The 72,089-nt window shown below is 44.6% G+C and overlaps 1 protein-coding gene across 1 annotated transcript; it reads left to right on the top strand.

Moving 5' to 3' along the window:
- Positions 1–14,596: 14,596 nt before the first annotated feature.
- On the top strand, positions 14,597–70,573 carry slc45a3 (solute carrier family 45 member 3). The gene is made up of 7 exons (XM_084315584.1): positions 14,597–14,796; positions 38,863–39,104; positions 41,189–41,301; positions 46,378–46,877; positions 53,511–53,776; positions 65,486–65,764; positions 67,049–70,573. The coding sequence occupies exons 1-7, from the start codon at positions 14,655–14,657 to the stop codon at positions 67,190–67,192; spliced, it is 1,686 nt and encodes a 561-aa protein (XP_084171710.1). The 5' UTR covers positions 14,597–14,654; the 3' UTR covers positions 67,193–70,573.
- The last annotated feature ends 1,516 nt before the right edge of the window (positions 70,574–72,089 follow it).

Genomic DNA, 72,089 nt, shown 5'->3' with positions numbered 1-72,089 from the left:
ACGATATGATGTACTGAAATGTCCATCTGCCTATCTCCAAGTTGTTTTAAGAACATCAGCCAGACCGTCTTTCAGTACTGCTTAGTTGACCCATATTAAACTAGTTCACCTCATATACACATTTTCCCCAACATTCCCCCATTTGGGGCTATCCCTAGTCCCACCCAAATCATATAACCAAGAAAATGTGAACGTCTAACTAAACGAGAAACCATATTTACATAATAAAAGTTTAAATGCCTAATCTAAACAAGAAACCTAATACATTTTAAATGTCTAAATAAACAAGAACGCTTACTTCATTCACTGGACCCCTAACGGACCAACAAAGGCTGACTACCGTTCTCACAATAAACACAAAACCGCTCAAAACAAGAGTAATAACAAAACATCAAAAAAAAATACCCCAATTTATAATCCTAACCTGACAGACAAATCCCCCCAACCTCCACCGCTTACCAAATGAGCCACAGTTCCGGCCGGAAACCGCGACTCTCATCAGGGAAAGGAGAAGTTGACCGTCAGAACTAAACATAGAACATCCCTCCCCCAAAAAAAATGACATTGTCTCTTCCATAACATTGAATCCTAGTGTCCATCGCTCAGCCCCCCTTCCATGCCCACGCCATAGTCTCCTCACCGTATTGCCAAAAGTCACATTTTGCCAATACAGCAACCACCACGCCACACCTCCAGTCCCCGTAGAAGCATGTCCCCATGCCTGGACGGGAGGCGCTGGTCCCGACCTCACCACGTGTCCCCCCATCTTCGACGGGAGGTGCCCATCTTGCCCACTGCGTTAGCCCCCCCCTTTGTCCCTTCAGTCCCCAGAACCGATCCCCAGAACACTTCTTCTCAATGCTTCCTCAGGCTCAGAACCGACACTCCGTACCATTCCATACCGATGCCTAAACCATCACTCAGACCATCCCCCGTCACTCTAAAAGGAATAAAACAAACAAAACTGAACCAAACAGAAAGAAAATGTCCCTTCCTCACCATACGCCTAGTTAAAGGAATAAAACAAACAAAACTGAACCAAACAGAAAGAAAATGTCCCTACCTCACCATACCCCTAATCCTCTATCCCCTCGTCTCCCTCTAAGGCAGCATAAAGCTGAGGGCATGGCCCGATTTGTGGCTCAATCTCTTTCTGTCCCACCATCAGCATTCGGCTCGTTACGTGTGAAGTTACCAGCCTACCCAAGAGAGGCATACCACAACAGAAAAGGAGAACCAATATCAACCCTGCCACCCCAATGGATATCCCCGTCTGCATCACTATGCTTCCCCACTGTCCCAATCTTTCCAACACCCCACTCCCCCACCATTCTTCATTCCGGCCAGAATTCCCCCTCAACTCCTCCCTCAAATCCTTCAGCTTAGCCATGGCCTCGGAGAACTTTCCCCCTGGCCCCACATTCGTCGGAATGAATGTGCAGCAGTACTGTCCAAACATGGAACAGACTTCACCCTTCTCCGCCATTAACCAGTTCAGAGCCTGTCTATTCTGCCACGCCACCGTACTGGTCGCGTGCATCTGGTCCCCCATTGCATCCAACGCCTCCTCGGTGTAGTTGAGATACCGCTGCTGATTGTAAAACAAATAGTTGATCCACCCGGTGTTCTTATTGACCGATATCCATGGCAGAATAGACTCAAACCCTGCCGCAATCTCATTCTTAGCCATGAACTCGGCTGGAATGCCCCTTGGCTGTCCTATGCTGTCCAGATACACCCTTGGGTCTGCCTTGTAGCTACGCTTCGTTCGAGAGATAGGAGACTCAGAAGGTCCTTCCGTCACTGATAATGGTAGGACCACCATTGGCATGATCGCCTGAACCCGGGCACATCTACCTGACCAATCTAAAGGAAGTGTATTCCTCAACCTCCTACCGCCGCAGAGCCAGTATTGGTCCGCCAGTGCTATATCCTGGACATGAAAAGGGCAAGCTACAGGCCGTGGGTTGGTATCCACTCCCTTTAACACGACCCCGTGTCCACACTTTCCTTCTTTCGTGCAGTTAGTCGTGATGCTCCAAATAGTAGTGCACCGCCCCTCTGCCACCTCCCCTACGTCCCGGGTCCCCTCCTTTTGCAAGCACTCGAAATCCTTGGTCAGCCATAGTTTGACACCTCTGGGTATTGGCAACCCCGTCGCTACCCCCTGCACACGTACATCTAATTTCCTACAACGTTCCCGCATAGTGACATCCTTGAAATCCGTGACGTTTCCTGCCGCCTTAAAACGACTAGAGCCGAGAAACCCCAAACACTCTGCCTCGCACCAAGGGCGACTATTATGGGGCCCCTCCCATGCCTCTGCGTCCCTGTCACACTGAGCCCAACTGAACTTCGTGCCCTTCACCAGCAGCCTATCCGGACGTGCCTTGGAGCAGACATAACAATCCTCTATCTGATTCTGCGCGCTCGTGTACTGGACCCACTTAAACCACTCATTCCCTAAAGCCGCCCTATACATCGGGTCAGCCTCCGGGTCTTCCTCGTCATAGTCATAGTCGCCCCCATCTTGTTCCCCGGAAGGAAGCAAACCCCTCAACCTGGCCCAGAGTGAGCCCACTGAGTCCCTCAACGTTCCGGCTGTCCTCTGGAACATATCCTGTCCCCCCACCTCTTCCGACTCAGCGTCCTTGACCTCCCTTTTTCCCCTCACCCCTGTCCCCTGTGCTTGGTTCGGGACAGGCTCAACCCTCCTATCTACCCCCACAACCCGATCCTCGTTAGTATAATGGTAAGTATCCCCGCCTGTAACGGGGGAATGGTCAAAATCAAAAACATGCCCTTGCGGTCCTCCGGGAAACACCCCTTTTGGTTGTAGTCTTATCTTCTCCCCCCCTTCCTCGATGGAGGGCAGAGGGGGCGCCTGATTCTGAGCCTGGTCATGAAAGCCTGCCGGTACTTGAGCCTGAGCGGGACCCCGTGGGACTCCTACCCACTCAAACCCGTCATCCTCAAGGACGGGTTGACCGTGACGGTTCTCAATGACGTCGTTGCGCCCGGCCGACCGTCCGCACACTGCTGCCAACATCTGCGGGAGCATCAGCAGGCACTGCACCTTCCAGTTGCCGTCTCGGGCCCTCCATGTCGGGTTCTGCATAACTGCGATCGATTGTATCCCCCAAGAGATCGCCGCTGGCCTTTATGCAGTGATTGAAGTGGAACCAGGTCGTTGATCCTTTGACTTGGACTGCCGTTCCAGTCGATCGGATCACCTCGTACGGGCCCTCTCTCCGGGGTGATGACCACTTTCTCTTGTGGACCTTTACGAAGACCAGGTCCCCAGGGATCAGCCTTGGTTTGGTGGCTTCCTTCTCCGCCTCCTTCACCCCCTTTTTCTCCTTTCTCTGCTCCTGTCGAAACGTCGGGGTCACCAAATGTTGTGGCTGATGGTTGTTTAACACAGCAGGAGACGATATTTCCAATTTCAACAGGCAATTTGTTTAATGAAAGAAAGTTTTAACAGCAGAAGCTATGGATCATCAGACGGTCACCACAGTTGAAGAAAAACACTCTAACTTCTCAATCCCTCTGCTTGTCCCATAAATCCCCTCTCAGTCCTGCCCCCACATGACAGATATGATGACGTGTCATATCATATCAGATATGACATGACGTACATTAAGATGACACGTAGATTTAACATCGAAGAGAGATAAAAACATTAAGAACATCGAAGAGAGATAAAGACATTAAGAAGAACATAGATTTAACATCGAAGAGAGATAAAAACATTAAGAACATCGAAGAGAGATAAAGACATTAAGAAGAACATAGATTTAACATCGAAGAGAGATGCAAGATTAGTGAGATGTGTGTGTGTATATGTGTATGTATGAAAGAGAGAAAAGATTAAAGAGAGAAAAGATTAGATGTGTGTGTGTATATGTATGTGTGTAAAAGAGAGAAAAGATTAAAGAGAGAAAAGATTAAATGTGTGTGTGTATATGTATGTGTGTAAAAGAGAGAAAAGATTAAAGAGAGAAAAGATTAAATGTGTGTGTGTATATGTGTATGTATGAAAGAGAGAAAAGAACAAGATATGATGTACACAAGATTAGAGCACACGATATGATGTACTGAAATGTCCATCTGCCTATCTCCAAGTTGTTTTAAGAACATCAGCCAGACCGTCTTTCAGTACTGCTTAGTTGACCCATATTAAACTAGTTCACCTCATATACACATTTTCCCCAACAATGCCGTTGTATAAAGTTGATCACATGATCCCAGTATCTTCGCACTAGTTTAAAAAATGGGCCCACTAGAGCCCTTTAAAGACGGTAATAAAACAGCTGGAAATCTGTAACATAAATGGCCGATTCCAATAGTTTGTAAAATGTTTAATCGGTGGACCTCTAGAAAATACTATATACAAATAATTTATCTAAATGTTGGTAATATGCTGCAATCACTTATTTGGTCAATTATAAGTCTTAAAACCTTAAAATATATAGGATTTATAGCAAAAATGGCAAGGTTTTTCAAAATTAACTAATTTAGACAGTTGACAAGGCAGGCCAGGGCTCAACATTCCAGATGTTCAGACTGTGAGGATTCTGGAATGTTAAGGCAGTACTGTACATGAATGTCAAAGCTGAAAGTCTGCATGTTAACCTCATGGCCATTGTTCCTTTTGGACTACAGAGATAAAACAGCATCAAAAAATGTATCGCTGTGTTCAGACGTACATACTGCGCATAGTTTTACGTCTATCAGCTTACATGTGTCATAACTAGCACCTGATAAAATGCTTCCATGACTTGCAGTTCTTAAACAACTATGTGTGTGTGCATGTGTGTGTGTGATACAGGCTGACTCAGAACAGAATAAAATCATTAAAGTATCAACAAGGCTTCGACGATCCCACTTTTTATTTTGATGTGTTTGTTTGTTTGTGTATTTATTTATCTTGGGTGAAAAATATGTATTTACAGAAATATGACATGCATTTGTAACTCAAGCCCATGCACACACCACACCCTACTCTATGAGAACTTACAACGTGTCATCTCTGTGTGTTGCAACAGCAATTAAAAAATCAGCAAAGTGCTTGACATTTACATTTAACTGACGCCTTATCCAACAAGTTCTGTAAGTTGCAACAAGTCAGCAGGAAGGATACAACTCTGGCAGCTAAAATAGGTAAGTAAGATTTGTCGTCAAACAGTGTCGAACTTGAGTGAATTGTAGTATAGCCATATTAGCATAGTATGTAGTAATATAGGCAATGTCGATTCCTTAGTAGCAGTCTACCAGAGTGCATAATAGTAGAAGTCAGTACGAAGATTAGTAGCTACTGCTTTTTGTAGACTTAAGCCAGGAGCTTTTTTTTATGATGAATTGAAAATGGGGGACCCTGATGTAAACAAGACGAAAGTCTTTCTCTGGTCTGCATCCCCTTAACAATTGTGTGTTGAGCCGTACTGTATTGTACCCATTCTGCAATCTGTTAATACAATTTTCAATCAATCAATCAATCAATCAATCAATCAATCAATCAATCAATCAATCAATCAATCAATCAATCAATCAATCAAAGCCTATAGTATAGGAAGTAGTCTCAGCTCAAAACCATGTCACATGTGTGTGTATGTGTGTGGGTTACACGTTGTGCCTCTGAGCTTGCTTCCTCCTCACGCCTGTGTATGTTTTTTAGAGGCTATTCAGCACTTTTCTTTAACCACAAACTGACATTTTAAGCCAGTATATAACAGCCACGCTCCGTGAATCCACGTCACAAGTAACATCACAACCTGCGTTGACACGGTGAGTAAATCATCACCGCCCTGGCCCTGACCAGACTGTTTGTTACTTCAATTATTCATTGTTTCCTTTCCTCCCTCCCTCCCTTCCTTATGTTTCTATGTATCGCGTTCACTGACTTGTTAAAAAAAATAAAAGCTTCAGGTTTACCTATACCTGGTCAATTTGATTTTAAACTTTCGACGCTGGTTGCCATGGCCACGGGTGTAGCTCCAGATTCTGGGCCCCATGAAAGAATGTATTTGTAGGCCCCCAGTGAATGCGAGCGCGCGTAAGCGGAAATTTGTTTGGCCATTTTTTTATTGATGAAAACGCATAATATGGTTTTTACCTATACATTCGGATCAGCAGTTCAGCACCTGCACTGTTGGTGGGTGAGCCTAGTAAAGGATGTCGCATTGCGTTCATCTTCAATGAATGGACCAATGCAATAGTCTACCAAAGCCCCCCCTCTCTCTCTATATATCTCACACACACACACACACACACACACACACACACACACACACACACACACACACACACACACACACACACACACACACACACACACACACACACACACACACACACACACTTCAGAAACAAACATAGTATCAATGGGTCTCATTCTCGAACGAAGTTACGACAAAATATTTCGTCTTAGCCAGATTTCGGCCTATTTAAGACATATTAGGGATGGGAGTGGGAGTCCTCAAATTTTCCTGAGATCTTATTTGAGAGCAGATCTAAGAGTGCTGAGGAGCACACTTAAATAGGCTCTCAGCCCACGATCAAATCTCATGATTGATTGACTAATTTAAAATTGTATTATAACTTGACAGACTGTGTTCTCATAGTGATTCCTTCATGTTAACGCTACAGGCCTCCTTGGAATTAATTACTTGATCATAATTAAAATAAATATGACAATATTTGTACGATAAGAAATTACGCATTTGATGTCGGAAAAATAAATAATATGGATTCATCTGATCACAGGGCAGCTGGATTAACCATATCTGAACCAGCTATTTTGGACAAATTTATAATTACTTTAATTACTCAGATATTCAAACACAATTATGCAATTATTGTGAAATGATTGAAAATAATAATAATTTAATGCCTTCTGTGGAATTTGCATTTCTTATTTGTTACATCTTATCTGTTTTAATGATTAATTATATACATTTGAAAGAATGCAGGTCAACATGCAATGTATCCCATTGATTGGTATACAATGGGACAGACCTTTGTTTGATTGATTGAAAACTTTATTAACAGATTGCAGAATGGGTACAGTACAGTACAGCTCAATTACATAAGGGGATGCAGACCAGAGAAAGAATTTCATCTTGTTTACATCAGGGTCCCCCATTTTCAATTCATCATAACATATATGACACACGACACAGATAGACAGTACTGCTACATCTATACATTTATGACATACCAGATTTGCAAATACAGTACTGTTTGTGATACAAAAAGAGTCCAGAAAAGAGAGTACATTTGACGTAGAAACTGTTGGAGGAGGTTGGGTAGGAGGGGTGGTAGACTTACACTGTACAAGCAAAACTGTACATTGGAATATTGACAAAACCATACTTGGGCATTTACTGTACATTGGAGGGGGTTGATATAGCTATAACCCTGCATTCCTTCGAATATATCATTATCAATTAAACTTATATTGAAATACACTATATAGCCTATACACCAACACTGAAATGACAGTGGATAAATAAATAAGAACTAAAGCTAATCGGTGGAAATAGACTGCATTAATATTCCATAACAAGTCTTGTGTGCGCCTACGAATGAACAGTAGCCTATAGGCTTAATTATGGAATAATAAGCCATACTGCGTTCATTCATTACGCCCGCCGGCCCGTAGGCTATATATATTATATGTCATTCATTCATTCATATACAGTACTGCGCGCATGTGTGTGTGTGCGCGCGCGCTGCGGCAGGTGTGTACCGCGAGCTGTATATGATGCCAATACATTAATCTAATCTAGTTTTGATGGGCGCAAGCGTGATTATGAAACCTAGCCGCATTTCTCGGAGACGCTCTCTGATTGGCACTGACTGACGCTAGGTTTCATAATCACGCGGCTCTCAAAGCACTTCCGCCATTCCATTTCACACAGCTGCGTCACCAGTTGCTTTATAAGGACTGTCGGGGGCGTGGTATGCAAATGAGCTGAACGGGAACGCGCTTTGGAGTTTACGACAGAATGCCATTCTCCAAGCAGATATCAGATCATATAATTTCTGCGACCGTTTCAGCCACTTAAGACATATCTCCAGCACGTTCAGGACTCAGAGTGTACTTGTCATAGATTATGTCTCAGTGGTTCCAAGATAAGTCTTCCAGAATATATCTTTGAAAAATCTTCGGGAATGAGACCCAATGAGAGCATCAATAATACACCTGAGTGATGTCTAGTAAAAATTTTTTTTTTTTTTTTTTTTTTTGGCCCCCCCCCCCCCAGTGCTGGGCCCTTGGAATCATCCTAAGCTACCCCCCCCCAGCTACGCCCCTATGGCTACCGTTCCCTCAGCGTGCGCAGTAGTAGGCGTATAACCACTTACGTCAAGGCTCTCTAATCAACGATTCATCATGAGCTCCATCCTCCCCCCCCCCCCTCCCCTGCGCTCTCCCATGAGCTCAAAATACCGGAAGTGTTGCGGCGGTGGTCTCTAGTGGATATGGTAATCAGGTTGAGGGTTATCAGGCCTCAACAGACAACACAGAGAGATGGGTGTTGAACTTGTTAGCTACTTCATTTTCTTCTTCACCCTCTGATATCTCCGCCAGAATAATTTAACCACCATATCTTGTGAAACAATTGACAGTTTTTCTTTTCACAACTAGCCGTAAGTACAATGAGTAAAAATGCAGACAATGAGGTACAACACTTGTAAGGTTTAATTTAAATTACTGTGCTGAAGTCTGGGGAAACAATTATAAGTCTACACTACAACCACTTTTTATACTCCAAAAAAGGGCCATAAGGATATTTCACATTGCAGGTTATCGTGATCACACTAACATATTGTTTTTGGAATCAAAGACATTGAAGTTAAATGATCTTGTGGAATTTAAAACGGCACAATTAATGTATAAAGCAAAAAGTCATGCACTTCCAAGAAACATTCAAGAATTGTTCTTTGATAGGGAGGGGGGTTATAATCTGAGGGGAGAACACAATTTAAAGGTGCTAAACGTACGCATTACCATGAGAAAACACTGCATCTCGATATGTGGAGTGAAACTGTGGAACAGTCTAAATGTGGTGCTAAAGCAATGTCCAAACATGAGACAATTCAAACTGATGTATAAGGAAATTATGTTCACAAGGTACAGGGATGAGGAAGGGACTTGATATTCACGGGTGTTACATTTCTATTTTGTTTTCTATTTTATTTTATTTTATACATATATAGTTTTTGTTTTTTGTTTTGCATATATATATATATATTTTTTTTTTCTTCTTTTCTTTTTTATGTTTAAAATAGTACACTCATTTGAGTAGTGGAAAAGGGGTAGGATTAAATAAGTGTATACTTCTTCCTACTCCTTTTCGAACATGCAGATTGAGTTGTTTTGCTTTTTTTGTTATTGTTTGTTGTATTCATTGCATGTTCGAAATAAAGACTTCAAATCAAAAAAAATAAATAAAAAATCAAAAAAAGGTATGAGGTATGAATGTAGTGCAAATCTCTTTAATAAATATAATGTAGTGTTAAAGTGTCTAAGGTGAGTGTTTGTTTAAAGTGAGTGTGCATGTGGATGTGTGTGCAATGAGTGTAGATGATGGGGTTGTTACATGGTCATCCTGATGGCCTGGGGATAGAAGCTCCTTCTCAGTCTCTCTGTACTGGCCATGAGACTCCGGTAGCGCTTGCCTGACTGCAGCAGTTCAAAGAGGCAGTTGTTTGGGTGACTAGAGTCTTTGGTTATTCTCTTAGCAGTGGCCCTTACAACGCTTGGTCTAAATGATGATGAGGCAGCAAATCCGCCCGCAAGTTCCCCAGGGAGGAGAGATGAGAATGCTGATCTTCCAGTTGCCAGACTCACCCCCACCCCCCCCCCCCCCCCCCCCCCAGCAGGTATCTGCTGCTGCTCTGCTTTATAAAAAAAGGTGTGTCCCTCACCTGCCCTGTTGTTTCCTGGCCAATGGAACCCTAGGATGGACGTCACTTACACTCACACTCTCACACACACATGCTGCTCAGCTGCTCTGCGTTTACTTCTCTGTCTCAGGTGGAACTCGTGGTTTGACTTGGTAAGCTGCTGTTGACATTTCTCCTGTTCCATGAAATGCTGAGAATTGTAGGTACAGATAATGATAGATTAAGATTGTTTTGTTTTGTTAAGTTTGTTTTTATGTTGTTGTAATCTACTTGGTAGCCTGTATGTATTAATTTGTCTTATAACCAGGGTACAGCCGATAATTAGACCTTGGTCTCAATGGGCTACCTTGGGTAAATAAATGTTAGATCATGAATAAATAAACAATGATGTCAATGGTCATCAGAAATCCAATAAAAGAGTGTAAGTAGGACACAACTCTCTCGCTGAAGAGGAGCATGTTGTTAGAAATGCTCTCCCCCATGGCTGCCGATCTCATCAGGGAAACTGAACCTGATAACGCTGCACATACAAGGAAGTAACTGGTTTGACAGAAGTGAGCATCTCCATTCTATTATTAGCCATATTATTATTACGTATCAATTTCAGTGCTTTTGTCATGACAATGAAACAAGTTTTTCAGTGTGTGTGTGTGTGTGTGTGTGTGCTTACAGGTGCGTCTTATCTATGTAGCATGAGAGGGCACACCTCAAATCCCTGCTTCTTTCTCTGAGGCTTAAAGGGTCCAATTCTCTCACTGGGAGTCAATACAACGCTGACGCCTTTTAAGAGGCGTGGAGTCAAGTGAGGAGTTAAATCCCCAATCTGTGATTTTTCCGGACCTTATCAATATGGAAGGTATTCGCTAGGGATGTCCGATATTATCGGCCGATATTGGCATTAAAATGTAATATCGGAAATTATCGGTATCGTTTACATTTTTTACATTTATTTAACCTTTTATTTACCCAGGCAAGCAAGTAAGAACACATTTTTATTTATTGTGAAAAGTATGCATAATGTTGTGTTTTTTGGGGGGGGGAACCCTGCATATATCGGTATCGGTTGATATCGGTATCAGAAATTAAGAGTTGGACAATATCGGTATATTGGATATCGGTAAAAAACCCAATATCGAACATTGTTGACAGAGTCTGGCTATGGGGCGACAATAATGTGGTCAAGAGGCATGGTTTCTACCTTCAGCTATTAATCAGCATGGTTTATTATTTGCATGATAAAGCAGCAGCACTTGAGTTCTCCTCTCCGTGAGAGGCAGGTGGGAAAGAGGTAGAGGGGGGGGAGACATCTCTTTAAATACTCTCCACCTGGTGGTAGCATTAGTGGCTCCGCCTATAGCGCCCTCTAGTGGAAACAGTTATGTACAGTCAGTGGAAACAGTTAAATACAGTTAGACAGTTACTTGCAATCCTACATAGAACCTCTAACTTTAACAAACATCCCTAGTCTTCGCCCTATACTGCATTCTTGAATAGTTTGGATTTGTAGATGGAAAATGTGCTATTTGGAACTTCCTTAAGTCAAATTCAAGTTCAAGTTTCAAGTTCAAGTTTGTTTTTATTTGTCACATTTACTTTACAGTGAAATGCTTGGTTCTGTATGAGCCCCTGAGAATGTGCTTCATACAGTAAAAAAGTAAGTAAAAGAGGAATAACACTGTAGGAGCAGGGAGGTGTATGTCACTTTGTCACCAGTACACTATACAATATATACTACAAACTAAAGTACAACCTAAGTACAATCTAAGTACGATGAAGTACAAATGCAGACAATGAGGTACAAATGCAGACAATGAGGTACAAACCCTTTTTAAGGCAAATGCAAATGAGGTATGAATGTAGTGCAAATCTCTTTAATAAATAGATGAATATAGTGTTAGTGAATAGTGTTAAAGTGTCTAAAGTGAGTGTTTGGTATCTATCTTCTTGTCTCTCTCTCTGGAGTAGACTGTAAGCTAATTTCCCAAAATGTTGGCGTGGTCCTTTAACCCATTTAAAATCAGAATAGACACCTTTGTTGAGCGGCACGGTGGTGTAGTGGTTAAGATAAGATAAGATATTCCTTTATTGATCCCCTTGGGGAAATTCAGGCATCATAGCAGCATGGGGGGGAGGGGGGGGGGGGTACAGTAGTAAAACAACACAGTATACAGGTAGTAGAAAAACAACACAGGCAGTGTAAACAGTTTGATCAATATGGTCAATATAATTTACTATCTGACTAGCTGAGGAATATTCACATTATTCACAGTGTCACAACAGTTAACACTGTTGCCTCACAGCAAGAAGGTCCAGGGTTCGATTCCCGCTTGGGGACCAGGTTTCCATGATGCCAGTTACCCAGGTGGGGTATCTCCCGGGTATCTACCTTTCTGTATGGAGTTTGCATGTTCTCCCCATGCTCGCAAGGGTCACCCCCCCCCCCCCCCGATAAGAGAAACCCAATGGAAAAACATGCAAAACAACAGATCGCTAACGCTGTCGCGTGCGTGTAGCCTTTTTCCAATGCGTCCGCATTTCCGGGTTCCCGTTTTGCGCTCTGATTGGCCGCTGACCTACGCTAGTACGCCCCCCTCGCTATGAGCGTAGCAGGAGGACGGACGCTGAAATCGAACAGCTGTTAGCGCGATAGCCGCCGTTTTCGAAACCTAACAATGCCCGATCTAAACTGGTTCTCTCCTCTTTGTATACCTTTGTCCTCACAAGTATTCTGCCAGGGAACTTATGGACACGACAATAGTAATAAGTAATAACATTCTGCAATGTTAAATAACGTTTATCCATTCAACTAGCGGTACTAGGTCGCTAGCCTAGCCACAATGCTATGGTCGATCCCATTCACGTTAGCATGTAAGCTAACAACAGCGTTAGTGCAGCTAAAGGGGCTATCGTATCAACATCAGCGTCCGTCCTGCTCAAACACCTTATAACTACTACTATTGTCGTGTCCATAAGTTCCCTGGCAGAATACTTGTGAGGACAAAGGTATACAAAGAGGAGAGAACCATTTTAGATCGGGCATTGTTAGGTTTAGAGAACGGCGGCTATCACGCTAAGCTAAGCTACGTTAGCTACTCACGTTGTATACACAATATGTACAACGACACAATGATTTACATTATTACAAATATGGTAACGTGGTTGTGGATTTTGCCAGGGAACTTATGGACACAACAATAGTAATAAGTAATAACATTCTGCAATGTTAAATAACGTTTATCTATTCAATTAGCGGTACTAGGTAGCTAGCCTAGCCGCAATGCTATGGTCGATCCCATTCACGTTAGCATGTAAGCTAACAACAGCGTTAGTGCAGCTAAAGGGTCTATCGTATCGCCATCCGCGTCTGTCCTGCTCAAACACCTTATAACTACTACTATTGTCGTGTCCATAAGTTCCCTGGCAGAATACTTTGGACACGACAATAGTAGTAGTTATAAGGCTCATAGCGAGGGGGGCGTACTAGCGTAGGTCAGCGGCCCATCAGAGCGCAAAACCGGAACCCGGAAACGCGGACGCGTTGGAAAAAGGCTACACACCCCCGGGGCGTGGCTCACGCCACAGCCCTCGTCTCCTTCCCGTCTCCTCCCGGCTGCGCAGAAGGGTATCGCATCGGCGATCCTACAGACAATGCATGCGTGTGTGTTCCGGTGTGTGTGTGCCGCTAACATTGAGTGTTGTTGCATGCCAATTAAAGACCTCTGCGACAGGTCCTGCATTATTATTATTGTTTAAAAATACTTCCAATATACACCAAACCATTTCACAGCCACAAAATACAGGAAATACAATTTGCTTATACGTTTGGATCGAGGATCAGGGCCTTTGAGAATGCCGTCAGTTGACCTGAGCAGTGGGGGTGAAATCTAGAACGCGGTCATGTTAGTTCGCCCGGGTGGCAAACCCTCCGGTTCAGCCTCCGCTTAAGAAGCCTTTCATTTACCTCTCTCCGGTGTGTCGTCCGACAGGAAGGAGTCATCGTTGAGCAACTGTCTTGAGTCATGCTACTTGGTGAGGCAGATGGAAACGATAACGTTTGAGTATCTACGTAGCTCCGGTTTGCTGTAGATGACCGTGATAACGACAAACGACGCTGACTGCTTCTATCTCTCTCCCCCTCAGGCCCCCCCCCCCCCCTCAATCTCTCTCCACGGCGGGACTCCTCCTTGACGCCATGCTCCCCCCCCCCGTGCTCTGAGCTACACCTGAGGAGATCCCGGTGGCGACGCGCGGACATGCAACGATGACCGCGAGATCGGGAGAAATCGTCCATCGGTTCGAACCCGAGATCGCCTCGACGCACTCTGCCGACGTCGTTCCAGAAGAGGAAAGTGAAAAGACAAGACTTCCTTCTGATCTGAGATCTCATCTGTCTTTATTTCCTTCCACGCAAGACGTCATGGGATGCAAATCATCGGCGGTGGACAGTCCGCAGGCCGCGGGGCTTTTATTTCAAGGGTTCGGCTCACACTGGCCGAGGCCTTCCCTGTCTGACCTTCAATGTGAATAGAGGAGGCCTTCCATTCCAAAACCGCCAACACAATACCCACTGTGACCAACGAGAGCAAAGCCGACTCACACTTAGTTGGAGAGAGAGAGAGAGAGAGAGAGAGAGAGAGAGAGAGAGAGAGAGAGAGAGAGAGAGAGAGAGAGAGAGAGAGAGAGAGAGAGAGGGGTATAATAGAGAGAGGGAGAGATACAGGCAGGAGGAGGATCTGTGGGCCATGAAAGGCAGTGTGGGGCAGCTGTTTCTGGTTAACGCTCTAACATGTGGGCTGGAGATGTGCCTGGCTGCCACCACCATCTACGTTCCCCCTCTGCTGCTGGAGGCCGGGATGGAGGAGCGCTACATGACCATGGTGTTGGGTGAGTGAGGGGACTGTCAACCCTGCCCAGGGAGGGTCATAGGGGGGGGCAGGAGCGTCGTTTCAGCTAGTGATATAGTAGACATTTTGTAGAGGCCCAAAACCTCTAATAATTGACTGCAACGTAATAACTGCCAATAATGTAATACAATAGAATGTACTGTAATAAGCCTGTGTCGTGATACAAAAAATATCCAAAAACGTAATACAATCTTGAACCTACAATGTAATAGTATTTTTGCGCATAGTGAAATAACGTATTACTTTATTGAGCATTCATTACAGGCATGGTGACCATTCCTTAGCTAGATAATGTAATACAATTGAACAGTAATGTAATAACTCACTGAAATGTTTTAATGCTATAATATTTGGGGGGGTTTTGTGGTACTTTTAGTTACATTTTGTGGTACTTTTAGTTACATTTTGTGGCACTATGGTACATCTTTTTTCAGTTTGATATGATTCATGCCATGCTATGATGTGCTCTGTGGTACTTTGTAGTACATTGTAGTATGCTTTGTGGTACTTGGTGGACCTTTTATGACACTGGTGTGGATCTTATTATACTTGGCTGTATTCTGAGGTAATTTGGGGTACTCAGCGATTTTTAATGTGCTTTGTGGTACAGTGTTGTACTTTATGATACATTGTTTAAGGTACTTTGGAGTACTTTTGGGTACTTGGTTGTTTTCGGCATTTACAAAGCCAAGTTGGGACAAACATGATACAAACTGTCCTGATTTTGCACTTTTATGTGGGGTTTACAATAATATTGACCAATTTCCCCAATTCTGCAATATAATATTTTATACAAGAATTCCAATTTATATACAGGAGACATTAGTGTGGATAAACATTCTTGTGTTTTGTTCTACATGGTATAGGGGTATCTCAATTTAAAGGAACACACCAACATTATGGGAAATGCGCACCAAACACACCAAACATTATGGGATCTTCTCCAGTGATACCAGTAGAAAGCTCTCTGACTGCAAGCTAGCCTAGCTCAGCACAAATGAATGGAAGCGGATACGGATCAACTAACCTAGCTTAAAACTCTGGTAGAGGTGTTTTTGTCCAACAGCTAGGCTAGCCGATCCGTATCCACTTCCATTAATTTGTGCTAAGCTAGGCTAGCTTGCAGACGTTTAGCTTTCTACTGAACCCACAGAGAGGGAGGAGACTGGAGAAGAGCACATTTTTAATAATGTTGGCTTGTTCCTTTAAGGTAGCATCCTGCTAACTTACAGGGAAATAATGACAGGTGCATTCACCTTAACATTCCAGAGAGAAGTATTAACAGCACTTACTTAACCATAGAAATCGTTTTTACTTGATGTGCTATAGTGGCTATAAAATGTACTCATCCTCTTTAAATTTTAACTAGGGATGTCCGATATTATCGGCCGACCGATATTATCGGCCGATATCGGCAGTAAAATGTGATATCGGAAAATATCGGTATCGGTTTAAAAAAGAAAAAAAACAATAACAATATTTGTTATATATATATCCAGTGAAATTATTAGTTACCTGAAATTATTAAGTTTTTTTGGGGGGGGGGGGGGGGGAAACCCTGCATATATCGGTATCGGTTGATATCGGTTGATATCGGTATCGGAAATTAAGAGTTGGACAATATCGGAATATCGGTATCGGTAAAAAAGCCAATATCGAGCATCCCTAATTTTAACCCATCTTGGCACACTAATTAATTGAGTGTCTATAGGTAAAGTGTTCCAGTGTTTAGCAAAGGCTGCATCCCTGATTTTCTTTAGGCTGTTACTGGGACATTTCACATTTCAATACATTTGTAGTAGATGATCGTAGTGTTCTTGGGGGCATATAGTTGACAAGAGATTTGGTAATGTAGCTTGGTCCTGTTTCATTTATAATAATAATAACTGGACTTTGGAGAATTCTGTCTTTATTCGGCATGCAGGCAGACACACACATGCGATGGGCGGCACACACACAGGAACACACACACATGCAATTAGTTGGGTCACCTATGCGATTGAGTCTCTGCACCCATCCCATCGTCCTTCCCCCCAAGGGCAGCCGGGAGCAGATAGGGGTGTCAGCGTGGGGCCACGCCCCTGGCTTTATATAAGGAGGAGGACCTTAAAATCTATTCTAAATGTTACCAGAAGCCAGTGCAGAGTAGCTAACACATGGACTAATAAGGTCTCTCCAAAGCATCAGCATTTCTCTTTTTTTTTTCTTTTTTTTTTTTTTATCTTTTTCCCCCTCTTTTTTCCTACGATTTTCTCCCATCCCAATGTTAGTCGTTATGCCAATTCCCAATCCCCTTCCTGGTCGCTGCACACTTACCCCCCACAGTCGGTCTGGGAGAGTGGAGGCTATCACGTGCTTCCTCCGACACACGTCTAGCCAATCAACCGCTTATTTTCATCTGGCAGCACGGACTCTCACTGAGAGCGTGTAACGTGTGGAAGGATCACACTACCGCCCTTAGATCCTATCCGCGCTTAGCAGGCGCCCTGACCGAACTATAGGAGTCGCTGTTTACAACGACCCGGACCCACCCCGCCAGCTTCTCCCACCCTCTAATACTGCCAATTGTATTAGTGTGAACGGCCAGCCAAGCTGGTGACAACCCCGGAGCTGTGAGCTGGATTCGAACAGGCGAATCCAGTGTCTCCGGGGTTGGTGACGAACGCAATCTCCGCTACGCCACCTGACCGCCAGCATTTCTCTTTTTGTTATAGGGCAGACTAGTAGGATTTCAGTTTTGTCCTTGTTTAATTTCTAATAAATTATTGCTCATCCATTTATTGGTTGCTAAGAGACAAGTAGGAATGGAGTTGATAGCTGCAGAATCATTTGGTTAAGCAGAGATGTACAGTTGCGTATCATCCGTGTAGCTATGGAAAAATACATGTTCTCTAATGATGTCCCCAAGCAGCAGCATGTATAGGGAGAATAATAGTGGACCAAGGCAGCACCCTTGTGTAACTCCAAAGTAGGTGTCATGTTTCTCAGACACATGATCTCCAAGCCTGACGTAACACTTTCTTTTAATTTTTTTTTATACTTTATTTCTCAGTTTACTAGACAAGAACAGACAAACAAAAAGGAGGAGACAGAACAAAAATAAACAGACATAACAAAACTAAAAAACTAAAAAGACTGCCAGACAGTAAAATAAAATAACAGTGTGACTTAACTCAAAGCATTAAAGTGTGTTGTATAGCCAGGTGTTACAAGGTGCAGGTCAAACATGAGAAATACAGGGGTGAGTCTCTGCAGAATGCAGTTATTTGTCCTTCAGATAGTCAATGAATGGGCTCCATATGTCCGAAAACCTGTTGTGCTCTTTGGATCTGTAATAGCGGATCCTCTCCATCTGTATGATTGTGATAATTTCATTGAGCCATTTCTGGAAACACAGGGGTGTAGGTGATTTCCAATCGGTTAGAATAATTTTTTTTTTGCGGCTACCATGCCGAGCATTAGTGTCTGTTGTTCCTCCCTTGTGTACCTTAAGGCAGTCTCTGAACACCCAAAGAGTGCCAACTCTGGACCAGGGGGAATGTCCTTTCCATAGACCCTGGAAAACCACTGGAATATTTCACCCCAGAATTTTTGTAAATGAGGACGGAGCCAAAAGAGATGTGTTAAAGAGCCCTCTGCAACTTTACACCTGTCACATAATGGAGAAAGAGATGGATAAATTCTGTGTAGTTTGGTCTTTGAATAGTGGAGTCTATGGATGACTTTAAATTGAATCAATTTGTACCATTGATCGAGCAAGTTTGGATTCTAGTCAAACCTTCATTCCATATGCTCTCAGACACCTCTAGATTCAACTCAGTGGACCAGGCATCTCTCAGATGGTCAGTGGACACAGAGGTGGAAAACAGGGACATAAAGCGAGATATCAGGTGTCTGGAGTCTGGAGGAAGCTTCAGGAGATCATAGAATGGGCAATTCTCTGGCATGGTTTCAAAATGTGGAATTTTTTCTTTGACATAGTGTCTGATTTGGAGATATCGAAAAAAAAGTGGGAGTTAGGGATGTTAAATTCTGTTTTCAGTTGGTCGAATGATGCAAACTGTTTGTCTATGTACAAGTCTCCAAGGGTCGTGAGTCCCTTGTCCCTCCAAACAGCAAACGCCCCATCTGTCCGAGATGGCAAAAAGGAGTGGTTATGACATATAGGGGTATACATACAGACATTTGGCGGCTTGTGAACACCTCTTATCTGATTCAAAATCCTAAGTGAGTTCCTTAAGATAAAATTGTCACCAATTAGCTTTTGAGGGGATTCTGTTTTAGAAAAAAGTAAAGTACAGAGAGAGGAGCCTTTTACTGCTGTGGCTTCAATGTTTAGCCACAGGGGGGAGTTATTAGATGGTGTCTCACCCGAGAGTCCCCTCTGCCAGTAGGTCAAGGCTCTAGCATTAGTTGCCCAATAATAATTTCTGAATACAGGGAGGCTTTCCTCCTGTGTTGGCTTCTGCAGATGCCCTTTTGATATGCGATGGGTTTTATACCCCCATACAAATGGGAAAATAATAGAGTCTAGTTTCTTAAAGAATGCTGCAGTGAGGAAGATTGGCAGATTTTGAAATAGATACAAGAATCTAGGAAGAGACACCATCTTGATTGCGTTAATACGCCCCACCATAGATAAAGGCAGGGTCCTCCACTTCTCTATGTTGAGTTTTAACTTTGTGACCATGTCAGCATAGTTAAGTTTAAATAAGAGTTTGGGATTTCTAGATATTCTGAGTCCTAAATATGAAAAATGGTCATTTACTACTTTAAATGGTAGAGCCTTAAGAAAGTCTGAGTTCAGGCCGCCCGAGAGAGGCATGAACTCACTCTTACCCCAATTGATTGTGTAGCCAGAAAGCTTACCAAATGATTCAATGAAATCTAACAAGGGAGGAACAGAGGTTTCTGGGTCTGAGAGATATAACAATGTGTCATCAGCGTAAAGCATAGGTGTCAAACTCATGGCCCGCGGACGTCATTTGATGTGGCCCCCAAGAGCTCTGGTAAATTTCTTTTTTTTTCTTTTCTTTTTTTAAACATTAATCGTGGGTTAAAAAATAGCGGCGTTAAAAGAATTGTGGGTTAATGCGTTAATAAAGCTTTAACTTTGACAGCCTTAGTTATTACACATTCTTACACATACATGTATGTTGAACATCTGAGGTATTGATGAAGTAACAAAGGAAAAAAGCCAAAAGCACTTACTCCTCAGACATTCTTTGACAATTTTACAGCCCAAAATACAAAAAAGATCCAGGCGGAATAGGTAACAAAGGGTTGAAGAAATATTGTCTGAACTGTCAGATGCAAACTGGCTGTGTGACATAACCGAGCATCTCGCTCAATTGAATAAGAAGCTGTAGGGACGCAAACAAGTCCCACCCAAAACTTGACCAATATAGTTGTGAACTGAGACAACCCTTATTTTGTTATTTTTGAGTACAGTTACAGTTGTGTGTTCATGCAGACACATAATAGCAATTTCATTACGAATTGAAAATGGGGGACCCTGATGTAAACAAGTCGAAAGTCTTTCTCTGGTCTGCATCCCCTTAACAATTGTGTGTATTGAGCTGTACTGTACTGTACCCATTCTGCAATCTGTTAATTAAAGTTAATTAAACTATCTTCCATTAGTTGGATGTATGGCCTCTGCAAGGTTGTGTGCAGCCATTTGTTTTTGTAACATCTGCTACATCTGTCCCACGTGTTCTTTGCAGCTCACAGTTGTTAGTTCTGCCCCTCTTGACTGTGACAAAAAGGTTTTGAACAAACTTAATGTCATAGCTTGTATTTGATGATATTCTTCTTTGTTATTTACTTGAATGGTTTGATCATTGATTGATGGAGTAATATGGGGTTCTGATAAACTAAAAGTATTTGTTAGCTGCAATATGTAGCGCACGCATTTGGCAATAGCTCCGCTCCCATCAACGTTAATTTAGTTTAAAAACCTTATTTGGACAATACCAAAAGAGATTAGACCACATCGTATGTATTGATAAGACCTTCTACTAACTATATCAAAAGACAACATGGTTAAGGATAAGGGAAGGACGGGAAAGAAACAAGAAACGGCAACTTCAGCGGCGCAGAGTGAAACACGATCAAGAAGAAACGTTCGAGGCGACGCGGATACAGATCCGTTGGCGACAATCCCCGACGAGGAGAATAAAGAGGAAAATACACCGGGACCATCGACTATTGTCCCCGACAGATTGATTGATTGATTGAATTGATTGATTGATTGATTGAAAACTTTATTAACAGATTGCAGAATGGGTACAATACAGTACAGCTCAATACACACAATTGTTAAGGGGATGCAGACCAGAGAAAGACTTTCGTCTTGTTTACATCAGGGTCCCCCATTTTCAATTCATCAGGACATATATGACATACATGACATACAGATAGTCAGTACTGCTACATCTATACATTTATGACATACCAGATTTGCAAATACAGTACTGTTTGTGATACAGAAGGAGTCAAGAAAAGGGAGTATATACATTTGACGTAGAAACTGTACATTGGAGGAGGTTGGGTGGGGGGGGTTGGGTACATTGGGATATTGACAACCATACTGGGTAATTTACATTGGAGGTGGTTGGGGGGGGGGGGGCACACTGTATAAACAAGTAAAACTGTACATTGAGGGGGGGGGGGGGGAGACACTGTACAAACAAACAAAATTGTACATTGGACTATTGACAAAACCATACTAGGTAAATTACTGTACATTGGAGGGGGTTGGGTTAGGATATTTACAGGGGCCAGTGTTGAATTGCAGTCTCCCGTAGGTGTCCCTTGAGAGAGGTTTTGAAAGTGGGTAGTGATCCACATTCCTTTACAGCTTTGGGTAGGGCGTTCCACATTGATGTGGCATAATTGCGAAACGTGTTTAGTCCCTTATTTGAGCCGAATCTGGGTTTAACATGATTTGTGGAGCTCCCTCTGGTGTTGTGATCGTGGTATTCACTGACCTTTGGGAAGTATTTTGACATGTACATGGGTACCTTGGTCGTGTAGTGTATCTTGTAGACCAGGCCCATTGCAAGTTGCTGTACTCTGTCGTCTACTCTAAGCCATCCTAGGTTGTCAAAGTGGGCAGGGGTGAGGTGGGTTCTAGGAGTAAGGTCAAGCAGTAGTCTGACCAGTTTGTTTTGAGATGTTTGTAATTTTGTTTTTAGCGCCTTTGAGGTGCTTTGGTACCATGAAGTGCAAGCATAGTCGTAGTACCCCTGAATGAGTGCTCCTGCCAGAGTCTTCAGGGTATTCTTGTTTACCAGAGAGGAGATCCGGTACAAGAATCGAGTTCGTTGGTTGACTTTTTTTTATTACATTGGATGCCATTTTGTCACAGGAGAGATTAGCCTCTAGGATGGAACCCAGGTAGGTAATTTCATCTTTCCTTGTGACAATATTGTCACCCACTGTAACTGAGAAGCCAGAGAGACAATAGTTGTCAACATAACAGGAGCGACAGGAACAAGCTCCGTGAGAGATATAGCAGCTGATCTTGAGAAGATAATAGCAGACAAATCCATCGTCATCGTCACTGCACCTATACCACCAACTGACACAAGCAGTACAACCACACCACCCGACTTCAACTCACTGACTAACCTGATGAAAGAACAGATTACACACATCGAGGAACTCAAAGCACACGTCGATGCTAAACTCGATCACATCGATGCTAAATTAGAAGAAGTTATGAAAGCGGTCGCTGTACAGTTCGAGCGAATCACGACAGTGGAGAATACGGTGACAGATATTACACGGGCAGTCAAAGCGAACGAAAACACCATCTGCATTGGCATGACAGAGATGGCAAAAGAGATAGAAAGTGTGAAAGAAGCATGCCGGAGGGAAATACAAGAGGTTAAAGATGAAGCGATGGAGAGGCTACTCGAAACCCAACGCTACCACAGGCGAAATAACATCTGCATTGTAGGGCTTGATGAAGCAGTCAATTGCGCAGACGACAACTTTCCAACAGTGCTATCAGTGATTTTGGGTAACAACTTTCCAAACACAGTGCCGAAAGTGGACCAAGTTTACAGAATCGGTTCTCGGGAGCAAAGAAACAACGGGCCAAGAGTCATCATTGTTACTCTGCGGAAGACATCAATAAGAGATGACATCATCAAAATTGCTCGCATCCAACGTGGGAAGCTGAAACATGGTGATCATTCAATATTCATCTACGAAGATCTAAGCAAAGACGCCATCGCTCGACGTCTACCATACAAGGAGGTGATGCAAAATTGTTCAAGTCTGGCCACAGGCCAAGGCTAACATACCCGGCGCTGTTATCGATCGTGGGCAGGGACGGCCGCAGGATTGGATTACACACACCTAAAGAGGCTGAGGATTATTGGAATCGATATGGAGCAGATACCCCAAGGCAGAACGACATTGTCTGAAAACAGATAAGCCGATTCATCTCCCTCTTTCTCTGTGTATATCAGTATTAGAATGACTTTTATTGTGTTCATCAAAGTAGCAGATGATATGCAGGCCGTCTATACCAATGCGTATTGTGTATAATACGATTCGTAATACATTATAATTTCAGACCTCTGGTCTCCGGGGAGACAAGAACATATCATTGGCAATAAGATCAATCTGGAATATTCTGGGTTTATCGCTCGACTGCCCTGGGTCTCTTAGATCATTCTGGAACACAACACCAGTCTATTAGTACTAGTGTATTCTACAACCTTCTAGAATATAATGCACCATGACAACGAAGGCCTGCAACTCTAACATTAACACTTTCAGCGCCACGCCTGGTTGCCTGTTGCTTAATGACAAGCAAGCAGTGCAAGAATGCGGAAGCATTCGTCACCGCAGGTACCGTAGTGGCGTGCGGTAATGCGCCTTTCATTTTCCTTCGCCCAGCGCCCAGGTGCGTGCACCGGCGGCGGCGTGCTCGCTCAGGTGCGTGCGTGCGCCGGCGTGCTCGCGAGGTGCCCGCGCATGCGCATGAGATCCCGCCTTGGTTCGACACGAGCAGATGCCAGTAACCGCCCCTTATTCAGTATCCAGAAATAGCTCAATTGGCAAGACTGCATGGCTGTGGATCCTACGGCTCGTTGCTGGCGAGTTCGATTCCCTTCAATTTTTTTTTTTTTTTTTTAGCGTGCATTCGCATTCTTTCGCCGTTTCATTTCGCCGGTTAAGTTTAGGCATTGTTTCGGAGTTGGTTAAGGTTAGGCATTGTTTCGGAGTTGCTTAAGGTTAGAAGGGTTAAGTTTAGGCGCTGTTAAGGAGCTGGTTAAGGTTAGAGTTTGACTTAGAGAATGGCAATATTTTTTAACGTGCATTCATTTCGCCGGTTAAGTTTAGGCATTGTTTCGGAGTTGGTTAAGGTTAGGCATTGTTTCGGAGTTGCTTAAGGTTAGAAGGGTTAAGTTTAGGCGCTGTTAAGGAGCTGGTTAAGGTTAGAGTTTGACTTAGAGAATGGCAATAGACAGCCAGCCGAGGTTTCAAGTGATTCGTTGCAATGTACGCGGAAATGCCATAGCATTTGTCTAAGCGGGCCTGAAAAGAAAGGCGCTTTACCGTAGTGGCGTGCGGTGACGAATGCTTCCGCATTTTTGCACTGCTTGCTTGTCATTAAGCAACAGGCCGCCTGGTTTTCCGTTTTACCGCTTGAATGCCACCATCGGCGCTAATGTTAACGTTAATATCGCCTAATCTATGTTTTAAATTATGGCTATGTGTCTAATCTGCCCATCGCATTATCAAAGACTATTTTCCAGTCAGTGCTGTGAAGGCAGATTGTTTTTTTATCGCGTCGTTGCCGTTTCAGAGCAGTTAGAAAAGCCCCCTTTTTGATATAAAAAACAGCTCATTCTGGAGCATTCTATGAAAATCGTCTTTTAGTGGAATATTCCACAACGTTGATATTCGGCGGCCTTTTTATGAATCGTTTTCAAATAAATGCTAGATGATCAATATTATACGTGCACGCACGCACATTACGGCCGCGCACTGATAATCGCTCCGTTGATTACCTCACGGACTTTTACAGTGAAACCGAAAGAAGACATTTCACAAAACAGCTTATAACTTCATCAAACTTACTCTGATTATCCTAACACTGATAACATAGAGTCCTTACCTGACATCAGATGGTATCCAACTGGTATATTCCAATTCCTGATCACCATTCGAAAAAATCGATACGTGTATGGATCCAACGCGATACAGTAGAACTCCATGATCCGCGGGGATCTGAGGCTCCAGAATGAACTCTGGTAACCCCGGCTGGATCAGTGAACTGGAAAATGTGGAGTACCGGATTTTTTCCCCCATTCATTTTCATTGAGTCCATTCCAAAATCACTTATGTCATCTGGGAGACGACAGGGGGCGCTTTTTTCCACAGTGATCGTCGGCGCCCCTCGGCTATACTCGGGTAGGCTCGGGTGATGCAATAATTTTTCAGATCGCAAAAAAAAAAAAAAAAAAAAAAATCCGAGAAATCTCGTGAGTGGCTAGCAACCACCTATAAAAAAACACGAGAAATCTCGTGAGTGGCACTGAAAGAGTTAAACATCCGGTGTGTATAAACATAGCATATAATCAATTGACTGAAGTTCAATCAGTCCTTAATAATACTTTAAAAATCAACCACACCTAAACGTATGAACACAACAAGGTTATTCTAACAATTTAAGTAATCACTCCACTGATGAAGAGACTGGCACATTGAAGCTCTAAAAGGCTCTGTTTTTCTATTTTATCTAATCACTTAATTCGGTTCTAGTGGCTTCTCCACGTTGAGTATTATTCTATCTCTCACTCCTTATCTTTATCTTTTTTTTTTATTATTCTATTTTTTCTCTCTTTCTTTTAACTTACATTGTTCTTTTCCATTGTTCTTCACATTAAGGTGTCAATATTTCTCTACAATCTTTCCCTTTTTCCTGACTTTCCTACATGTTAGTAGAGGGTTCAAATGAATATGTCGATGAAAGTTTATTCTCTTTTTTTTCTTCATTTTTCACAATATTTCATTACAGTAAGGGAAGGTGCAAGACCAAAAGCGACATTCTATTGTATTAGAATGAAAATGTTAGATTCTATGGCAATTAGCATAGGAAGATTAAGATTACAATGCTCAGTTTGGGCAATCCGGTGGACTAAGGGAGAAAGTCATACGCGGAGGATGTGTTTTTGGAACACAGGCCTGTACGACTCTCTGGGTGAGGGGAAAATAGGGGATTTTTATTTGTATATATATATGTTTTTAAGCTCTGCTCTCAACGGGACCTCATTAATTGGATGTACATCTATTGTAGCTTCGCACTCCAGAAGCATTACCAAAAACTACACAAAAACATGCATAGATTATGGCTAGTTTGAATATAATGATATGGAACACCGGTGGGATAAACAAACAACACAAACGCAAAAGCGTGCTCACACTGATGAAAAAAGAACATGTGGACGTGGCTCTACTAAGCGAAACGCACATTTTAGAGGAAGACATAGATACGTTAGCGGATAACATATACCATAATATTAGTCACTCTTTTTTTGGTACGAGAACTCGAGGTGTAGCCATAGTCGTCAGACGTAAATTAAATATCGAATTAAAAGGGGTATGGTCGGATGCTGAGGGGCGTATAACTATAGCTAGGATTGTACATAATAACAGGAAAATAGCGTTGGCAGCGGTATATGCCCCAAATTTGTACGAAGTGGGTTTCTTCACTTCACTAACCGATGAAATGTTAAACCATCCCGAGTACTCATTTATAATAGGTGCGGATTTTAATGCCATTTGGAATCCAAGGATGGACAAATCTTACCTTGCCTTTTCCAACGAACAAAAAAATTCATCTGAAGCATTAAAAGATTGGTCAAAGACTACAGGGGTAATTGATTTATGGCGTTCACTTAATCCCACGACCCGAAAGTACTCCTGTCGATCGGCGAGACACAACACATTATCCAGAATTGATTACGTCTTTGCATCCCCGAGACTATTTGATAAATATGAAGTGGAAATGATACCCAATGCGCTTTCAGATCACTGTTATTTAATCCTAAAAGCAACATTTGGTATACTATCTTCCCGGGCCCCAAGATGGCGTTTTAATACTATGCTGCTTAACAACAAGGAATTCATTACACAACTCAAAGAAGCTCTCACAGTATTCCTACGGGAGAATGCAAACGCAGTGCAAGACCCCAGAATAATATGGATGTCGGTAAAGGGTATGATCAAGGATTTCACGGATAGATTTTCCTCCATATTGCGCAAAAATCAATGCACAAAACTGTCTGAAATGGAAACGCTTTACTCAACGTTATTTAATTCTTTAAAATACAACAACTCAACTAGACTAGAAAATCAAGTTAACGTTCTAAAAACAGAGATCAATGCAATATACAGACAAAAATCGGAAATGCAAATACGCAGCACAAGACAACAGCAGTATTTCCAAGGTTCTAAACCTAGTCACCTATTAGCCATGCGATTAAGAATTAATGCAAAATTTGCAGATATAACTGCCATTAGAAAACAACAAGTACTTGTAACAGACCCCAAAATAATAAACGATACATTCAAAGAATTCTACTCCGACTTGTATAATTCAGAAACGACCTTTGATCAAAACAAATTGGACACATATCTTAATCAAATTATTCTCCCTAAACTTTCGGAGGACGACGCTAAACAGTTAGAAGCACCGATCACATTAGAAGAACTCAAGAAGGCCATATCCGGAATGAAAAATGGTAAGGCTCCGGGAAGAGACGGTATCCCATCAGAAATGTACCTTTCTTGTTGGGACATATTTGGACCCTTATTACTAAATATGATCTTATACTCAGTCAAGGAGGGGAGCTTTCATAAACACCACAATATCGCACTCATTTCAGTCCTTCTCAAAAAAGACAAAGACCCCACCGAGTGCGGTAGTTACAGACCTTTAAGCCTCCTCGGAACCGATGTCAAACTGTACTCTAAGGTATTAGCCATCAGATTGCAAAAGCATATGACGTCTTTAGTTCATCCGGACCAAACTGGCTTCATAAGAGGTCGCCTGATCAATGATAACATAAGACGAATACTGCACGTACTAGATGCAGACAAAGAGGACACCACACCTAAGGCGATGCTATCCCTGGATGCTATGAAAGCATTTGACAGGCTGGAAAGGTCGTTTCTATGGGCAGTATTAGAAAGGATGGGGTTAGGAAAAGGATTCATTGATATGATTAAAGTATTATACAAGGACCCATCGGCCATGATTACAACAGGCACATTCATCTCCGAAATCTTTCCGGTATCACGCTCAGCCAGACAGGGTTGCCCTCTTAGTCCCGGACTATTCGATCTATCATTAGAGCCTTTAGCACAATATATAAGACAATCCCAATACATAGAACCAATCGTAATCAAGGGCACACAACATAAAATTAGTTTATATGCGGACGACGTAATATTGTTCATGCAAAACCCCAACACCACATTGCAGCATCTACTCAAGTTGATAGAGAACTTTGGTGATTTATCGGGATTTAAAATAAATTGGCCGAAGTCGGCTTTCCTTCCACTTAACATCCATGCAAAAAAAGACACAACCCTCCCAGGTGCGATACCCATGGTAAAACATTTTAGATGCTTGGGTGTGGAAATATTTCCCACCATAAGACAAACGGTGAAGCACAATTACACAAAAATACAGAACAAAATCAAAGACGACCTGGACAGGTGGGCAAAACTTAAAAACTCAGTACAGGCAAGGGTATCAATAGTTAAGATGGATGTATTACCAAGAATCAACTTCATCAGCTCAATGCTACCGTTACCCCCTCCAGAGGGCTACTGGAAAAGATTACACTCCTCCACATACAAATTTATTTGGAATAACAAACCACCTCGCATAAAAAGATCCACCGCACAGAGAAATAAAGCAGACGGTGGCATGGCAGTTCCAGATTTTTTACAATATTTTAAGGCTTTCACATTAAGACCATTGACAATATGGTTTGATCCCCAGGCTTTGGTATCTTGGAGAGAATTGGAAGAAAACATAGTAGCCCCACAGAGACTGAAGGACATAGCACACACTAAACTTCCAATCAAGCACTGTGAGCGGAAATTTGGCCCCATAATTACCCATGCAATCAGAACATGGCGGGAAACACAAAAAAAATATCCTAACCCTCAAAAATGGCATAATCACACTCCCATATTCAATAACAATGCACTCTTAATGGGAAAACGTCCTATACGATTCCCTATATGGGAAGAGCAAGGCATACACTCATTAAGGGATATTTTTAATAACCAGGGCTTCTGTAGTTATGGAGAAATATGCACAAAGTTTAACCTCACCGAGTCCACATGGCTTTTTTACATACAGTTACGCCTATGTTTGAAGTCTCACGGTGTTCCATTACACATACCAGTTGAACACCACAGATACCACAAATTTTTCTATGAAAGAGAAACATTGGGAGGTTTTGTATCAGGTTTTTATTATCAATTACTAACGTCCTCGTATGAAACCCTTCAACTAGACACTGTCTGGAGGAGGGATATTCCAGACCTGGAAAGTGACTTTGATTGGCAAGAAGCATGGGCAAATGTCCGTCTTACATCAAGGAACCCGGACCATCAACAAATCAATCTTAACTATATTCACAGGACATACTTGACTCCTATAAGACTGAACAGAATGGGCCTGAAACAGGACTCAAAATGCTCCCAATGTACAAATGGAGACGAAGGGACATTTATGCACATGTATTGGGACTGCCCACCAGTTAAGGCATTCTGGAAAGATGTGACCCATCAATTATCAAAACTCGTATCTTGGAATATACCAGTACACCCCTCTGTATTGCTTTTAAATGATGTTTTTGAGTTTGCAGTAAATCCACAGCTAAAGAGATTGGTCTTATCGGGTATCACAGTAGCTAAAAAACTGATCGCATCACGCTGGTTTCAACCGGAAAAAATGTGCCGGAAAGTTTGGTCTCTTACATATTTCGATGTGATATATCAAGAAATATCTACAGCAAGAATTCTGGGTCTCAACGAATCCAAAATGTCAATGTGGGTAGAAGTGGTGGAGAGAATAAAAGCTAGCTTATAATGGTAGTGTCTGGTTAGGAGTGAGGGATAATGGAGGTACTATCCAAGGAGGGGTCCGGGAGGGGGGGGTTCGAGCTGGAGCATATGTGTGTAGGGTTTTAGAAAATAGGTATTAGGGGTATGTCCTATATAAACATTTATATAATTGTTAATTTCGCTGGATATACACTGTACGGTTAAAATGTTATTATAGACTTTTTTTTTGGTCTTGTTTCTGTACTTGCATGTAATTTTAACCACCTTGACTGTTAGTTTCATTATGCATTATGTGTTGAGTACTGACTTTTAATAATTTTTGTTTTGCAATAATAATAAAAAATATACAAAAAATAAATAAAAGTATTTGTTAAAATAACATAAGCTAACATATATTTTTACATCTATGCAAATGCATATGCAATATGTATAACTTGAATAAGTAATAAATACAGAAACAACATGTTCAACAATATGTAAATGAGTAGCTACATTTATTTTACATTACATTAACGCTAGGTTATGACTATAACCAAGTTCTGTTAGTTAGAGGTGACGCTTGGCATCACACTGCACTGCACTATCTCGCGTACGTGCACGCGTACTGAATAAATTCCACAAATGTACCTCTAATACCAGTATTAGTCTGACCACACCCCTCATCAGCTTACCTTCATAAGCAGGTGTGTGGTCACCTGCTCTCCTCCTTCCCAAGCTTTCACCACAAGGTGAGGTCAAGGGCTGCAGCGGCCGTCTGATGCCAAGCGTCACCTCTAACTAACAGAACTTGGTTATAGTCATAACCTAGCGTTCTGTGCCGTTAGAGGCTCTGCTTGGCATCACACTGCACAATGGGAGGCCAAGCGGAGCCGCTGGCTGACAAATACACCCCGCTGACAGCCCCCCAAAACCATCAGAACAGGGAGGGCCGAGCCCCCCCGACCCCCCCTAATGGAGGGTATCCCCCCTATTAGGGGCTTCACGGGAAGGCGACGGACCCGACCGTGCGAAGAGGCACTCAAGCAACTCAACGCACAGGGTGAGCAGACCATGGCTTGACCCCACGACTACACACACGCACAACCCGCATGCCACCCGGGAACGAACGGAGGAACAACCTCGTTACCGCCCCCAGAATCACGGGGTCAAGGGCAAACCCAACCCTGTGGCAAGGCCGTAGCAGCGGAGCGCGAAGGAAGACCCAGACCCACCAAAAGGACTGGACTCCCTGGAATGGGGGCCCGGAGAAGTCCATGATGCCAGCATCAAGACCCCACCAGGTGGGCACGTAGTGCCCCGCCCCCCACATCGCCAGCGTATTCGGACAAAGGCCCCCCAGTTACTGCACCTGGTAATCCCAGGCGGTATCCCAACCAAGTACTAACCAGGCCAGAACCTGCTTAGCTACCGAGATCGGACGAGATCGGGCGTGTTCAGGTCGGTATGGCCGTAAGCCGAGCGGGCCCCGTCCCCCCAATAGTACACCGCCTGGCACACTGACCCTGCAGAACAGGCAGTCAGCATGGCCGTAAGCACACAAAAAAGGTTAACCAACGGAAGCAGGCAGCGCACCGGGGAAAAACCAGGCAACAGGCTGTTAACCCTAGCCTGGAGACTGCGGACGAGACAGGCGCCAGAGGGGACAGCTGAACACAGCTGCCCCGGCGGAAGGGGCGTATGCTGGCGTTGTTGCATGACCAAGCCTCCATTTAAAAACCCCCACCCAGAGGGGTCGAGGCAGAGAAGGCTGACACGATTGGCAGACGTCATGAACGTGCAGGGGCACCCTCAACCGGTGAACCCGGGAGTTGACACTGCTCCAACACACCAGGGAATCAACCACCTCGGTGTTACCCAATGCGGTGGTTGTTCCTATAACCCCTCAAGAAAAAACTCCAAAACACACCTGCGGGTATACACCGGCTATACCGCAGTACAAGTGTTTCAGTTTTCAAAAAAGGGTTAACCCAGGCCTACGGGTCGCAAACATCACTTCGGACCGGGCCTGGCGGTACGGGAAGCACAGGGTCACCAGAGGAGGTCAAAAAACCACCCCCACAGGCCCCTCTTCGCCATGCGTGAGAGAGGAGCGAAAAATAATAGAGAACCAGCCCCTAAGCACACCGTACTTGGTATTCCCAGGCGGTCTCCCAACCAAGTACTAACCAGGACCAACCTGTGTAGCGGCCGAGATCCGCCGAGATCGAGCGTGTACAGAATGGCATGGCTGTAAGCCATTACGACAGTGCTGAGTAAAAACATACCCAACCAGGGTCTCCATAGCGCTTAACCCTGTGACACCCAGACCGACCTGGCATTTTTCCCCCTGAAAAAAGCCCAAGTCCCTCAGGGTACCAGAACAGCAGATCTGCATCCCCGGCGGACAACGGGTTCAACTGACCTGGACCAGCGTGACCAGAACCAGTCCCGTGCCCTAACCACGCCGACATGCCTACTCCAGGAGAAGGGCAGATATGCGTGTCGATCTTAACATGAAAAGAAGGCGCCACCCAGACGTTCGGGCGAACCGCGCCTGGTGGCCCACCCCAAGGGCGTGAGACCCCTCCACATATGTTCAGATCCATTCCGTCATCATCCCCCAGACATGAACGAGAATCCGTCGACAACCCACCCAGGTCATGGGATGTGGTCGTCGGAAGAGGAAAAACCCCCATCTCAGTTGCTTTATAAAAACGCTGTTTCAACCACAAGCAACCAAGGCGTGCCAGTCAATCGCCTGTTTACAGCGAGCTAGCACTATACGTGCGTCGGGACACACCCCCATCAATGAACAGGCTATTTAGACCTGTCATTGAATCCCCAAGGCGCCCAGGGGAACGACAAGAGGGGTGTGACACTCCCTAACTCCAACACTTCTGGAATAGAAAAGAAGGAAGCATCAACAGTATGTATCCCAGTCTACACAGCCGGGGTAAAAAATGTTCACATTTTTACATCCCACCACCCTCCCATAGGAAGGAGACGGGGATCCCCAGAGAGACTTCCCACGCGAGCTGTACAGATTGAAAAGAATATATTGCACCTTGAGCCATGTAAAAAACTGGTTTTAGGGCTCTCCGGGGAAGAGGCACTGAACCCATACACACTCAATAAACGAATTGAATCGAATACACACACAATAGAAAAGGACCCTTCTAGAGGGTCCACTCACTTTGACAATCTGAGGAGGAAGGCTCTGTACTCTGATGGAGGCTTCCTCACATGGAAGAAGGAGTCCGAACTCACAGAAGGCCTGAATAGGCGCTTGGTGAGGAGGAGCCCTGACCACCCCCCCTGAAAACAGATCCATCACATGGACCTGAACAGCACACGGAAGTCCTACCAACAGAGACGCGCACGGTGACGTACTCTATGGTGGGGGAATTCCTGCGGTGCACACGCCCAATATACCAGGCCGTGGGACCAGGAACTCCCTCCCCCCCCCCCCCCCCCCCCCCCGTAACGTGCCGAACCGCCACGTGACGGGAACCTTGAAGGACAGGGGGTGTACCCCTGACCGACAGAAACAATGGGGAGAGGAAAGGTTACCAGTTCACCCCTTTACGACCCCACACCCATGATACGATGTAATGACAAAAAGAGAATATGACACAGTCATAGTCAACTCTATGAAGCGTTTTACAGCTCCACACAGCGCATGAGCTAACCTGCTATCTGATTTTTACTAAGGAAAAACACAGAATAGAGAGGGCTCTAAGAGCCCCGGTCCAACATACACATGTGCTTCTGTGGCCAGTCCAACCCAGTTGTAGGTCACATGACACACACAACCCATCATCACCTACAAAAAATGGCAAAAAACACTCAACAGAGGAACGCCGTTTTTTTCACAATGAGAGAATACATCATTCTCGATTAGTATCGGCCACAGGCCTTGCTAAGCACACATGACAGCAACCAAACCATTTTCTTTTTTTAGGAAAATAAGTCTCTCCAGCAGATTTAGCACAACCTCAGCAATCAAGCTAAGAGTTACATCGCATCCCTACCACACAAAAGACACAAATAGTGCACAAACATGTCTGATAGGAGGATGAAAAAGTCCCCAGGGAACCGGGGGGGAAAACACAATCCTCCTATTTTACCCTCAATACGGCCAGTTAAAACAGGAAAACCTGTTAATATGTGAACACACTGTTCATTGTCATCACAGTCTGAGAAAGAACATTCTTTTACTCACTTGTCACCAAGCATAGCTTCATAGGTTAGTTACCTTAGTTGTGAGTACACGGTACATATAAACACCATGATGTTTCTCACACAACAACCAGATCATTACATCCCGATTTGCACGGAGAAGCTAACTGCCAGTGACAAAAACAGCTCACACATAACCCGCAACGTATCCTAAATGCATTGTAGCAACACACGTTTTGGGAAAAACACCGTTATTCACAATACATTTAGCAAAGTAAAACCAGAAGACGTGTTATGAGGTCTGGTCAACCCCGTTCCTACCCGGAACGCAGATCAGCGAAGTGCAGTCACAGACACCGTAGGAACACAGCCGCTCCTGTGTTGTCCGAACTGGGCAGCGTCACCGCCCCAACCCACACTACAGTCCCCTGTTGATGCAACCTTGCCGTCCTGGCTCAGGGCAGGGTCGACGAAACATCCCCTGTCAAGGATGACGTCGTGGTCAAGAGTGTAAAACATGTTAAAATCAAAGCACGTTCAACAGAATAGCATCAAGCTAACGGCCGCTCCAACCGTTCGGGTGCTACTGCTTCTGCTCGCGAGACGCCGAGCTAACGACGCACGCGATCAGAAGCGAGCTCACGGCGGCGCGCGAGAAGCTAAGCTACCCCGCGCCAGGCCATGGCCTATAGCAGCAAGCTAACGTTACCTAGCGACCACGACATGCTAGCCCCGCAGCTAACAGCTGACTGGCTAATAGTAGGCCCAACCTAAGCAGGCCATGCAGCGATCCAGCAGGCTAACGCAGCAGTTAACAGCTGACTGGCTAACCGCAAGCTATGAACATGTAAACAATGACATAACACTCACCCAGACAGGCCGCCGTTCTGAACCTCTCCTCACTTTTTAAGAGAAAAGAGAAAACAAGATGTCAACACCGCTTCACAACGGTGATTTTACCACACCCGACGGAATCAGCACAATACCAACTGGCCTGTGTAGCTGACTTTGAACATGAATCTGCCGCTACCGCACATTCATGCACATATCCCCTCGTGAAGGAATACTCTCATTTGGATATGAAAGATGGGGCCTTAACACGGTGACAGAGAGAATCCACTCGTCCAAAACACACAGGGATCACCAGTGTCAATGGTCGCGGCCCACTAGTTAAAACTATAATGGTCTTCAGACCAAGGTCTCCTGTCGCCTAGGTGGCTGAACAAAGGACCCTAGCCTGGGGCCGGTTTCCATAAACATTGTCAAGTAGCCCCCATAGCACTAACAGACAAGTGGAGCCTGCCAGCAAACACTACTCACCCAACCTGGAACGCACCGCTTCTCACAACAGCGGCATGTCCGACAGTTCAGCTGTGGCCTGACAGGTTTCACCCCAACAAACACAGCAAGGAACTGCAGTTGAGAAGCATGCAGCGGCGTGCTCCCAATACGAAAAACCGGTGGAGGGTTTTTAGAATGATCATCATCTTCTAGACACTCCAGTACGAAGACAATATCGCCGTATTTTCTCGAAAAATAGTGAGAGAGAAAATAAAGATATGATGTCAACGTATCCTTGTTTCCCAAAGCTGTTCCTAATCCAATTTCTTCCATCATGGTGTCAAGTGTGGGGATCTACCGAGGCACTTATTCCTTGTGGTGAAAGCGAGAAGGAGGAGAGCAGGTGACCACACACCTGCTTATGAAGGTAAGCTGATGAGGGGTGTGGTCAGACTAATACTGGTATTAGAGGTACATTTGTGGAATTTATTCAGTACGCGTGCACGTACGCGAGATAGTGCAGTGCAGTCTGATGCCAAGCAGAGCCTCTAACGGCACAGAACATTTATACGGTCTTTGGCCCTTTGAGGGCAACCATAATGCTGATGTGGCCCTCTGTGAAAATAAGTTTGACACCCCTGGCGTAAAGGCTCACCCGGCTTTCCATGTCCCCTATCTTAATGCCTCTAATATTGGGATGGCTCCTGATTCCTATCGCGAGGGGCTCCAGAGCAACGTCGAATAGTAAGGGAGAAAGCGGATCGCCCTGTCTGACCCCACGTTGCAAGTCAAAAGGTCCAGATTTATCATTATTAGTGAGGATGGAGGATGTCGGGCAGAGATACAGTATTTTGACCCATGCAATAAAAGAGTCTCCAAATCCAAATCTTTTAAGTGCCTCGAGCATGTAGGGCCACTCTATTTGATCAAACGCTTTGGCTGCATCTAAGGACAAAATGGCCGCTCTGGAGTTGTCCTCGTGGTTGGTATAAACATTGTTCAGGAGCCGACGCACATTACAAAATGAAAATCTGCCTGGAATAAACCTTGTTTGGTCAGGGTGTATGATTGATGGAATATCTATCTAATCTATTGGCTAATACTTTTGTGATCGATTTTTGATCAAAATTAAGGAGGGCGATGGGCCGGTAGCTCTCAGGCTCTGTTTCCTCCTTGCCCTTCTTCAGTAAGATACATATTTTGCTTCATACAGAGAGTTCGGAAATCTGTTATTCTTAATGGAGTAACGTAACACTTTCTCCATATATGTTCTGAACCAGAAAGACCTACTATCATTTCCAGATGATTCATTAGGATATCATGGTCAATCCTATCAAGGTCTAAGAGGTCTTAGAATTGAGTGAGGTCACTTATTATTTTAGTAAGACAGTTTCAGTGCTGTGGCATGTTTTGAACTTCCTTCAGGATGTTGTTATTTATTTGAGAAAAGAGTTAATTTGGACTGAGACAATTGTTTCAAGTATCTTGCTTATGAATGGAAGGTTGGATATCGGCCTATAGCTGGTCAGTGCATTACTGTCTAGGTTGGGCTTCCTTAGTACGTTTTTTTTTAATGCAGCTGGGAACATGCCTGATACAAGAGATGCATTTTATATGTAAACTTTATAATAATGCCTATAATACCTCATATAACCTTTGCGATGTCCATTTTGTGTTTACTTTGCTCACGTAATGTTTAGCCAAAGAGGGTAGTATATAGGAAGGATATCAGCCACAAAAATGGCAATATCCTCATATAAATAGAAAAAGTGGAGGCAATATCCTCACTGAAAACTCACGTCATTCATGTCATTAGTGAAACTGACTTGTGCAATAGCAATCAACTGCTTAAATATTAGGAATGTCAATTTCAATATTGTAAATACAATAAAATGAAATAATATACAGTACATGTACATAAATATTTACAGTATGTACATAAATATCCCATGTGCATGTGACAAATCTAAAAAAAAAATGTACTGGTGACTACTGAAAGTAGCAGTAATGTTACTTGTAATGTTATGTAATGTGTGAGAGCATTCTGCAGATATAAGTATAAAAAAGTATCCAATTGCTGTTCATGGCATTAAACTGCATGATAATGTAATAATAACCAAAACTGTTATTTTCAAATATACATCAAATATTGAATATCTCATTTTGAGGGACATTTGAGTTAACATGTGATTATTATCATTCGTTTAGATGACGTTTAGAAGTGTGTGCAACGATATCACAATATCGTCCTGATATAATCCCGATACGATACAATAAACGATAATATTGAATTATCACCCAACCCTCATTCATTTGTACAATGCTACAGTTTTTTTTTTTTTTATATTTTTTTTATTATTGCAAAACAAAAATTATTAAAAGTCAGTACTCAACACATAATGCATAATGAAACTAACAGTCAAGGTGGTTAAAATTACATGCAAGTACAGAAACAAGACAAAAAAAAATTCTATAATAACATTTTAACCGTATACAGTGTATATCCAGCGAAATGAACAATTATATAAATGTTTATATAGGACATACCCCTAATACCTATTTTCTAAAACCCTACACACATATGCTCCAGCTCGAACCCCCCCTCCCGGACCCCTCCTTGGATAGTACCTCCATTATCCCTCACTCCTAACCAGACACTACCATTATAAGCTAGCTTTTATTCTCTCCACCACTTCTACCCACATTGACATTTTGGATTAGTTGAGACCCAGAATTCTTGCTGTAGATATTTCTTGATATATCACATCGAGATATGTAAGAGACCAAACTTTCCGGCAAATTTTTTCCGGTTGAAACCAGCGTGATGCGATCAGTTTTTTAGCTACTGTGATACCCGATAAGACCAATCTCTTTAGCTGTGGATTTACTGCAAACTCAAAAACATCATTTAAAAGCAATACAGAGGGGTGTACTGGTATATTCCAAGATACGAGTTTTGATAATTGATTGTTCCTGTCGCTCCTGTTATGTTGACAACTATTGTCTCTCTGTCGGGGACAATAGTCGATGGTCCCGGTGTATTTTCCTCTTTATTCTCCACGTCGGGGCTTGTCGCCAACGGATCTGTATCCGCGTCGCCTTGAACGTTTCTTCTTGATCGTGTTTCACTCTGCGCCGCTGAAGTTGCCGTTTCTTGTTTCTTTCCCGTCCTTCCCTTATCCTTAACCATGTTGTCTTTTGATATAGTTAGTAGAAGGTCTTATCAATACATACGATGTGGTCTAATCTCTTTTGGTATTATCCAAATAAGGTTTTTAAACGAAATTAACGTTGATGGGAGCGGAGCTATTGCCAAATGCGTGCGCTACATATTGCAGCTAAACCGGAAGTCCTCAATGCTACAGTTTATGGTGCTGGGAAAATAATGCAATCTCTCGTTCTCTTTCTCTCTCTCTCTCTCTCTCTCTCTCTCTCTCTCTCTCTCTCTCTCTCTCTCTCTCTCTCTCTCTCTCTCTCTCTGTCTCTCTACCAGCGGTGGGTCCGGTGCTGGGGTTGATTTTCGTGCCTGTGATCGGCTCAGCCAGTGATGCTTGGCGCGGTCGTTTCGGCCGGCGACGCCCGTTCATCTGGTCCCTGTGCCTGGGCTTCCTCCTGGGGCTGCAGGTCATGCCCCAGGCCGCACAAGTGGCTGCCTTCCTCTCTCCGCAGCGCCCCCGCTGGCTGGAGGCAGCACTGCTGGCAGGGGCTGTGTGTCTGCTGGAGTTCTGTGGACAGGTAGAGTAGCAGCAGATTATGTAGATTCTGTCAATTAAATATATTAAATATTCTGTAAAATATCAACAAGAAGCTCAAAGAGTCTCGACCGGTGGTGGTGAAAACACAAGCTGCTGTTGAAATACAGTATAAAATTAGCCTTTTCTCTCCGAAGTCTCCTTTCAAGTCCTCCAGTTGACAAACGCTCGGTGCTGCCACCACTGGTCACCAATAAGATCAGCACCTCGACCTGACAGGTTAACAGTGATAGTAATGTGCTCAGTGCTGCCACCACTGGTCACCAATAAGATCAGCACCTCGACCTGACAGGTTAACAGTGATAGTAATGTGCTCAGTGCTGCCACCACTGGTCGGCAATAAGATCAGCACCTCGACCTGACAGGTTAGCCTGATTACTTTTACCAACGGATTTCCAGTTCCGCGTTCGTGTTCTGCGATCTGATTTCCAGTTCCGCGTTCGTGTTCTGCGATCTGATTGGCCACTGACGTTTCTGGTCGCGCCAATTGTGTGACGCCTGTTTCTATCACCGGTTAAGCTTAGGCACTCTTTCGAAGTTGGTTAAGGTTAGAGTTTGTCTTAGAGCAGGGCGATAGAACACCAGCCCTGATTCCAAACTCTAACCTTAACCAACTAGGAAAGAGTCGCCTAAGCTTAACCAGTGATAAACTAGGCGTTAGGTAGTTTGCAGGCTGTTAGAGGCGGAAATGGGCGTGTCACGTGATTGGGCGCACATGTCACATGACCAGAAACGTCAGTGGCCAATCAGATCGCACCAGAAACATCAGTGGCCAATCAGATCGCAGAACGCGAACGCGGAACTGGAAATCCGTTGGTAAAAAACTAGACGCGACAGGTTAACAGTTATAGTAATGTGTTTTATTGGCGACCAGTGGTGGCAGCACTGAGCGTTCTGCAAGCTTTCCCAGAAAACCACAGAAGAAGGCGGCCACCAATATTATGTGTGAAAGGAATTTTTTAAACAGTGATATTTTATGTTTAAAATACATTTCAAAGATGGGTTACGGTGCATACATTGTTTCAAAAACTATTTCAGGCATTGTCCTTCTATGCTCCCATGGGAAAGATAGTAAATGTGACATTGAGAGCATCCATAGGGAATGTAGACTAAAGCTAATTTGGGTATAAATATATATTTTTTAATAATAAGAATAATAATCCATTCATTGGGGCGACAGTGGCTCAGGAGGTAGAGCAGTCGTCTGGCAATCCGGAGGTTCCCGGTTCGATTCCCGCTCCTCCCGGGCAGCTTGTTCTTGTCTTGTTGAGCAAGACACTTAACCCCTAATTGCTCCCGATGAGCAGGTTGGCACCTTGCATGGTTGCTTCCGCCGTCGGTGTGTGTGAATGTGTGAGTGAATGGGTAAAATGTGAGTAACAAATTGTAAAGCGCTTTGGATAAAAGCGCTATATAAAAAAGCAGCCATTTATCATTTGCCATTGTCAGTGAAGAAGAAGAAGATTATTTTATTGTCAATGTACACAAGGCAATTGAAATGTGTCTTTTCGCCTATCCCTCCTAGTAATATATACACAGTTCTCCACACATGCATTTCATGCAGTGCAGCGCCCCTGGAGCAGTTTTACAGTTCAGTGCCTTGCTCAAGGGCACTTAGGCAGGATGGTGGGCACCATACATTTAATATCAGCCACCCTTCAGTCACCAGTTCACAGCTGGAATACACCCCCGGGGATCGAATCTGCAGTTGTGGAGCAGCTCTAGACTGAAGACCGTCGGTTGTGTGATAGTAAAGGGTTAACCTTCTGTCGTGTGGCAGTGAAAGGGTTAAGAGAGCCATGTAACCAAGAGATATGAGGGTTTTCTTCTGACAGCAGCGAAATATCAGTTGATATTTCCAGGGACCAGGGAAGTTGCATACAGTATGTGGACTTTATGGTGTTTTTTGTTCTGGATCTATTGTGATGTTTCTTCTTGACTTGTAAAGCCCATGGGGCAATTCCATGTGATTTTGGGCTATACAAATACATTTGATTTGATTTGATTTGATTTGGGTATGATTTGAGCCCCTCCCTTTAACCACACCCCTGTGTGGACTCTCTGCAGGCCTGCTTCACGTCCCTGGAGACCTTGCTGTCAGACCTGTTCCCCGGGGAGAGGGAGAGCTGGAGAGCCTTCTCTGTCTTCTCCCTGATGATCAGCCTGGGAGGATGCATGGGGTAAATAATACTATACTCTCTCTCTTTCTCTCTCTCTTTCTCTCTCTCTCTCTCTTTCTGTCTCCCTGTCTCTGTCTTTCTGTCTCCCTGTCTCTCTATCTCTCTCTTTCTGTCTTCCTGTCTCTCCTCCCTATCTCTCTCTTTCTCTCTCCCCCTCTTTCTCTCTCTCTTTCTCTCTCTCTCTCTCTCTCTCTCTCTCTCTCTCTCTCTCTCTCTCTCTCTATCTCTCTCTTTCTGTCTCCCTGTCTCTCTTTCTGTCTCCCCGTCTCTCTTTCCGTCTCCCTGTCTCTCTATCTCTCTCTTTCTGTCTCCCTCCCTCCATCTCTCTCTCTCCCTCTCTCCCTCTATCTCCCTCTCTCTCTCTCTCTCTCTCTCTCTCTCTCTCTCTCTCTCTCTCTCTCTCTCTCTCTCTCTCTCTCTCTCTCTCTCTCTCTCTCTCTCTCTTCCTGCCTCTGTCTCTGTCTCTCTCTCCCCCTCTCTATCTCTCTCTTTCTGTATCCCTCCCTCTCTCTCTGACTGAAGAAGGAGCTAAATCTTGTTTAGATAAGCCGGTGATGAGGTGATACTGGAAATATGGTTGATCATGAGAAAGGAAGCAAATATTTGATATGGGTGTGTGGATATAGATGATAACGGCCATGTAGCAGATGAATTATGACCAGGTTGGTAATATGCATAAAACAAGCAGGATGTCTGAGCCAGGCAGTAAGTAAACAAGAGCTGGGATGCTGAACACTGACTCAGGACCTGCCACCGGGCACCGAGAGAGAGTGAAAATAATGAACTGGGCCAAAGCAGAATATGCCAGTGATAGAACATCACATCATCTCTCTCTCTCAATTCAATTCAATTCAAATAGGCTTTATTGGCATGAAATATTAACATACTTATTGCCAAAGCAAGTTCAACATACAAACAATAACATATATATTAAGCAATAAAATATCATAATATTAGTAATAACAGTAAAGACAAATCAACAAGAAACATATTAATTTACAAAATAGTCACTCAATCGGGTAGTCATTTTTCAAGTGTGGATACATTTACAGAGCTTGTTCTCTTATTGTGTGACAACCATCTACATATTTTGCAGCTAATGCTGTACACTGACTTTTCTCCCCACACATATATAGCAGCTTTTGGTGATCAGGGAGATGGATAAACTGTGGATACATTTTATTTATTTGATCAAAGAAGACTTCTCTTAGATCCTTGTGAGGAAGTGAGGTTCTGTCTCAACATCCCCCTGATGACAAAGTGAACACAGCCTGGCCTCTCTGGGCAGCCAGTTCTGCCTGTGACGGCCTGTTTCTATGGCTAGACTGTGTCCACTCAGTCTGTACCGTGTCAATGTTTTTCTTAATTTTATCTCATTCACAGTGGTCAGGTATTCTGCCACCGTGTACTCTCTGTTTAGGGTCAAATATAATTCTAATTTACTTTGAGATTTGGTTGATTTGTTCCAATATTCTATATAATTTTCTTTTTGTTTTGAGATTATTTGGTTGGGCCAGATTTCTTGGTGTCTGTCCTGAAGCGTTTGTGGGCACAGATTTCTGACTAGCTGGCAGAGGGGACTCTTATCTGGGTTCATCTCTTGGCTCTGAAGGGCTTTGTAGTGGTAGGAGAGAGGGTCACTTGATTGGAGGTGTGTATAAAATTTGATGGCTCGCTTTTGAATTTGAATGATTAGGGGGTATTGGCCAAGTTCTGCCCTGCATGCATTATTGGCAGTGTGTCTGTGGACCCTAAGTAGGTTTTTGCACAATTCTGCATGCAGTACTTCTAATGGGTGTTTTTCCCATTTTGGGAAGTCTTGGTTAGTTAATGGACCCCACACTTCACTGCCATATAATATTATTGGATTTATTACAGAATTTAGAATTTTGAGCCAGGTCCTAATTGGGATGTCAATTGGAATTTTCCTTTTGATGGCATAAAAAGCCCTTCTTCCCTTCTCCTTCAGTTCATTCACAGCCATGTTGAAGTTACCATTATGATTTATTTTCAATCCCAAATATGGGTAGCTTTTTGTGTTTTCTAATATGTGTGTGCCTAATTTAAATGTATTGTGTGAACTCTGAGACTTGTGTCTCCTTTGAAAGACCATGACTTTAGTCTTCTTCATGTTTACGTTCAGAGGCCATGTCTGGCAGAACTGGTGGAGGATGTCTAGGTTCTGTTGTAGACCCTCTTTAGTGGCTGACAGCAGAACCAGATCATCTGCATACATCAGTAATTTTACATTGGTATCGTGCAGAGTCAGACCGGGTGCAGTAGAAAGTTCTAATAACATTTATTATATATATGAAACAATGTTGGGCTTAAATTGCACCCCTGGCGGACTCCGCGACCCTGGGTGAAGAAATGTGTTCTTTTATTGCCAATTCGAACAGCACACCTGTTTTTTACATGGATTTGATCAAGTCATATGTATTTCCTCCAACACCACTTTCTAGAATCTTGAAGAAGAGACCTTTGTGCCAAATTGAATCAAAAGCTTTTTCAAAATCGACAAAGCAGGAATATATTTTGTTTTTGTTCTGTTTCACGTGAATGTCAATTAGGGTTTTAAGAGTGTATATATGGTCAGTGGTACGATAATTTGGTAAGAATCAAATTTGGCTCTTACTTAGGACACTGTGTTCCGTAAGGAAGTCTATGAGTCTGGTGTTGATGTCTCTCTCTCTCTCTCTCTCTCTCTCTCTCTCTCTCTCTCTCTCTCTCTCTCTCTCTCTCTCTCTCTCTCTCTCTCTCTCTCTCTTGTATCCCTTTGTATCTTGCGGTCTCTCTTTCTGTCTCCCTCTCTCTTTCTGTCTCCCTCTCTTTCTGTATCCCTGTCTCTCTCTCTCTCTCTTTATCCCGCACACCGCTTCAGTGTCTTGTTATCACGTCCTCTGTCCCTCTCTCTCTCTGTCTCTCTGTCTCTCTGTCTCTCTGTCGCTCTGTCTCTCTGTCCCTCTGTCTCCTGTATCTCTGTCTCTCTGTCCCTCTGTCTCCTGTCTCTCTGTATCTCTGTCTCTCTGTCTCTCTGTCCCTCTGTCTTTCTGTCTCTCTGTCCCTCTGTCTCTCTGTCCCTCTGTCTCTCTGTCTCTCTGTCGCTCTGTCTCTCTGTCCCTCTGTCTCCTGTCTCTCTGTATCTCTGTCTCCTGTCTCTCTGTATCTCTGTCTCTCTGTCTCTCTGTCCCTCTGTCTTTCTGTCTCTCTGTCCCTCTGTCTCTCTGTCCCTCTGTCTCCTGTATCTCTGTCTCTCTGTCCCTCTGTCTCTCTGTCTCTCTGCCCCTCTGTCTCTCTGTCTCTCTGCCCCTCTGTCTCTCTGTCTCTCTGCCCCTCTGTCTCCTGTCTCTCTGCCCCTCTGTCTCCTGTCTCTCTGCCCCTCTGCCCCTCTGTCTCTCTGTCTCTCTGCCACTCTGTCTTTCTGTCTCTCTGCCCCTCTGTCTCCTGTCTCTCTGCCCCTCTGTCTCTCTGTCTCTCTGCCCCTCTGTCTCTCTGTCTCTCTGCCCCTCTGTCTCAGGTCCCTCTGTCTCTCTGTCTCTCTGTCCCTCTGTCTCTCTGTCTCTCTGTCTCTCTGTCTCTCTGTCTCTCTGTCTCCTGTCTCTCTGTCTCTCTGTCTCTCTGTCTCTCTGTCCCTCTGTCTCTCTGTCTCTCTGTCTCTCTGTATCTCTGTCTCCCGTCTCTCTGTCTCTCTGCCCCTCTGTCTCTCTGTCTCTCTGTCTCTCTGTCCCTCTGTCTCTCTGTCTCTCTGTCTCTCTGTCTCTCTGTATCTCTGTCTCCCGTCTCTCTGTCTCTCTGTCCCTCTGTCTCTCTGTCTCTCTGTCTCTCTGCCCCTCTGTCTCTCTGTCTCTCTGTCTCTCTGTCTCTCTGTCTCCTGTCTCTCTGTCCCTCTGTCTCTCTGTCTCTCTGTCCCTCTGTCTCTCTGTATCTCTGTATCTCTGTATCTCTGTCTCCCGTCTCTCTGTCTCTCTGTCTCCTGTCTCTCTGTCCCTCTGTCTCCTGTCTCTCTGCCCCTCTGTCTCTCTGTCCCTCTGTCTCCTGTCTCTCTGTATCTCTGTCTCTCTGTATCTCTGTCTCTCTGTCCCTCTGTCTCCTGTCTCTCTGTCTCTCTGTATCTCTGTCTCTCTGTATCTCTGTCTCTCTGTCCCTCTGTCTCTCTGTCCCTCTGTCTCTCTGTCTCTCTGTCTCTCTGTCTCTCTGTCTCTCTGTCCCTCTGTCTCTCTGTCTCTCTGTCTCTCTGCCCCTCTGTCTCTCTGTCTCTCTGCCCCTCTGTCTCAGGTCCCTCTGTCTGTCTGTCTGTCTGTCTCTCTGTCTCTCTGTCTCTCTGCCCCTCTGTCTCTCTGTCTCTCTGCCCCTCTGTCTCTCTGTCTCTCTGTCTCTCTGCCCCTCTGTCTCTCTGTCTCTCTGTCTCTCTGTCTCTCTGTCTTCTGTCCCTCTCTCTTCTCATCATTTCATAATGTATCGTTTCCCACTGTGAGTGTTTATGCCGCTGCAAATGTCAAAGCAGAAATGGCTTACTAATAGATTCTGCAGTGCAGGATGAACAGCTTGGCCATTAGACTTTCTATCTAAACGTATGTTGGTTTGTGAGCTCAGCTCTTAAACGCTGCTGCAGCTGTTCCTGTAGTGTAGCTTGTAGTGATGAGTGTTTGAGTGTCGGTCTGGTGGAGAACAGTCTATGGGAGGAGAGCACAGTCTATGGGAGGAGAGCACAGTCTATGGGAGGAGAGCAGTCTATGGGAGGAGAGAGGCCTCGTGGTTCAGGGCCTAACCTGCTTAGAGAGGCAATACACGTACTTTACGGTGAAATGCATGGTTCTGTATGAGCCCCAGAGAGTGTGCTTCATACTGTAAAAAAATCTATGCCCTCCATATTGCAACGGTAGGGCAACGCGCGCGCGCGCGCGTGTGTGTGTGTGTGTGTGTGTGTGTGTGTGTGTGTGTGTGTGTGTGTGTGTGTGTGTGTGTGTGTGTGTGTCTGTGTGTGTGTGTGTGTGTGTGTGTGTGTGTGTGTGTGTGTGTGTGTGGGTTACGTGTGTGTCATTATCTCCTCTAACGTGGTGGACCCTGGTCCCACAGGTACCTACTCCCCGCGGTGGACTGGAGCCAGGCCCCCATGGCAGCGTACCTGGGCGGCCAGGAGGCCTTCGTCTACACCCTGCTCACCCTCATCTTCCTCGGCTGCCTCCTCACCACCGCCTACATCCCGGAGGAGCGAGGGGGCCGGGCGGGGGCGGGGGGGGCGGGGCTGACCAGGAAGGCGGTGGCGGTCGTCGTGGTCAACCCCCTGAAGAGCTGGAGGAGCAGGTGCTGCGCGCACTCCTTCCTGCCGCGGCCCCAGCGTCTGCTCATGGCGGCCGGCCGCTGTGTCTCCGTGAGCGCGTGGGCGGTGCCGCAGGTGTACGGGGCGTTCGCCCGCGTGCCGGCGGTCATACAGAGGCTGTTCGTGGCCGAGCTGTGCACCTGGATGGCTCTGATGAGCTTCATGCTCTTCTACGCCGACTTCGTGGGGGAGGGGCTGTACCGCGGGGTTCCCAGCGCCGAGCCGGGCTCGGAGGAGAGGCGGCTCTATGACGAAGGTAGGATAATAATAATAATAATAATAATAATAATAATAATAATAATAATAATAATAATAATAATAATAATAATAATAATAATAATAATAATAATAATAATAATAATAATAATAATAATAATAATAATAATAATAATAATAATAATAATAATAATAATAATAATAATAATAATAATAATAATAATAATAATAATAATAATTAGTGCTGTCAGGCGATTAAAAACATGTATCTAATTAATTACAGGATTTGTAATTAATCTAATTAATCGCATTTTAATCGCATTACCATTTTAGGCCTGATATTTTATAATCATATTTCAAATTGCATGTGTCCGGATGGCAGAATTCAGTACTGCATCTACAAAACCGTCCGTTTAATCATCTTCCATCTATTAATTTGCTTAGATTTTTCAGGTCTGGTCAATTTGAGCATGGTGTTAGTCAAAGATAAAAAAAAAATTATTGATATTTTCATTTGGTTCATTACAACTCAAGCCTAGTAACAGACACAGTATTTCTGACACTGGGAATACATTCCCTGAGATCCATAGATGTCCCTAGAATCAGATACCAAGAACATGCAAATGGACCATTTAAAAAAAAAGTTTGTAAATGTTTATTCTACGTTCTTATGGAATGAATGAGATAAAAAAAAAGTCATTCATTTTGAGTTAATTTCCATAAAGTGATAATTTGCTGTGTAATTAATTAATCTAATTAACGCGATAAACTGACAGCCCTAATAATAATGCATTTCATTTATATAGCACACTTTGATTTCAAGGTGCTTCACAGCAAAAGGGTTAAAAGTTAAAAACATAAAAACATACAAACATACAAACATAGGAGCAGTAAAATAATACAGGCCCTAGAGCAGGGGTTCTCAAACGTTTCATACAGCGACCCCATTTTATTTAGGAAATTTTTTGGCGACCCCACACTTAATGTATTGCATAATTTCAACATGGGAATAATGAATATCAAAATAAAAGGACACGTTGTTGGAACTTGATCCTGCATATTTATTAGAAAATGAAATGTCATCACAATGTTATTAATGAAATGAATGAATATTATCAAACGGAATTGTTTCTGTATACACATTTATAAAACGATCGAGGCATATTTAGCCCTTTTTATTTTATTTCTTTTAAATGCGTTCACATGCGTTTTTCAAGAATAAACAGGGCCTATGTGGAAGGCAGAGTAAAATAAATGGCCTTGAAGGCAGCGAGGGAGTCTGAGGCCTTGATGGATCCCCCTGGCAGCTTATCCCACAGGCGTGGCCCCAGTGTGGAAAAGGCCCGGTGCCCATGGTTGACAGCGTGGTGCGTGGGATGAAGTGCGCTAGCCCGGGTGAGATCAGTGTTAAAGCGGAATGCTGCCCGTTTCAGGAATTTAAGATAAGATAAGATGTTCCTTCATTGATCGCCTTGGGGAAATGTGGGCGTCATCACAGCATGGGGGGGGGGGGTACTGGTATGGGCAGTGTAATAGTAGAAACTAGAAAGACATAAATATAGGCAATGAAATTTGATCTGAATATAAAAATATGGGGGGGGGGATAAACAGTGTAAACAATATAATGAACTCTGTAATAAACACTGTAAACAAAGGTGCAGATGGGGGACTGTACGCCGGTTATATTATACATTACAATAAAGGCAATACAGAATTTGAATCTGAATATATACTATGAGTAAGAGTAAAAGTAAACAGTATACACAATGTGCAGTACAAGACATCTGTCAATTCTGATAGTGGCTTTGGTAAATCAGATCACGCGTCCATCTTTCTTTCACCAATGTACAAACAGAGAATCAAAAGTACTCCTGTAGTCTCGCGAGAGGTGCAGAAATGGGATTTGACGTCAGAGGAGACGCTCCAGTCTGCGTTTGACTGCACAGACTGGAATGTGTTCCGCGACACAGATAACATTAATGTCTACACGGAGACAGTGCTGGACTATGTTTGTACTGTGGTGGAAGAAACAATCCCCACTACCAAAATGAGAGTTTACCCAAATCAAAAACCCTGGGTAGACAAATCCGTCCGTGAAGCTCTGAGAGAGCGCACCAAAGCATACAACGACGGCCTAGTGGCAGGCAACATGAATGACCACAAGGTGGCGCGATACAACGTAAGGAGGACAGTGTCAGAGGCCAAACGGCGCTACAGGGATAAAATTGAACTCCAGTTTGAACAAGCTGACTCTAGAGCTATGTGGCAGGGGCTCAAAACGATGACAGACTACAAAGGCGCCTCCCTCAAACTGAACAGTGACATCTCCTTAGCAAATGACCTCAATACCTTCTATGCGAGGTTTGATGCTGGTAATAACAACACCAGCTCACAAGCCACGGCAAGGAGGGGGGGGGGTTGGCTGCTGATGGAGGCGCAGTGTTCAGGGTAACAGAGCATGAGGTGAGGCGGACCTTTAAAAAAGTGAATATCAGGAAGGCAGCAGGTCCGGACGGCATCCCCGGCCGCGTCCTAAAAGTCTGTGCCGACCAACTGGCCCCAGTATTCACTGACATCTTCAACCTGTCCTTAGAACAGGCTGTCATCCCCACCTACCTGAAGAAGTCCACTATTATCCCTGTACCCAAAAAATCCAAGCCTGCTTGCCTCAACGACTACCGCCCTGTAGCTCTCACCTCCATAGCCATGAAGTGCTTTGAGAAGCTAGTAAAGGGCTACATCTGCTCCTCCCTCCCCATCAACATGGACCCCCTGCAATTTGCATACCGCCCCAACAGGTCCACGGAGGACGCCATAGCCCATGTGCTGCACACAGCAGCATCACACCTGGACAAGAGGCAGGGGAACTATGTGAGAATGCTATTCATCGACTACAGCTCGGCATTCAATACCATAGTCCCCTCCATACTCATAGCCAAGCTCAGGGACCTGGGCTTGAACTATGACCTCTGCCAGTGGGTCTTGGACTTCCTGACTGGCAGACCCCAGGTGGTGAGAGCAGGCAACTGCACCTCCTCATCCATCACCCTCAACATAGGGGCCCCCCAGGGCTGTGTTCTGAGTCCCCTCCTCTACTCCCTGTACACACACGACTGTGTGGCTCAGCGGAGTAGCAATACAATCATCAAATTTGCTGACGACACAGTGGTGGTGGGCCTGATCTCTGCCAACGACGAGAGGGCCTACCTGGAAGAGGTCAAGGTCCTGGCGGGATGGTGCCAGGAAAACAGCCTCTCCCTGAACGTCAGCAAAACAAAGGAGATGATTGTGGACTTCAGGAGGTCGGGGGTCAAGGACTACAGCCCCCTCAGCATCGACGGGGCACCGGTTGAGAGAGTCAACAGCTTTAAGTACCTCGGAGCCTACATATCCACACACACGGAGTCTCAAGGCGAGCACAGAAAGACTCAGAAGAAGCTTCTATCCCCAGGCCATCAGGCTGCTAAACGAACAATGAACACTACACGACAACAACCACCAAACGCACATAGCACACACATCCACATGCACACACTCACTTTAAACAAACACACTGTAGCACCCACTCCACACACTTTATAGCACACACCCACTTTAAACAAACACACTGTAGCACCCACTCCCCACACTTTATATTTATTGATGAAGGATTGCACTACAACTCGTACACCTTACTGTAAATTGTACCTAAATTGTACCTCATCCCATTTCTGCTTTGCACTATATAGTACTGTACATTAGTACACTGCATAGTATTGTATATTATATGGTAACTCAGAACATTGTACATATGTCTATACCGAACACTGTGACCTCATTTTCTTCTTCTAAATTACATGCTATACTATGTTATTTGATACTATCTTGTCTAGCACAGTCTCTGGAGCGTAACAGTAAGAAGCATTTTGTATGAAAGTATTCTGTACTTCTGTATGACAACTATTAAAGAAACTTGAAACTTGAATATTAGGGAACATTCACCGTCAGCTGGATGTAAAATCTGGGGCTGCTAAGACAATGAATGGGGCACTGATGGGCCCTTAAAAGATGTTGTGAGCTCTACACCTATTTAAATGCTGTTTAAATGATGGTTTGAATGATGGTTAATAACTATGATATAATACCTTTTTTGTGTGAAAACTCAACAACACATTGTATGTGTCAGAGGTGTGGTATTGAACCCAATATGCAGACAGAGACAGAACTGGTGGCACGGTGGTGTAGTGGTTAACACTGGTTAACACTGTCGCCTCACAGCAAGAAGGTCCAGGGTTCGATTCCCGCTTGGGGACCAGGTTTCCATGATGCCAGGTACCCAGGTGGGGTATCTCCCAGGCCTTTCTGTGTGGAGTTTGCATGTTCTCCCCGTGGCGTCCTTGACGAAGACGGACAGGAGCACTTGGATTGGTCCCCGGGGCACGGCTCACGTTGACGCCCTATCTGCTCCCGGCTGCCCATGGGGGGAAGGACAACGGGATGGGTTAGGCGCAGAGACTCAATCGCATCGGCGACTGAGAAAAAGACAATGCATGTGTGTGTGTGTGTATCCCGGTGTGTGTGTGCCACTCCAATTGCATGTCCAGTTCGTTGCATGCCAAATAAAGACCCCTAAACAGGTCCTGCATAATTATTATTAACTGGTGCACACCCAATATGGGTGTGTTTAATAGAGTGGTCAGTGTCCAGGCAGGGGTCGGTACACGGGGGTAATACTCGGAATGTCCAGAGTGAGTGTGCACAGAGGCAAGATAGTCAGACAGACGGGGTCAGAGCAGGGGCAGGTGTCGTCAACCGGGCGTGAGTCAGAGCAGTTCCTTGTGAGCCAGGTCAGTGTCTCCAGGTCGCCTATAGCTTATTCCCAGCGGAAGAGTGCTGCCGAGTGCTTCCGCGTTTTCCCTGATTGGCTGCGACACGCCCCGCGGCAGCGCGGCAGCCGCAGAGCGGAGTGGCAGAGCTTGCGGCATTATGTAGCCGTAATCCCTGATGTTTTTCATTCGACGATTAGCTCAACTGGCAGCGCTGCGGTCCTGCGGTCCGTTGGTGACAATGTTGGTGGTCAATTTTTTTGTATTTATTTTTTTAACGTGCATTCTTTCGCCGGTTAAGTTTAGGCATGTTAACTTTAAGCATTGTTTCGGAGTTGGTTATGGTTAAGGTTATGCATTGTTTCGGAGTTGGTTAAGGTTAGAAGGGTTAAGTTTAGGCGCTGTTAAGGAGCTGGTTAAGGTTAGAGTTTGTCTTAGAGAATGGCAATATTCTTTCGGAGTTGGTTATGGTTAAGGTTAAGGTTAGGCATGGTTAAGGTTAAGGTTAAGGTTAGGCATTGTTTCGGAGTTGGTTAAGGTTAGAAGGGTTAAGTTTAGGCGCTGTTAAGGAGCTGGTTAAGGTTAGAGTTTGTCTTAGAGAATGGCAATAGACAGCCTATTTCCGCGCTGCAGCTCTCTCGCGCTGCCGTGGTCACATGGGCGTCATGGCCAATCAGAGAAAACGCGGAAGCACGCGACGCACTCTTCCGCTGGGAATAAGCTACACGCCTCCAGGTCTTCACTGTTCATGTGTTAGAATCGATTATAATCGAAATTAATCAAAATATTGTTTTTATTGACCTATAGTCCATTCATGCTGAGTGAATCAGTTCCCCCAGCCACATTTGTGTATTCAACATTTTTGGGGGAATTAACTGAAAATTAATCGAATCGTGGTCAAATGAAGAGATTTCATGATGCATTGAATCGTTGCCTGAATAATCGTAATAGAATTGAATCGTTGTGAGGTTGCATCGTTACACCCCTACGAGCAATATAGCATGACTAACTGGTAATGAGAGTTTACGATCTGACAGCTTCTCCACGTCTGGGGCGGGGTTATATACCATGATGTACTCAACCCACAGACCTCAGATCAGCTGCCTTGACGACCACCAGCTGCGCCTAGTTGACCATAATGACAGCGGGAGAAGGGGGAAGAGAACAGAGAGAGGAAGGAGCACTGGCAGGCAGGAACCATGATGGCATTATGACTCAGAAAGTGTCCCATCATGGCTTGTCCAAGGAGCAGCCTCACAGTTTACATCTCAGTGACTAATCATATGTATAGTACAGCGTTGTTATATATATACTGTAAGAATAAATATATATATATATATATATATATATATATATATATATATATATATATGGTATATATGCAGCATAATGCTATCATGCAAAGTTGTATGGGTTATAAGATAAGATAAGATATTCCTTTATTGATCCCCTTGGGGAAATTCAGGCGTCATAGCAGCATGGGGGAGGGAGGGAGGGGAGGTACAGGTAGTAGAAGACATGATACAGGTCATAAAATTATAGTACAGTGGAGAAGTAAAAATAGAAATAGGCAGTGTAAACAATATAACAATATAATTAACTCTGAGCATGCGCATATGGGCAAGTATGCAGTGTAAATAGGTCAAGGTGCAAGATGAGGGTATGTATGCCCGTCTCAGTTATATTTGCCTTACAATAAATATAGTTACAATATATATATAATCTAATATCTAATCTTATATAGATAATAAAATAAAATAAAGCAAAATACATGCTCTGATGAAGTAAGTATACAGTATACACATAAGGTGCAGTATGCAGCCTCATATAGCAGGTGTATCCATCTTAATCTGTACCTCCCTCTCCAGGTGTGCGCGTGGCCAGCCTGGGGCTCTTCCTCCAGTGCGCGGTGTCTGCGTTGTGTTCCATGGTCATGGAGCGCTGGGTGCTGCTCCTGGGGGCCCGGGCCGTGTACGTCAGCAGTGTGGCCCTTCTAGCCCTGGCCACGGCGGTGATGAGCGTGTCGGAGAGCGCGCTGACGGTCACCATGATGGCAGCTCTGACGGGCTACACCTTCTGCGTGCTGCAGATCCTGCCCTACACCCTGCTCTGCCTCTACCACTCTGACGCACAGGTAAGACCCTGCTCTCCAGTCTCACATTGCCATATGTTCAGAATTCTGTTACACCTTACAATGAAAAGCTTACTTTGCTAGTCCCCCCCTTCACACAAAAATATCTATAGTAAGTAGCTGCAGCCCCGGAGACTAAAGTCTCAGGGCCGCAGTCTCAGGGCCGCAGTCTCAGGACCGCAGTCTCAGGGCCGCAGTCTCAGGGCCGGAGTCTCAGGACCGCAGTCTCAGGGCCGCAGTCTCAGGGCTGCAGTCTCAGGGCCGCAGTCTCAGGGCCGCAGTCTCAGGTCTCAGGGCCGCAGTCTCAGGACCGCAGTCTCAGGACAGCAGTCTCAGGACCGCAGTCTCAGGAACGCAGTCTCAGGGCCGCAGTCTCAGGACCCTAGTTTTTATAGACAGTGCCATCTAGCGAAGTGGACGGCCAAATTTCTTCTTTTTTTTATCGCTGCTTTTCTAGGACCCTGTCGTTTCAGGACCACATTTCTAGGACCCTAGTTTGTTGCCACAGGCCACCTAGCGAATTGATTTTATAATTTTTCTTTTTCTTTTTTGGCCACACTTCTGGGACTTTTGGTTTATTCCACCCAAATGCTACTTTCTCCAACTACCTAGTTTTAAAGGTTTATTCCACCCAAATGCTACTTTGTCTAACTACTTATAGTTTTAAAGGAAAATGCAGATGTGACTCAGATTTTCTTTTTTAAATGTACAATATTAAGAAATAATTCAAAAGACACACAACAAAGCACAACAAGGTTGGCACCTTGCATGTTTGCCTCCGCCGTCGGTGTGTGAATGTGTGAGTGAATGTGTGAGTGAATGGGTAAAATGTGAGGAACAAATTGTAAAGCGCTTTGGATAAAAGCGCTATATAAAAAAGCAGCCATTTACCATTTACAACGAAAAGAGGTTTGGCATCCAACCAGAGTGCAAATGTTACAGTAAAGTGCACTCCATGGTATATACAGCATTATTGTACATAACTAGTAAGAGGCAAGGGATATAGACATAGTATCTACAGATATGTAACAAGGGTTATATGCACGTCGTATGTACAGGCAGATGTGGATATATATATACACACATTAAGAATAAATATATATATGGTGTATACAGCATTATTGTACATGCTATCATACAGAGTTATATGGGTTATCAGGGGCGGATTTAGGATTGTAGGATTTTTTTTTTTTTTTTTTTTTTTTTTTTTTTAGGCACGACCCCCTCCACGACAGATTTTTATTTTATTTAATGAACGTGTACGTGCAATTTCCTGCAATATAGAGCCTTCAATCTTGACCAATAAAGCTGCTCTTTTCACTATAAAACTCAGTTAACCATAACGTAGTTATGGTTAGATTTATATATTGGGGGGGGATATATCATATTTTTCATATAATCAAAAAGTGGTGGAGCAAGATTATACCTTTGCTCCCCCAAGTTCAATAGTGGGAGAGCAGAGATGCTCCGAATGCTCTTATGGCCAGGCGTCCATGATTCACTGATACAAAGTAAAATAGTGCAGTGCAATAAAATAGTTACTAAAATAGAATAAAATAATGCAATAGTGCATTGCAATAAAATAGTTATCATCGTATTTAATCGGGAGGCCGGTAAGGAGTGCATTACAGTAGTCGAGTTGGCTTGAGATAAAGGCATGGATCTGGTTTTCAGCGTCCTTTTGATTTATAAATGGCCGTACTTTAGCTATGTTTCTAAGGTGGAAGAATTAAGTTTTTGTCAACTTGTTGATTGTGATTTAAAGCTTAGGTCTGAGTCTACCATAACACCAAGTGTAACTGAGGGGTACAATTCCCTGACTGTATTGATAAGTATGGTATCATTAAACCACTACCGCTTTATGTACTTTAATTACTGGCCATACAGTACATGATATATAAATATGATGAACACTTCCCACAATGAACCGGTTCTACACAAAGTTGTCTTTAAGTATTTATTGCAGCAAAAGGTACATAATACTTCTCGATATACTTTGAATGCACTTGTAAGGCAAAGGAATGTGCGTAGGCAAATCAACAATGAATGTCCATTCTCTGGTTACGCAGGAGGTAGTTATACAACCTGAATCTTAGGGAATTATATCTATGGTACACTAGTAATATAGCGGGAGATACTGGAAGGGTCCCCCTGGTTGTAAGCCAGCAGGGGTAGAAGATCTGTCGGTAGTAGAGAGTCTGGTCAACGATGACTAAGGAGACTCCAGGTACAGGAGACGGTGCAATAGCCTCTTGATCCACAGACGAATACAGCTGTTCTCCGTAGACTGTAGCTCCACAGTGAAGAAAGCTAGCCGGCCTCAGGCTCTCTGAGGCGCCGACTCGACTTGGCTCCTAGCGGGGTAAATCCAACACGTGCAGGCGTTGGCGATTCTCCGCTCCATAAATCACAGGACCAAAGCAAATATATTCCAGCCGCAAAGGGCTATGTAGTCGTCGGGTAGATTAATCCAGTGTACATGTCCACACGGTTCTCGTCTAGGTCTCCTCGGGTGAAAGCGCCATGAAAGCAGCCCAGCCTGGATAAGAACTCTAGCTAATACGAGGAAGCGTTGGGGATGCTGGTCACTGTAGAACTTTAGCCGCACGATACACTATACACAAATAGACTATTATTGACTTAATAGAAATATGTCGCACTCGACGGTATAGCGCCAAACTCTGACAATTCAGTTATTAATTCGCACGCGGTCTCAATGCTCTATTCTGGGGCCAAACAGGCCATACTTCACCGCACGTTGTATCGTGGGTGAGGCTTCAACTTATTGGGTAACTCTTAGACTAAGTGCTTCTGTATTCACCTGCGCCGTATTTATACGCACGGTGAACAAACTAGTGCCAACGACATTTCTGTCTCGTATCCCTGGGCAAGGCCGGGCATGCACAGACATGTCTTGACGGTGACTTTGAACCTGACTCCGGAGGCGCGGCTCTGGCGCCGGTGGACCGCTGTCCAATAGGAGAATGAAATATTATGGTCTGGGCTAAAGGGGTATTCCGTGTATATGTACAAGGAATATACAAGGGATATCAAACGATATACAAATACTATGCAATATATATCAATAAATAAATATATATATTCGGTTTAATCTGATCCTTTGTAACAGCCGCCCCCTAATTAGTCCCACCTAATTAGCTAAGCAGAGACAGATTAACCGCACTGTCCACTACTCAATGTCTGTTGTGAGGGGTCGGTCAGTTCACAAAGTCATGGGGTCATGGTCGTATCGGGGAGCCTTGGCAGTTCTATTAGCCTCGCCACGGGTCGGGTGTAGATCCGCCCTTGGACGAGCACTTCGGCTGCTCGGACCTTTCCGTCGGCACCGGTGATCACTTTGCTTACGCGGCCAGCCGGCCACATAGCTCGGGGTAGTGACTGGTCGATAATCATGACGACTGTTCCTTCTGTCAAATTGTCTCTCTCTTTCACCCATTTCTGGCGGGTCTGTAGAGACGGTAGATAGTGGAGTAGGAAGCTGTTCCAAAACTTGTCAGCCAATACTTGACTGTACCTCCACATTCTTCGGCCGTTCGCTTCTTCAGGCCTGTACATTGTCTGTGGTAGCGCGGGGTCCAGCCGCTCCATCAAGAGTGTGTTGGGGGTGACTGGGTCGACATCTGCTACATCACTTGAGACGTAACCGAGGGGCTTTGAGTTCAATACTCCCTCGATCTCCGTGAGGACTGTCATTAGGACTTCTTCCGCCACGGTCTGGGCACAAGCACAGCGTACAGGGCTGTCTTTATTGAACGTACTTCTCGTTCCCAAGTTCCACCGAAGTGAGGTGCGTTCGGGGGATTAAACTGGAAGTCAATCTGGGATGGAGCGAGGTGGGTCTTAAGTTCTGGGCCCATAGCTTGGAAGCTCTCTCTCAGCTCTCTTTCTCCGCCTTTGAAGTTTGTCCCGTGATCAGACAATAATATAGACGGTTTGCCTTTCCGCGATGTGAATCTTCGGAAGGCCATAAGGAATGAGTCTGTGCTCATGGTTGGAAGGAGTTCTATATGCATCGCTCGGGTGGTCATGCATTTGAATACAATACCCCACCGCTTTTCGGTTCCTCTTCCTTTCTTTATATACAGCGGGCCGAAACAGTCCATACCGGTGGAGTGAAAAGGCTTGTCGCCGAGTCGGAGGCGACAGGGAGGTAGGTCAGCCATCCGGGGTATACTGGGCTGCGCTCGCCACTTACGACAGTCTAGACAGGTTCGCTGGAAGCGCCGCACTGCTTCTCTCCCTTGCAGTATCCAATAACGACGTCTGATCTCCGCGAAGACTCTCTCTGCCCCGGCGTGATGCACATCCTCGTCGTATTTCTTTATGATCAGCTCTGTGACCTTGTGTCGGCTGTTTAAGACTATCGGGTACTTGACGTCATCCGGTAAGTCTGGAGCTCTCCGCAGACGACCACCCACTCTGATGAGACCATGGGCGTCGCTCTCGGGGGCTAGGTGGAGCAGTCTGCTGTCTGATGGGATGGGCTTTGCTCCCTGTAGACAGTCTAGCTCATCGGGGAACGAGTCTCTCTGGGCTCGTTGTAGTAGAAGAAGTTCTGCTTCTTCGTAGTCAGCTGCTGTAATGTCAGTAGTGAGCTGAACCTCTGGGTGGTGCCACAGGAATGTCTTTAGCTGCGCACTCTCTAGGGTGAGGCAATCGTCTATGTCGGGGTCTGTGGAGACGAGTGTGTTCAATCCACAGAACATAGATTTCTTGTTTTCTGCCTCCTCTTTACTCGCTTCCCGTGGGGTGGGTGTAGGCCACTCTTCTTCCGGGAGCTTGAGGAACTCTGGCCCGTCACTGTATAGGTTGTGACGGGTGAGGTCATCCAGGGACATTCCCCGGGTGATGACGTCAGCTGGGTTGTGTTTTGTGTCCACATACCTCCAGCTTGCTACTTCTGTTAAATCTTGAATCTCTGTGACTCTGACTCCCACGAAGACCTTGTATCTGCACGAATCAGACCGGATCCATGTGAGTACTGTCGTGGAGTCTGACCACAAGATTGTTCTTTGCACCGGAATGGTGAGTTCACGTTGGATTAACGTGGCGAGTTGCGCTCCTGCTAGGGCTGCGCAGAGCTCTAGACGCGGGATAGATTGTTGCTTTCGTGGGGCTATTCTTGAGCGAGCCAGGATGAAAGCAGTATGTATTTCTCCTCCCTCCTCTCGGGCACGCAAGTAGGCCACCGAACCGTAGGCTACTTCGGAGGCGTCGCTGAAGACGTGCAGGTCCATCTGGCACGTCTCCGGCCTCACTGTGGGTGGGAAGTAGCTGCGGCGTATGTTGACACCTGGGAGTGAGCTGAGTTCCGTCTCCCACTCTCTCCATGTGGATGCAAGGTGTTCGGGTATGGGGTCGTCCCAGCCCTGGTCCTTGTCCCATAACGCTCTTACAATCATCTTTGCCCTGGTGGTGTAAGGTAGAATACATCCCAACGGGTCATATTGTCTGGCGAGTGTTCTGTCTGGTGGTCGGTAGTGCAGTCGACCTTCCCTGCTCCTTGGTCAGGGGTGTGTGTTTATAATGGAGCGAGTCTGTTTTGAAGCGCCAGACTAGTCCTAATGTCATTTCTTGGGCTTCTCCTGGGATGGTCGCCATCCAGGTCTCGCTGCTTGCTGCCTTGTCCTCGGGGGAGAGGCTGCGCAATACTTGCGGGTCGCTGCTGGCCCACTGCCTGAGATCAAAGCCGCCTTTGATCAGGGAGGCGCGGAGCTTGAGTAGAAGGGCCTCGGCTTCTTCTGGCGTCGAGACGCTTTGCAGACAGTTGTCCACGTAGAAACTATTTCCTACACTTTGTCGGACCTCTTCATCAGCTGCTGGGTCCTCTGCGACGTGTTTTTGCAGTGCAAACGTAGCACAGCATGGGCTGCATGTGGTTCCGAAAGGGAGGACTTCCCATTGATAGATGGCTGGTTGCTCATCCCCGATCCTCTCTCTCCATAGGAACCGCAGCAGGGGCTTGTCCTCCTCCACTAGTCTCACCTGCAGGAACATCCCTTTGATGTCGCCGCTGATGGCCACCTTGTCCTGGCGGAAACGTAGTAACACGCCTAGTAGAGAGGGGCCGAGTGTTGGGCCGGGCAAGAGCTCTTTATTCAGATTTTGTGATCCGATCTGGTAGCTGCAGTTGAACACAATACGATCCTTGCCGTTGTGGTGGACTTTGTGGTGCGGCACGTACCATGATTCGGTCGTCTGATCGGCCTCTTTAATGTCAATTTTCTTTATGTGTCCCGCTGTGATTAGCTTGTTAATCTCAGCGCGGTACACAGTCTCCTGAGCGGGGTCTCTGGCTAGGCGCCGCTCTGTGTTCAATAGATACCGCTCCGTCGCTTCTTTTGGGGCGTGGAAGGTAGGCATACCCTCTCGCCTCAGGAGTGGAGTTGCATATCTCATCACTCCGTTGACTTTGACTCTCTTTGTCCCTTGCTCGAGGAGGGCTATAGCGTAAATGTCTTCCTTGGAACGAATGTCTTTCTTTTCGTTCTTAAAGGGCATTGTCTCTAGTGTCCATAGCCTCTCGACATGCTGTAGGAGGGTGGTGTCTTCTTCTGTCACTCTGGAGTGGAGGCAGCTAGTGGCTGCTGTTCGGTTAAGAGACTTAGCGAGGGGGCCTTGTAATGTCCATCCTAGGCGGGTCTCGACTGCTGCAGGACAGCCTCTGGGCCCTGTGTGGACCCGGTCTATCGGGACTATGAGGTCTGCATGGTCGGAGCCTATCAGCAGGGTCGGGGTGGCACCGTCTATGAGCGGTATAGGTAGTTGACGCAGGTGCACATATTTATCCATCAGCTTGGCGATGGGGTAGGTGTACTGCGACAGGCCTATTTCTTGGCTGGTGAAAGCATTAGTAATCCTATACCGTCTCTCTGGCTGCCCGCTTGCTGCGATAGTGAAGGAGACATTCTCGCCCTTTATCGTCTTTAGATCTCTTCTTATTGTCCGAATCGTCATCTGGTTTTCGCTCCCCCGCAGCCCCAGCTGGGCCGCAGCGGACGCGAGGAGAAGGGTCTTCTCTGACCCGTCGTCAAGGACGGCATAAGTGTCCATGACCTTGTCTTGGTAACTCAGTGTTACGCGGACCACCTTTAAGAGCACCCGGGCGCCCCCGCTGCTGGCGGGGTCAATGTACATAACACTTGCCTTTGTGCTGCTTGAGGGTGCAGGCTTTCTTCTGTTACTGTCGTGTAGGACATCTAGGTGGGCTCCGTCACACCGACTACACCTCTTCTTTAAGCGGCAATCGGCTGCCATGTGACTGCGCGCACATCGGTAACAGCGTCGGTTGGACTTTATCCATTGACTCACCTCGTCGGCGGTCATCTTCTTGAACGTGTCACATTGTGACAACCAGTGTTCCTTTTCGCAGTACGGGCACACCATCTTCCACTTCTCTTTCATCGAGGGGGTACTGTGGTTCTTGCTTCTCGGTACTGATTCTGATTGGTGCATGACGGTCACCAATCTTCGGCCATCGTTTGCTCTCCTAGGTCCCTCTCTGGAGCTTGGGGTGCTCCGCATGAACGTATCCAACCGTAGGCTGTTGACTTCTCTCGCCAGGAAGTCGGCTAGGTCTAGGAGGGATGGCTCGGGACCGTTAGGATCACGGTGGTCTCTTTGCCGCCTGAAGCGCTCTTGTCGGGCGGGCGGAAGCTTCTCTAAAATCCTCTCGACATTAGAGTTTGCGTACAGTTCGTGCATACCCTTTTCTCTTTGCGCCCCCAGCATCCCTACCAGGGATTGTACCTTGATAGACAGGTCATCTAGTGAGCGATTGTCTGTGGCTGGGGGTAGGCGGTCAATATGCCTTATCTCTTGTATTACGTAGTCCCATATGCGTCCATATCTTTGGTCGAGTGCTGCTAGAGCCGCTGTGTATGGGGTAGTAGAGGTGGCATAGGCCAGCGCTATATTGTGCGCTCGGGGCACCTTGAGGTGCTTCAGTAGGATAGCATACTTGTACGGTTCATCAGCTACATCGGACATCATTGTCTCTAAGCACATTCGTAGCTCCGTGTACTGTGCTCTGTTCTCGTGGGTGAAGTCCGGAAACGTCGGTGTGCCAATGTATGATGCCATGGATGGCTGGCACATCGGTGAGCGTTGGAAGAGAGGCCTCCTAGGCGAGTCTCCTCTTACGCCTCTTGGTGGGCTGGTACCTGCTGGGTACCATGGCCCGCGTATCCAGGTGCTATTCCTCGGGGCTGGTCGTGCGTCAAGCTCACCCGTGAATTGAGTCGGGGGTCTGTAGCGCAGAGCCGCGGGGGTAGAGCCTGGGCTGTACTGGACCTCCTGGTCCTGTGGAGTACTGTGCTGCTGTCGGGCTTGACTCTCCTCCTCTCCCTCTTCTTCTTCCTCTGGCAGGTCCTCTAGATCCTGTAGTCGTCTATTTAGCCTCTCCGCGGTGTAGACCGTTTCTTCCTTGTAGCTGGGTCTCACTTGGACCGGTCGGGGAAGGGGTTCGGAGGGGGTATAGGCTCTCTCTGGTGGTCGGGCTCAGGGTCGCTTGATCGGGTAGGGGAGGGTGCCCTCGACCCTTGTCTTGACGAGGCCCTGGAACCCCGTGCGGAGGGAGGGGGTGTTGCCCTGGTGATCAGCTGCTCCATTATCTGCGCTTGTAATCGGTCGCGCTCGGCTTCGCGCTTGGTGAGAGCGAGGTCGCGCTCTGCTTCTCTTTGGGCACCGGCAGCGGCGCGCTGGGCTTCGGCCCGGTCTCTTACCATATTCTCTTCCGTCTGAAGGCGTCTAATCTCTAGACGTATACGATCTTCTTCGCTCCGTTGCTGCGCCTGAAGGCGTTCTCTTTCCATGGAAGAATGTTCGCGCTCACTAAGCGTCTGTGCTTGGAGTCGATCGCGCTCTGTTGAGGCTGCTAGGCTGGCGAGGAATGCCTGTGCCAGCATCTTGTCCGCCTCGCTGGGGGAAGACGCTGGTTGAGGTGATCCGCTCCTGGCAGTACTCGTTGGAGATCTGTTCTCCTGTGGCGAGTCCTGGAGGTCCATCTCCGGGGTGCTCTCCTCTTCTTGTAGCGGGTAGAGTTCCATCCCTGGAGAGCTGTCTTTATCCTGGAGCTCTTCTGGGACTACTTCTTCGGTCTTGGCGGGGGGTAAAGTCGTGTCAGGTCCCTCCTGGTCCCTACCGTGAGCTTGGTCAGTTACGTTAGAACCCACTAGGGCCTCTATTGGCGGGGTAGCCTGGGCGATAGGGTCGGACATAATTTTACTATCTACTTTTTCCGCGTTTACCGTCTGTAGAAGGCTAGGTAGTATATTGGCAACGTAATCCTCTAAGTACTGAGGTGTCTGCCGTCTACGCTGCGGGCGATCTACTTTAGGAGAACCGTTTTGTGGAGTGTTCATCATAGGCCATGTCAATATTAATACCACTATATTAATATTACACTAGTTACTATCCGGCTCGAAGGACCAATTGTAACTGAGGGGTACAATTCCCTGACTGTATTGATAAGTATGGTATCATTAAACCACTACCGCTTTATGTACTTTAATTACTGGCCATACAGTACATGATATATAAATATGATGAACACTTCCCACAATGAACCGGTTCTACACAAAGTTGTCTTTAAGTATTTATTGCAGCAAAAGGTACATAATACTTCTCGATATACTTTGAATGCACTTGTAAGGCAAAGGAATGTGCGTAGGCAAATCAACAATGAATGTCCATTCTCTGGTTACGCAGGAGGTAGTTATACAACCTGAATCTTAGGGAATTATATCTATGGTACACTAGTAATATAGCGGGAGATACTGGAAGGGTCCCCCTGGTTGTAAGCCAGCAGGGGTAGAAGATCTGTCGGTAGTAGAGAGTCTGGTCAACGATGACTAAGGAGACTCCAGGTACAGGAGACGGTGCAATAGCCTCTTGATCCACAGACGAATACAGCTGTTCTCCGTAGACTGTAGCTCCACAGTGAAGAAAGCTAGCCGGCCTCAGGCTCTCTGAGGCGCCGACTCGACTTGGCTCCTAGCGGGGTAAATCCAACACGTGCAGGCGTCGGCGATTCTCCGCTCCATAAATCACAGGACCAAAGCAAATATATTCCAGCCGCAAAGGGCTATGTAGTCGTCGGGTAGATTAATCCAGTGTACATGTCCACACGGTTCTCGTCTAGGTCTCCTCGGGTGAAAGCGCCATGAAAGCAGCCCAGCCTGGATAAGAACTCTAGCTAATACGAGGAAGCGTTGGGGATGCTGGTCACTGTAGAACTTTAGCCGCACGATACACTATACACAAATAGACTATTATTGACTTAATAGAAATATGTCGCACTCGACGGTATAGCGCCAAACTCTGACAATTCAGTTATTAATTCGCACGCGGTCTCAATGCTCTATTCTGGGGCCAAACAGGCCATACTTCACCGCACGTTGTATCGTGGGTGAGGCTTCAACTTATTGGGTAACTCTTAGACTAAGTGCTTCTGTATTCACCTGCGCCGTATTTATACGCACGGTGAACAAACTAGTGCCAACGACATTTCTGTCTCGTATCCCTGGGCAAGGCCGGGCATGCACAGACATGTCTTGACGGTGACTTTGAACCTGACTCCGGAGGCGCGGCTCTGGCGCCGGTGGACCGCTGTCCAATAGGAGAATGAAATATTATGGTCTGGGCTAAAGGGGTATTCCGTGTATATGTACAAGGAATATACAAGGGATATCAAACGATATACAAATACTATGCAATATATATCAATAAATAAATATATATATTCGGTTTAATCTGATCCTTTGTAACACCAAGACTTAACTCACTCAAATACAGTTAGCAGCTGGATAGACCACAGATGGAAATTAGCTTCTTCTAAATCTGGTGCAAACATATTTTCATGTAACAATGATGAATTGTAAAAAAAAAAAAAAAAAAAAAAAAATTTTTAAATAGATTCGGGGCTTTTCAGAATACATCCGGGGCTTGAGCCCAGGTAGCCACCCCCTAGCTCCGCCCCTGTGGGTTATGTGCGGGTGTATAAGTAGTAGGGCTGTCCCCGACTAAGGATTTGGATGGTCGACTAGGATTGGCCAAAATTTGCCGTTAGTCGACTATTGGTCGACTTAAAAAAAAATCATTCCATTTGGGCTGTGGGGGGTGCTTAATGTCTGAAGGAGTCGACTGAAGGCTTCTTGTCCTCTGCAAAAGCATGCAATTGGTCCACTGATGGATACATCTTGATATTTGTCTAGTCTAGTGTGTTCATTAGATGGGTGAAATCCTCTTTCAGTGCCTCTGTGCCTGTTTTCGTAGGCAGTTAGCCTCTGGTATGCGTGCCATTAGCGTTAGCCACGCTTCTAGGCCTCTTTTCTTTTGGAAAGAATTATAAAAAAGATATATTAATATTTTTTTATTTTTTTTTTTTTTTTTATATTCGACTAAGAGGTTGGCCAGTCGACTACGGCTCCTTTCGACCGATTAGTCGACTAATCGATTAATAGGGGTCAGCCCTAATAAGTAGGTATATAGAAGGATTATATGCAGGTATATTCAGACAGATATGGATATATAATGTACTCACTATGTACTTAATCATTATTATCGTTGCCCCCGATAAAATGTTACCATTGTTACTAAATATGAGGCTTTTTTTGTTTTTGTTTTGAGGAGCAATCGTTGTAAATGGACTCCATTTGACCTTCTGTCCTTCATCCCAACTCTCTCACTCAGGTCTTCTTCACCTGCTCCAAGCCCCGAGCGTTCCACCTTGGGAAGAGTGAGGACTCGCCTGCCCTGTCCAAATCCCTCCTTTCCTCCGAGCTCGCCGCTCACCATGGCAACGGCCACCCGGGGGGAGTCACCCTTCCGAGGGTGGCGACTCCCCCCGCCTCCCCCTCCGCCCATCTGTTGATGGAGAGAGACCCAGGCGAGGGACACTCTACACCGGTCTCCCAGAGAGGCATGTGTTTCGACATGGCTGTACTGGATAGTGCCTACCTGCTGTCTCAGGTGAGGTGGTCGGTGTGATTATAATAATGATAATAATAATAATAAATAGGGATGTCCGATATTATTGGCCTACCGATATTATCGGCCGATATTGGCATTAAAATGTAATATCGGAAAATATCGGTATCGGTTTTAAAAAATATATATATTTTTTTATTTTAAAATCTTTAAATTTATTTAACCTTTACTTACCCAGGCAAGCAAGTAAGAACAAATTCTTATTTTATTTATTGTCAAAAGTATGCATAATGTTGTGTTAATTCCACAACAAGACATATTTAATGTTAATTACCTGAATTTATTCAGTTTTTGGGGGGGGGGGGAACCCTGCATATATCGGTATCGGTTGATATTGGTATCGGAAATTAAGAGTTGGACAATATCGGTATATCGGATATCGGTAAAAAAGCCAATATCGAACATCCCTAATAATAAACATGATTTGTATAGCACCTTTCAAAGGCTTTCATACAAGAATTGCTGCCCAAGGTGCATTGCAGCAGAAATGGAGATAGGCATAAAATGAGCATGACATTTACTGAATAAACTTGAATAAAAGCAATGCATCAAGTGCAGATAGAATAAAAGCAGGTATTAAAGGTATTCAAAAGTCTTACATGTGCAATATTTCATTTGCACAGGTATTAAATTTGTTTTGGGGGGGCAGCCCGGCTGTCGGAAGATGAAATAATATTAAATATTATGATTTATATTTTTGTATTCAAGTCGTTTTTTTGTGGGGCTACCAGCATCTGCGTCTGGCGAGAGCTTGTATGGAACGCGTGTGCATTTAAATTGGCCGCCAGGTCAGTGTTGCTATGTGCTAGTATGGTGGTGAAATTGGTTAGAAATTTTGCTCTAAGTGGTTTTAAAAAGTCTTAAATTGAACTTATTGAAACCTGCAGATACCCTGTATAAACTGAGTATAGGCATTGAGTATATTTAATCCAGTGTGGGGGTGAGGAGAGACAAATATTGAAACATGTAAATTAGGGATGTTCGATATTGGCTTTTTTACCGATATCCGATATACCGATATTGTCCCCCCCCAAAAAACACAACATTATGCATACTTTTCACAATAAATAAAATAAGAATTTGTTCTTACTTGCTTGCCTGGGTAAATAAAGGTTAAATAAATGTAAAAAATAAAATAAAATAAATTGAAAACCGATACCGATCATTTCCGATATTACATTTTAATGCCAATATCGGTAGGCCGATAATATCGGACATCCCTAATGTAAATACTACTTCTTTATTCACATTTTCTCTCTGTTGCAGGTTTTGCCAGCCCTGTGTCTCGGCTCTCTAGTGCAGCAGGCCGAGAGCGTGAGGGCGTACATGGCCTTTGCCTTCTCCCTCAGCCTCCTGGCTCTGGTCTTCTCCACGAGGATCGTCTACAACCACACCGACCTCCAGCGCTGATCCACTTCCCCCACCACCTTTTAAGGTGAAGAATCTACGAGATGTGGATACCCTCTAGCCACGACCACGGATACAGCAGAGGAAAATCCCGCTTTTGGGAAAGACAGTTTACTCGTATGCGGGCAAGTTTTATGCGTCGCAAGAGCAAGGCACTTAACCCCTCCACTGCTGTGGAGTCGCTCAGTGGCCAACAGCGTCAAGACTGTGGTTGTACTGGGCAGCAAGGAAACTATAAAAGAAGGAAGGGTCATCACGTCAGAATACCAGCGTTCTATGCTCTGCTTGATGCCAGACTTTGGTGCCAGTTCTATTGGAGCCTGTATCAAAATATACCAGCTATCTGAGGAAATAATACATCAACCGATATATCAAACGTTAACAATGCAACACATTGCAGATGATTCCGACATCCGAGGTAACAAAAGTTCTGACGTAAACGAGGAGATGGCTGATCCCATTCAACTCAATGTTGGGCGGTTGAAGGTTTTCACACTTGTGACGTGATGACCCTTCCTTCTTTTATTGTTTTATAGTTTCCTTGCCAGGTGTGAATATGTGGAACTGTGTGAATGTGAAGCAGGGCGTTGCTGAAAAAGAGCATACATGCTCAGATAACCTACCCTGGGTAAATAAAGGTTAAAAAAGAAAGAAATTTGTCATTTAGCTGACGCTTTTATCCAAAGCGACTTACAAGTTCTGTACGACAGGTCATCAGGAAGGGCACAACTCTATCAGCTGAGTAACAATGTTCATCAAAGTGTTGAGTGCTACAGGTTAGTATATTATAATATAATATACCGGTTAGTATATTAGGACAGTAAGGTTAGTTAGGGTTAGATTTTATTATTATATTTTTTTTTGCAAAGGGGTAGAGCAGAGGTAGAGCAGTCGTCTGGTAATCAGGAGGTTCCCGGTTCGATCCCTGCGTGTCGGAAGTGTCCTTGAGCAAGACTCTTAACCCCTATATCGCTCCCGATGTGCAGGTTGGCACCTTGCATGGTTGCCTCTGCCATCGGTGTGTAAATGTGTGAGTGAATGGGTAAAATGTGAGGAACAAATTGTAAAGCGTTTTGGATAAAAAGCGCTATATAAATGCAGCCAATTACCATTTACTGCAGCATCATCACCACCAACAGCTGTCTCTGGATGCTGCGTTCTCAAGGCCAGTGTGATAAACGTGGATAGATGGAAGGTGTCCTCTCTCTCTCTCTCTATCAGGGATTCTTGTTGTAGATATTGTATTTATCAAGACAATTGCACAAATAATTCATTTCTCTGTTCGTGTTTTGTGTTTGTATGGTTTGATCTTGTTTTATTTTATGGGTTGCAGGGTTTCTTTGCGATATCCTGTTCGGTATCTAGTTGCTAAGAAACCGTGACTGTTTTCCCTCTCTCTGTTCTCGTGTCATGCCGCGGTACGCACGGCCATCTTCTCATCTGTAGTGAGCTTCGTTTGGACGTCACAGTATAGAGCAGATCACAAAATGGAGAAGAAGGACAAAAAAGCAACAGAATAATTCTTGAAATCTTTTGAATTATTCTACCCCGTTCTCTCGAGCTGTGCTGGGAGGTGTCTGCGTCAATGTACCCCACGCCCTGTCTGGCTATGTTCCACCTGACTATGGGCCCTCTGGCTCCAATGTGTCATCAGCCTCTGGGGCAATATTCTCTGGGACAATATTGACTTTTCAAACCTTTACATATTTGAGTCTGATATTCTTATCTACAAGGAGTTGTACTGAGTACACCCTTGCAAAAGAAAAAAAAGAAAAAGTCCTTTTTGTTTTGAGCAATTTGTAGCGGTCAATATCATGTTCTTTTGGGGGTTATCTGTTTATCCACATTCACCATTATATATTTAATATGAAACAGTGAAGCTTTATTTATTTATAATGCATTGCTGAGAGTTTTTTTTTGTACTCCTTTGAGAGGTCAGAGTTTCAGTTCATGGCAGCGCCTGCTTTAAAAAGAAAAAGAAAAATGTATTCTGCCAAACGAGTTATTTGATGAAGCACACGATAACGCATCGCATTCTGAAAATTCCTTCGGTGAAATTGACTCTGAAATTGCAAGTGTCTTGTAATTAATAAGAAAGATCCTGTTAACAGTCAACTCTTGGACAAATAGGATTATATAACCTGGTGTTACAACCTGGTGTATTTTTCAGCCTAAAGAAGGTGCATGTGGGCTGTTAATTCGTTGTATTATCGTTATGTTACGAATGTTTAAGCAGAGGCTGCAAAGGACGATTTTGCTCTAAATCTTATCATGTGCCTTTAACCCCTTTGTGCAGATGCCAAACGTGTCAAAACCCACCCTCTTTATGTGATCCTCCAATCACGACTGTCAACTGTCACAACTGTTGTGATTGGAGGATCAAGAAGAATTGTGTCTTAAATTAAAGACTTAAACGTAATAACTTGAATCATTGAGTTGAATTATTCCATGAAAATTAGGGGCACCTTTCTTGTGGAAAAAGAAACAGACTTGCAAATCTTGTGTTTACAGTTAATCTCAAAATCATATTTGCAAAACAGATCAAGTTCACACACCTTTTGTCTACGATGTGTACCAAATGTGAGGTTGATATGTAAAACTACTGAAGTTGTATACAGTAGTGAAACTGTCTCTAATTACTATGTCACTACTATTAGTTATTACTAAATGGTCGTTTCATCATAATGAAATGGCTACCATGGGGACCAGCATCACAGGCTCATTGGAACCACAAGAGTCTCAGCTTTTCAGTCATCATGTTATGCAATTCCAACACTGTTTAGAGACCCCAGTATGCAGAAATAGTCAAATACAACTTTTTTTTTTTAAACACATTTGTGCTGCAAAAGGCGGTGTGGTTTTAGCCCAAACCTGTATGGGAATAGTATAAAGTGGGCATGTTGATGCCCATGGAACCCATTTTCATTCAGAAATCATGAGGTCAGAGGTCAAGCTCCCTCACCAAAATCTAGCCTAACTTTGGAACGTTATTTAGCCCCCTTCCCGACGAGCTAGCATGACATGCTTGATACTGTATAATATGATACCCACGGTCGTCTCTAGTTTCATGATAGTATCTAGCTTTGTTGAGATCAGAGGTTCTGTGTAGGATTGTTAGTAACTGTCTAACTGTACATATGGCTGTTTACACTAGTAACTGTTTACCTGCATATATAACTGTCTCCACCAGTGACTGTTTAGTTGCATATATATCTGTTCCCACTAGAGGGCGCTCTAGGCGGAGCCACCCAGGTACACCACCTTGTGGCGAGTATAAAAGCAAATGTATCCTCCCACTTCGTTCTCTCCCCCTATGTCTCTCAGTGAGAGAAGACCTGTATGTTACTGCTGCTCTTTCCATGTGAATAAAAAGAAACCACGCCAGTTCAGGCTCAAGATAGAAACCATGCCTCTTGACCACATTATTGTCGCCCTATAGCCGAATTCTGTTACTAAGCTTTAAAACTGACCCTGTCCCAACCATGACAATCATAATAAAACTATAATGACAAAGGATAATAGATTTATATTTTTCAATTGCACAACCTGTTGATGTCAATTCTAACCAAATACTATCCCTATCTCACTTTTTAGAAAAGTGTGTTCATGAATATGGTATGCAGACAAAGAAAGCTATGTGGATGTGAGTGTGTGTGTGCGTGTGTGTTATGTGAAATATGTGACGGCTATGTGGATGTAAGTGTGTGTGTGTGTGTGTGTGTGTGTGTGTGTGTGTGTGTGTGTGTGTGTGTGTGTGTGTGTGTGTGTGTGTGTGTGTGTGTGTGTGTGTGTGTGTGTGTGTGTGTGTGTGTGTGTGTGTGTGTGTGTGTGCACATGTGATAGATAGAGAGAGACAGAGGGGAAGAGAGATAGGAGTGAAGGCTATGTATTAGTCTCACCCGTCCCTTATTGTAAAGCAACATTTAGTTCTAGAAAAGTGCTATATAAAACCCATTTATTATTATTAGTAGTAGTATTTGAGAAAATTCTAATTGTAAACCCAGATTTGTTTTGGCAGTCTGAGAGTTGTATGTTGAGTTGTTTTTTTGTGGAGGACATCTTCGGTTTTGCAGGATTTTTGGAGAAGGCATGGCACTTGAGACAAAACACACTGTATCCTATATAATTGTATTTGAATTCACCTTGTTTTTCTGTTTATTTACATTGAGTACAGCTTGTGTTATATTACGTTTTATTGTATTTTCTTGTATTTTTTTATGGCCATCTTGGTCTATGTCATTTGTTAAGTAATTGGTAAAGTATATTATTATATACTTATTGTTATGTGTCTTGTAAGCCCATATGGGCTGGGCATACATCTGTATGTAAGACACGAAAATAAAAAATATCAAATCAAATCAAATCAGTAGTACTAGCAGTAGTAGTAGTAGTAGTAGTAGTAGTAGTAGTAGTAGTAGTAGTAGTAGTAGTAGTAGTAGTAGTAGTAGTAGTAGTAGTACTAGTAGTAGTAGTACTAGCAGTAGTAGTAGTAGTAGTAGTAGTAGTAGTAGTAGTAGTAGTAGTAGTAGTAGTAGTAGTAGTAGTAGTAGTAGTAGTAGTAGTAGTAGTAGTAGTAGTAGTAGTAGTAGTAGTAGTAGTAGTAGTAGTAGTAGTAGTAGTAGTAGTACTAGCAGTAGTAGTAGTACTAGTAGTGGTATTAGTAAATGTTAAAACGGCTTGCCATAGTATGACAGATTTTTCTCTTGTTTTAATAAAGTGAGATTTTAAGACTCATAAGAAATATTAAATTAATTGTAAAGATGGACATTTCTTGCAGTGTGGGCTTGTGGTTTAGTGTCTCCCCTGAACCACCAGAGGTCTCCTTAACGCCACAACAACTGGATCATCCCTACGTCTGCATTCCAATTTGTGTATGTTTGTGTGTGCATGCGTGCGCATG

This window comes from Notolepis coatsorum (assembly GCF_963971535.1).
Source record: "Notolepis coatsorum genome assembly, chromosome: 6".
Taxonomy (NCBI): domain Eukaryota; kingdom Metazoa; phylum Chordata; class Actinopteri; order Aulopiformes; family Paralepididae; genus Notolepis; species Notolepis coatsorum.
Note: the sequence above shows the minus strand (reverse complement) of the source record. Positions and strands in the feature narration are given on the sequence as shown.

Excerpts from the sequence above, each read along its gene's own strand:
- slc45a3 (XM_084315584.1), top strand. The coding sequence starts at position 14,655 with ATGAAAGGCAGTGTGGGGCAGCTGTTTCTGGTTAACGCTCTAACATGT. Across the intron at positions 14,797-38,862 it reads CTACATGACCATGGTGTTGG|CGGTGGGTCCGGTGCTGGGG; the intron begins GTGAGTGAGGGG and ends TCTCTCTACCAG. Across the intron at positions 53,777-65,485 it reads TCTACCACTCTGACGCACAG|GTCTTCTTCACCTGCTCCAA; the intron begins GTAAGACCCTGC and ends TCTCTCACTCAG.